Here is a 72089-nt window from a genome sequence, read left to right on the forward strand (position 1 = left end):
TTTGTCCATCTCTTTCAAAGCCTTGCGGTCCAATTTGGCGTCTGAACTGGGCTAAGCAAAAACCACTGAGTAAGAGGAGGCCATTCAGCCTGGGGATTGCAGTGGGAACATGTGCTCGTCTGTTGGCTCTGACATGACTGGCAACTTTCATTGGCATTGGAGGCCACTTCTTCAGAAGCCACCGTTCACAGGCAGCTGGAGGCAGTGGGGTCCATCATCCTGGTGGTGGTGTGTATTTTAAGCTCTGAGACAGACATTTTCCCCAGCTGACCAGACCCTGAGTGATCTGGGCTGAGTTCTTCAGTGGACCATGTGATCTGGATTCCCTGGTGTTTGAGCATGACTCAGGTGCTGTGCTGAGCCACTTTCCATATCTGGATCCTTCCCAATGGACAGACGAAGAACTGGGTGTCCTTCCATATGACGAAGGCTAAACGTGTAGATTTAGCTCTTCACAAGAGTCAGGGGAGAGTTTCAAGCAATTACAGACTTGATATTGTATATTAAAGTTGTAAATTAAAGAGTTTTAGTCAACAATGAAGAATAACAACAACAACAACAAAACAGTCTGAATGGACAATGGCCTGGGAAGAGGTTTGCCCTTTTCTTAGAGTAGGAGGCAGTTGCCAGTGAATCACTACATCCAGAATCTGAGCTTTGTGGTCTGGAGTACTGAGAACTGGCCAACCTGATCTGTGGGAAGGTACAAAGCTATAATCATGGGTCTATCACTGGGTCATGTCCCATCTTGGTTATCTCATAAACTATGTTGACAGGAAAACGTATAACCCAACTTGAAGCTCAGAACTCAGGGGGCCTGATTTGAGTCCAGGCTCCAATCAGATTTGAAGGAGCACAATGCACCCTGATGTTAATAGCAGCATTATCAACAGCAACCAAACTGTGGACAGAGCTCAAATGTCCACTGACTGAAGAATAGATAAAGAAGATGTGGGATATATATATATAGGAATATTTCTCAACCACCAAAAAGAATGAAATCTTGCCATTTGCAATGATGTGGATGGAGCTTATGATTTCACTCATATGTGAAATTTAAGAAACAAATAAACATATGGGGGAAGGAGAAAAAATAGAGAGGGAAACAAACCACAAGAGACTCTTAAAGATAGAGAACAAACTGAGGATTAATGAAGGGAGGTGGGTGGGGGATGGGCTAGGTGGGTGGTGAGCATTAGTTAGAATGAGCACTGTGTGTTGTATATAAGTGATGGATGGATCACTGAATTCTACTCCTAAAACCAATATTGCACTGCATGTTAACTAACTAGAGTTTGAATAAAAATTTGAAAAGAAAAAAAAGAGAAAAGTTTATTATATTAGTGGAAGACAAGACTCACAAAATGGAGCATTTTGAAAATGTTCCATAGGTGTGTCAAATTAAGTGCTAAACTGAGCACCACAAATGCTACATGTTGGGGGAACTCCAAGAAAGGGAACATATGAGTAAGAAGTAATCAAGAAGAGGGTCTTTGGGGAGCCTGGGTGACTCAGTCGGTTAAGCATCCAACTTCAGCTCAGGTCATGATCTCACAGTTTGTGGGTTCAAGCCCCACATTGGGCTCTGTGCTGTCAGCTAGCTCAGAGCCTGGAGCCTGCTTCGGATTCTGTGTCTCCTTCTCTCTGTCCCTCCCTTGTTCACGCTCTGTCTCTCAAAAATAAAGAAATGCAAGAAGAGGGTCTTTGATGAGGACATGTGCTCTGCAGAGAAAGATAAGGAATGTCCATGGATGGGAAGTCAAGGGAGAAAAAGAAAGTAGGCAGAAGAAAAGCCAGCCAGTAGAAGAGAAAACCAATCTAACCAGAGAAGGGAGATCTAGGAAGCAGTTGACATTAGTAGTAGTAGATAATGAGGAGTTTGAGGAAGAATGAAGAAGTCTTGAGAGCTCTGAAGAGGAATTTAGACTCAATCTGGAAGCAAGGGACCTCTTGGTAGTTGAGGAGGGCATTGGCAAGTAAAAGAAGAGTGTTGGAAAGGTGACGACTTCAGGATTAAAGGAAGGGACTGAAGGGAAGAGAGCTATTAGAACATGCTTGTGCAAATGCCAAGGACTGAGATGAGAGACAGAAAGTTGAATCACCCTTCCAGAGAAGAACTTGCCAGACTCGGTGAGCAAATAGAGTGGATGAGACAAGGATGGCTCCCTTTGTTTCCATCATGTTCAGTAAAGGAGACAGGGGACAAATGGGGAGAAGAGTCATTTGTGCATTCTGGTCCTTTAAACCTCTTGAATGGAAGTTCACTAAAAGGAAATAAATACTGCCCTTCTGATCAGAGGAGCAAAATGTAGCTTCTCATTTGCTGGCGGGGGGTGTTGTGGATATTTAGTTTTATAAAAAGCTCCTAGATCTCTCTCCCCTTCTGATAAATAGAGAAGGCTTTGAGTAAATGTCTCTGAAATTAGAGGCTTTCTTTGTATGTCTTGAGCTGTGTGACTCTGGGTTGGGGGTTCAGAAGTCTGGAAATGGGTAGAAGGAGGGTTCCCCACCCTGCTTTCTATGGGGGAGGTATGCCAACGTGTTCTTGCTGGTCCAAAAGAGAAATCTAAACAAGTTCATTTGTTGTCTTGTTAAATATCGAGAAATTCAAAATAGGTCTTTATTAATGAAGCAGTTAAACATTATTTACTTGTTGAGCAAAAATCTTGATCTCCTTTGACCCTGGAAAGCATTTGTACTCATAGAGTTTCTTGGCCTATGTTCACTAAAATACACACATTCATTTTTGTTAAGATGTCTAAAGAATAGGTTCCAATAAAGTGTTGCCACCAGTAAATTGTGAATGTCATAATCTTTCCATAAAGATCCTGCATTCCTTGACATCTAGTTCTTTTGTTAAATTAGGTACCGCCTTGCAAAATAAATAATTAAGTAAATTAATAAAATAATAAACTTGGCTTCTCTGATCAGAAAGGCAGTTTTTATTTGCTCTTGGGGAAGCCTCAATTCAAGCTGTTAAATGCACATGATTTATAAATAACTCTTCTCCCTACCTATCCCCCTCTTCCTTATTTATTGAGCACCAGATGAGAACTGGATTTATTTGTTCTTACAAGCCTTTTAAATATTTCTATTTTATACAAATTAAGGGAAACTGCTATTCTGCCTTGAAAGCAAACAACATACTTCAGTCTGAAGTATGCCTCATGTTGTGTGACATTTCTTCCAAAGAATTTGTGTGTCTGTGTGTGTGTGTGTTGGCGCTGGATGGGGGGTTGACCAGTGTGATTGGGCAGAGGAGAGGAAGGGGAGACATAAAGTTTTCTCAGAACCTGACACAGTGAGTCTGTGGCATCAGTATTTGAAGAGATAACAAGTGCTCACTTTAAAAGTGATGCCTTCCATGTAGTCTCTATCAAAGCCTCTGAAGAGGCTTTACAAGACCAGACATAAAAAGGCATTTCCTGATTAGCTGTCAGGAATACTATGTGTCTACAGACATGAATCACATCCCGTTTGTACATTCCATTTCACAACAGGAACATGAGAAGCACCCGCCCAGTCCTTACCAGTTTCAGGGAGAAGGGGAGGCTAACGAGTTTCCCTCTCGTGGGGTGTTCACCTTAATGCCATGCTCATCTGGGCTGAGACAGAGCCTGTCTCCAAGTCCGAGAAGACTGGAATCTAGTTGGTTTGGTGGCATAGATAGCCCGGTCAAGAAACTCAGCTGCATGATGAAGAGAGAAAAAAAGAGGGCTCTGGATTTTCCCCATGCAGTAGAGCTTTTGAAAATCATCTGAATCATTGGACGCAAGGAACAAGACCAGAGCTCTAACACTTCTGTCAGAATTAGCCATCTAGACTCCCCTTTGTTCTTTTTCCAACCAGAAGCTTCCATTTTCCTTTCTAACTTTTATTTTTTTTAACTGAAGTATAGTTGACACACAACTTTACATTGGTTTCTGGTGTACAGCATAGTGATTGGAAGTCTATATGTTATGCTGTGCTCACCACAAGTGTGGCTACGGTCTATCGCCCGACAATGCATTGACCATAGTTTCTTTCTGTACCTTTCACCCCTATGGCTTACTATTTGCCTTTTTTACTTTGCAGGCATAATAAGTGGCGAAGCAGTTTCCTGTTTCAGCTGAAAGGGAATAAAGAGCTCCTAACCAGACTATAAACTTATGTCAGTTTCATGCTCACCTTATGGTTCCTTCATTTGCATGGCATTGCACTGCTTTCCATGAAATTTTGGGTCCACTGCTTCCTAGCAACAAGCAGTGATTTTGTTTGCCTTCACCTCTGACTTACTGGTTTGGATTTCTGATCCACCATGTTGGCAGGATCTCTGGGACAGTGTGCTTCCCACTACTTCTTGCCTACCTGCCTCTCTCTTCAAGGATCCTGGGGCACAGCTGTGCCCATCTCTAAGGCCCAAGGGACCAGGGAAGGAGAGGTTACTGGAACCTGGAAGGGAAGGGAATATTTTAGAGCAGACCACTGGAAAAGAGTAGTGATGTTTTGTCGAGGAGAGAAGAGATCTTCTTACTCTTCCCTTTTCATCAGCTGGTGTTCCCATTGACCAAACCGAAAAGGAAGTCCAAGGGCATAGGAACCCTGTCAGGGTGTAACACTTACAGTTTACATTTTGGAGACAAAAACCTAGGCTCAGACAGCTTAGGTGACTTTTCCAAATTGTAAAGCTGGAAATTGAATCAAGACACATGGGACTTTAAAACCATATTTGTAAACTACTGTACTAGATGCTGTCTATAGGATACTTCTTTTTTAACCTTCAAATATGATATGTGTTTTCAAATCTGATATTTTGACTCCTTGACCACCTACGTGGTTACAAAGTCCAATTTTCACAGAACTTCAGAACCTTCTACATCTAATGACTACATCATATTGTTTGTATCCTGCCTCCCAACATTATGCTGTCCTCCTTGTCTTAGTAACTAAATATCTGTTCACTAACACCACTTGTATTACTAACACTTCCTATAAAAACTGGACAATTCTCCTTTTTGGAATCAAGGAATGGTATACATAAGTCACAGGGTTCCCAAGTATCCAACCCAATAACCATAATATAAAATGTTGTCCTGCCAGGTGCTAGATGTATGCTAGCAGGTAGAATGAGTAACCTTAGGAAAGAATTCCAAAGATGAATAACTATATATCTGGGGGTGTTTGTTGCTGCATTATTCTAATTGAGAACCATTAGAAGCAGCAGAAGCATCCCACAACAAGGGAGTTGCTAGTATGAGTGACCCTCGTTAAATACGGATGGAGAGAGCTTTAAGTCCCGCTTACCTGCTTCTGCATTCTGATAGAGGTTTAGGGAAATTTCTAGACAAAGCTCATAGAGGGTGCATTTGAAGTAAGAAGGAACAGTTAAAAACTCTTTTCCATCCTTTGGCCTTAGGTAGAGGGGTAAGGAGGCAAGCTCAGAGCTGTTCCTTCTTGGGGGGATTCCCTGTCCTGTAGCTGAGGGGAGGGAGCAAGTCGTTTGGGGGACTCTGCTGTGGGCCTGAAAGACAAGGTCTTTTCTTAAGGATATCTTTAGATACTTCTTTTTACCACCGGATTGGTAAGACTGGGAGGGTTAAAAAAAAAGGGGGTGACCCAGGGAAAAGTAGGCAAGGACAACTTTGTTCTCTTTTAGCATGACATAGAGTAGAAGGTTAAATGAGTCTGTGACTCACACCTGTCCTGTTCATTCACTCCAGATAGAGGTCCGATGCCAACACACAGTATCAAGTATGCCTTTGCCCAGAGTGGCTCATCTCAACTTTCCTAAGGCAGCAGTTCTTAAGGCATGATCCACAGACCCGGGGGGGGGGGGGGGGGGGGGGGGGGGGGTTGTCTCTAGAACACTTTTAGGAGGTTTGTTAGCTGAAACCATGTTCATGATAATATTATGATGTTATTGCATCTCTTATTGAAAGGGACCAAAGCAATAATGGACAAAGTGCTGGCACAGTAACATGAATGAAAGTGTTGGCTTTATGCTTTAATACAGCATGGTATTCAAACCGTATACTTTACCAGCGTATGATCACAATTTAAAAAAAAGAGTCAGCTTCACCAGAGAGCATCTTTTTAATATTATGTGTGATGTAAAGTCTGCTGTAGACCTAAGTACACTGGTTATCATTAAAAAAAAAAAAAGCACACTGCAATTGTTTGAGTTACAAGCTGAACTAACAACATTTTTCATGGAACACCATTTTTACTTGACAAAATGACTGAAGAGCTATGAACATTCAGGTTAGAGTAGTTGGCAGATGCTTCTTCCAAAGTGAATAAAGAGAGGCTATTAGTTCAAGGAAAACAACTAATATCATGTGTTGCTAATAATAACATTTAAGATTTTAAGCAAAAGATAGATTTTTGGAAGCCCTTGTTCACACTATGAGCTTGAAAGCTTCCCAACACTTAAAAACTTTTCTGATAAATCAGTGGTGATACGAACAAATGTGATTTTTTAAAATACTTTGTAATGAAATGCATCAATATTAGGAAGCTCTGTGTATCTCAGTGAACCAATATCTCCCAAATGACCCATGCATGGTGTTTCAAAATCATGCATGAGTAAAAGATCTATTCCAACTGTAAGACAGACAAATAGATTTAATGCAGCAGATATAAAAAGTTCATTGATATTTTTTCAGATTGCACATTACAGCTAATCTTTAATGAACTCCCACTTGTCAAGTTTTGGGTAACAGGCAACATCTGCAATTATTTGAAAAGCCTATTAAAATGGTCCCCTCTTTTTGATTCCACATCTGTAGGAGGCTGGGTTTTCTTCATATACTGCAACCAAAGCAACATATTAAACAGATTGAATGCAGATGTCTTTTATTAAGGCAGACTTTAAAGAAATTTGCAAAAATGCAAAACAATGCCAGTCCTGTCCTAAATTTTGCCTTGTTTTGGAAAGTATAGTTACTTTTTCATAAAAATACATGATTTATGACAACATGGAATTGTTACTATTATATTTAGTAAATAGAAATAAGCCCTTAAAACTTTTCAGTTTTAATTTCTAACCCAGTAAATATTATAACCTACACAAGCAAAGGTTCTTTGAGGTCCTTAATCATGTTTTAGGTTGAAGAGGTGACAAAACCCAAGGTTTGTGAACCATGGAGCTAATGCATTTGGTGAGCAAGGGATGTGATTACTCAGTGTTTTAGGGATTCTCGCCTGTCTCCTCTCATCCCATACCTTTCAATGTTTTTTTATTTATTTTGAGAGAAAGAGACAGAGTGCGAACTGGGGAGGGGCAGAGAGAGAAGGACACAAAGAGTCTGAAGCAGACTCCAGGTTCTGAGCTGTCAGCACAGAGCCTGATGCATGGCTTGAACTCATGAACCATGAGATCATGACCTAGGCTGAAGTTGGACACTCAACTGACTAGGCCACCCAGGTGCCCCTCTCATCCCATACCTCTTAAAGAATACAGGGCGCCTGGGTGACTCAGTCCGTTAAGTGTCTGACTGCAGCTCCAGTCATGATCTCATAGCTCGTGAGTTTGAGCCCCGCTTTGGGCTCTGTGCTGACAGCTCGGAGCCTGGAACCTGCTTCCAATTCCATGTCTCTTTCTCTCTCTGACACTATGCTGCTCACACTGTCTCTTTCTCCCAAAAATAAAAAAATTAATTTTTTAATAAAAAATATAATATAGGCTTTAATAACTAGCCTTATGAAGTTCTTTTTATTTATTTATTTTGAGAGAGACAGAGATGGCACTAGTGGAGGAGGGGCATAGAGAGAGGGAGAGGCAGAGAATTCCAAGCAGGCTTCACTCTGTCAGCATGAACTCAACACAGGGCTCAAACCCACATAACTGTGAGATCATAACCAACTGAGCCAAAACCAAGAGCTGGGTGCTCAACTGACTTAGCCACCCAAGCGCTCCAAGACTAATGGAGTTTTAAACATACTCTTTTATAAAAAACAATTTTTAAAGCAGAATGCAAACGTGTGTGTAGCCTTTAACTGTCACGATGCTATAATGTATGCACCTACAGGCAAGGACTGAACTTTGAAAACTGAGAAGCATAATGTTAAGATGGTGGGATTCCGCTTGATAGATTCTCTTTGATGTTATTATAATGATATTCTAACAATTTTAAGAAGTCAAATTAAAAACACTCATATACACACCAACAACATCATTTTTCCGGGGGATTTGAAAAGTAGCAATCCTCCAGGTTTTCCGCTGGTTGGTTGTAAAGCCAAACTGTTAACCTGATGGTGCCAGGAATGTCTCCATGCTCTTTTGCAAGAAGGAGCATTTCAGTTCTTCGACTATGCCGAAGGCCATGGCCACAGGGACTGTACGTATCTCTCTCTCTCATGTCTCTGGAAGGATGTACCCAGATTGCACAGAGGAGCCTCGTGGCTGAGAGTTGAGTTGTCTTTGAACGTGGCAGGAAGCAGGTGGCACCTGGCTTTGTGGACAGCACCCTGACCCGCTGCTCACTGTGGCACAGAAGAGAGCTGGGCCACTTCCACCAAGGACAGGGAGCAGAGTTCCATGAAACTGGCTGCGAATGAGATTTCCAGGAGCTGCAGGCTCTGTGCACACACTAAAGAGCAGGAAGGACAGGTAGGCTGCAGGCCACCCGGCAAATGGCCAGGAGTAAGCTGGCAGCAACACCTGAGTCACAGGAGCCCCTGAGCGGGTGGCCTCTCTGGGTCTGCCTAAGGAGAAGACGTTGTCTAGGATGCTTGCTTCTGACTATGATGTGCTTTTTCTTTCAGTTCAACTATTTCATCATTCAGTCATTCATTCATTCAATAGACTGAGTGCTTACTATGGGTTATCTGTTCTAGGGTCTAGAACATAGAAGTGAACATAGCAGATAATCTCACTCTTGTGGAGTTCATATTCTAGAAGAGAGAGACAGAAAGTTACTAAAATAATTCACTCCTAAAATAATGAAGTAAAATGTAGAGCATATTGGAAGCTGATAAGTGCCACAGAGAAAGATCAAGCAGGAGTAGGAGGGGGTGAGTGTGTGAGGATGGGTGTGAACGTGTTAGTGAAGCCTCGCCAAGAAGGAGGCATTGGAGCAAAGACCTATTCCTATTCGTGGTTATTGTAGGAATTAAAAGAAAGGTATAACACGACCATAGAAAGTACCTACCTTCCCATTGTAACACTGCTGTTTTGACGCTATTTTCTCTGCGTGTCTGGACACATACCGTTTCTTCAGAGTAGATGCATGCACGCATACACGTGCATGGAAGTCTTACTTTCTCACTTGGCAGTGCATCTTGAGCAGATTTCCAAGTTCGTTACTAGAGCTGTACCCTTACCTCAACCAGTCACAGAAGGTGGGGAGGCCCTAGTTCTCACCCTACTTCTGCCACCTATGGGAGCTCTCTGTGTCCCAATTTCTTCATCAGTAAGATAAGGACATAGGGTTTGATTTGTGGGGCCCTTTGAGAAGAAGGGAGTGATTTCATGCATCGAAAGCAGGCGGTCTCAGTAACTCTGGAGCTAATTAGAAGTTAGCAGAAGATCATGGGGGAGGGGAAGTGAAAAATATTTACAGAGAGGGAGGGAGGCAAACCATGAGAGACTCTTAAATACTGAGAACAGACTGAGGGTTGGTGGGACGTGGGGGAGAGGGGAAAATGGGTGATGGACTTTGAGGAGGGCACCTGTTGGGATGAGCACTGGCTGTTGTATGGAAACCAGTTTGACAATAAACTATATTTTTAAAAAAGTTGGAGGATTCAAGATACATTTTGAAAATATACCTGATGGTGCTTAGCTACAGGGCTTGGAGTGAAAGAGAATGGAACTATGGACGACCGCTAGGTTTGGGCACAGTGGCGCTGTTATTTGGACGGGAAGGCCAGGAGAACATATCTGGGTGGTGGGCGGGTGGATAGCCCTCTATTTGGCCATATTAACCCTATTTTCATTGCCCTTTGTTCTTATTGCCGTCACCTGAGTTTAGGTCTTGTCCCTTTGAGATCAGACCATGGCTACACTGTGGCCCCATAGGTGGCCCTGATTCCAACCCTTCCTTTTGCACACGGTCTTCCCCCTGATCTCCCGTGGCTTTCCTTTCCTTCCTTGAACCCGCCCATCTACCATCACGTCCTCTGCCTCTAAGTCAGCTTACCCTTCAAGGCAACACCCAAGTACCACCTCCTACAAAAAGCTTGTTTCCTTCTGAATTTTGATACAGACTAGGGGCATCACTTATTCAGTTTTTAACATGTTGCTCACTTTCTCTTTTAAAAATGTGTTATTTTTCTTCTGCTGTTCCTGGAACACTTGGTGACAGAACCCTAAAGATGGAGACAACCTCGGGCACTGCAAGTTGAGTGTTGTGGGACTTTGAGGAGAGAAGGTGAGGATCACGGGGAGCTCTTAAGGACAAGAAAAACGAAGGAGAAACTTCACACACCTCATGGGAGCTCAGGGCTGGCTCTGCACACACCCAGTTTGTGCCAACTTCCAGTAACACTGCCAGGCCCATTTCCAAGGAACTAGTATCATCTAGGTTTTTCATTGATGGTAATAATTTGAAGCCATTTTCCAACATGTAAACTATCTAGAGGTGGAGACAGCCGAGCAGCAGGCTTTGAGACAACTGAGTACCTGTTCTCAGTTCCCTCCCACCTTGCTCTGGCCTCAGTCAGGTTCTGCGGCAGGAGGGAGGCTGCTCCCTTTCAGGGAACTCATTTTAGGCCACCCCTCTGCCTTTGTATAAGGCCCAAGCTGCTCTTTTTGGTTCTGGTGGCCTGTCTATTGGTACACTGATATTGTTTATCCCCCAGGGCCTAACTAGATGTCTCCTCATGGGCCTCTCCACGGCCTGAAATCATTTTATTCACCTCTTCTTTGGGTCAAGCTAAGTGGTAAGATTATACATGCCGTGACTCAAATCAATTTATTGTATTAACTAGCTGGGCACAGAGCAAGGTCCTGGCGGCCCTCCTCCAGGCCTCCTCTTTTCTGTCTCTACTTGTGCACCTCAGTGGAAGCAGGGAAGGGGCTGCTGCAGAGATGACTAGTAGCCGGAGCCAGACCCAGAGAGTTGGAATTCAGACCCAGGAGAGCTGCAGGGAGGGAAACCCTTCAGCGTCTCGGCAGAGCACCAGCTTCTCTAACTGCTCCCGTGGTAGCCAGAAAAATGGCGCTGTTTGAAACGCCACAACCTGTGAACCTTACCTTATATGGCAAAAGTGATCTTGCAGAGGTGATTATTTAAAGGATCTTGAGCTGGAGAGTTATTTTGGATTATCATGGTGGGCCCTCAATGTAATCTATAAGTGTTCTTGTAGGAGGGGGGCCCTGGGAATAAGTAAAGAAGAGGTGGGGGGACAATGTGACCATGGAGACAGAGGCGGGAATGATGAGGCCACACCATCAGTCAAGACTTGCTGGCCACCAGAAGTTGGGAACGGCAAAGATCAGATTTTTTCCTAGGGCCTCAGACACCTTGATTTTTTCCCCCATAAGACTGAGTGCAAACTTCTGGTATCTAGAACTATAAGAGAATAAATCTGTGTTGTATTAAGCCCCCCAGTTTGTAGTAAGTTGTTAGAGTGGCTCTGGAAAATAAATATGGCTCCACAGCCCACCCTCATTTCAGGTCTTTCAAAAATGAGGGGCCAACCTCATTCCAGATGTGGCCTGGGGAGTGCTTGGACTCAGTGTGGACACACTTTGGCCCAACGAAGACTCCTGCTCTAGGACAGATTTATCTTCCCAAAGGATGACAACCAGTTCAAAATGGAACCTGGATGGCAGGTGAGCCTGGAGCCTGATTGGCCCCAAGAAAACTTTGGCTTCTACTCTTACATCTGAGGTGGCCATTTTCTTCCTTGAGCTCCCTCCTCACCCTCTGAGAACACAAGGAAGAACTTCCCAGGAAACAGACCAACCCGCCAGAGCTGACTGCATAATCTAGAGAATCCAGTACAGAATGAAAATGCAGAACCCCGTCTTCTAGACTTACAAAAATTTTAAGATGGGGGCAGCCTCGCATGGTCCAGCCAGGGGGCCTTTCATGGGCAGGGCGGACCTGTGGCCGCGTGGAAGAGCTGGCTCCTGAGTGAGGCCGCCATTGCATCCTTAGGTGAACTCCCACCTTGGACAGTATCTTGTTTACAGCAATTTTGCTTACAGTTTTTAAAAAAGCCTTTTTTGGGGCTTCTTTTCTCTTTCATGAAGAGGCTCTGCTCTCCAACTTGCCAGGCCAAAAATAGGGCCCACTTGAAGAGTGAAATGAAACTCTTTCAGGATCCTGCTGATAACTACAATGTTTTCAAAACAAACAAGAATAGCTATAAAGATAGTTTATGGGCCCATTAAAAATCCCCATCCACAGCATCAGCCGTGGGACAGAGAGAGCATTTTAGAGAAACTCTGTAATGCACAAGGTTGAACTTGCCCTTCTTTAGCTCCATGGTGGCCCAGAGGCCTGAGGCAGCCCCGGGCTGGGAAATGGGTGATCCCCAGAGGCTCTGATGGAAAAGAGGGAGTCATGGGAGTGCCTGTGCAACCACAGAACATGTAAGTTTATTATTTTAAAAAAAATTTTAAATGTTTATTTATTTTTGAGAGAGAGAGACAGAGACACAGTGTGCGAGCGGGGAAGGGGCAGAGAGAGAGGGAGACCGAGAATCAGAAGCAAGTGCCAGGCTTTGAGCTGTCAGCACAGAGCCCCATGCAGGGCTCAAACCCACAAATCATGAGATCATGACCTGAACCAAAGTCAGACGCCTGACTGAGTCACCCAGGCGCCCCAGAACATGTAAGTGTAGATGGCATTTGAGGGGGAAATAATTCTGTGGTGGCTGGCCCTGAGCCTGGTTCCCCAACTTTCCCCCAAATCTTATGCTGCCCACTGGTAGACAGATAGTAAAGGGAAACAGACACCAGACTGAGACCTTGTCCTTCACAAGAACTTTACAGATCAGCCTGATTTGGACCTAACTGGTCCTTTGTGTCCTGGTACCTGAGCCCCCATGGACTCAGGACTTTATTACACCGCACTTGCCTTCAGATAAGTAGTTCTACGTCCCTGATGCTGGTATCCCAGACAGACCATCAATGCCTGATGGGCAGGAAGCTGAGCTTTTATTTATTTATTTATTTTTATTTTTTTGGTAAGATTCACTGGTCAGTAGAGGAGATACTCAAAATTAACTGATTGGCTGATCAATGGCCCCAGGAGACAAGTCTTTAGAGGTGACAGCTTAACTGGCCAATTTTACATTTAGCTGTGATGGGAGGTGACCCACAATGACCCTAGTTAGCTTAACTTAATCAGTGATTCCTAGAACATTGTAGCTGAAAGGACCTCATTTCCATAATGAGAAGAAGGTTCTAGATGGTGGCAAGAATTTTCCTAGCCTGGAGAAACTATCCACCCCTCACCCCCCACCCCCCACCCCAGCCTCTCTTCCTGCTTTTTTCTCTCTGTGAAGTTATGATGCCAGACACTGGGGCTCATGCTGACCTGTTCCAGGTACAAGACTTCCTCTCCCAGCAAAGCCCAGATTTCATCATGGCAAATGGGGCACCAGCCTTCCTTGAATTACAGGCTGTGCATCCCCTGAATGTGTGAGCTGTCAGAGAAGCCAACAATTCTGGGAAAGGAAGGGAAGAAGCCATGACGTGCAGGATGGGCTCACAGGCATCACCTTGTGGATGAAGTCCTGGCCAGGCTGTGTGCCAAGAATTTAACTCCTCTGTGACTCTCTGAGGTCATATGGCATGAGAAGCCGTTGACTGCAGATCCATTGGTATGGATTTGAATTCTCTTTTGAAAGTACAAGTCTTCATCAGTCTCACGTTGGAGGCAAGAGGTCAATCTCATTTTGCCTTTGTGGAGCAAAGGAGTTCTGAGGGGATAGGTGAGCACATTTGAAGGTGGGAATCTTTTATGGTACAGGACATGTCCATGGGTGTCTTATCAAAGTTCTTACAGTAGCATGAGAATGCTTGATACCCCGAGGCTCAGAGATGATGGGTAAGAAATAAAAATATTTATCTACTTCAGAAGTTTATCTTGGCCGGCCCAGCTCTCAGGCAAGGAAGAGGAAGCTCCTTATACCGGAGTATTGGAGTCATTATTTAAGCACTTTGGCTGCAATTTCTTGTCCCTTCAGTTCAGCTTGCTATCTCCTGCCAATTCTATTCTCCTAACTGGCACTTCATGTCACTCTTCTGCTCAAGAATGCACATGGCTCCCCATTGCCAGTGGAACCAAGTTCATTCTCTTGATTAAGTTTTAAAATCATCTGACTCTGACATACTTTACATTTTGGTCCCCATTGGCTAGACTCTAAAATTCAGGGTAAACTTCACCCAGTACTTTACACACTGGAAACATAGCAACTTTAGCTGCTGCAGGTGAGTCATCTAAAAATCTTGGAGACACCTGGTTTTTAGAATGAGTTTGCCAAACATAAAGATTGTGTTTTTTAAAATATATGTAAAAGTGCAGTCTACTTGAGCAGAAAAATTCTACTTCTCTACACACTTTCTTTTCTTACTTCCATTATTTCTTCATAGTATCATCAGAATAGTGGATATTCTCCTTTTCTTGTAAATGAGACTGAGATTCGCTGAGGCCTCCCAGGGTGTAGGTCCAAAAAAGGGAGCTCGTTCCCAAAACTCTGATCAACGTTCTTGCTGCTCCTTGTACAACCATAAAATAGTCTATGGCTTCGTCTGCCTATCTCTGCAAGGTCTTGTCCTGTACTTACAGTGGGAGATGAAATAAAATACGGTGTTCAGGCAACAGCTCCTTTCTGTTCCTCCACTCTGGGGAAACATAAGGGTCCCAAGATGCCAGACCTCCCTCTCATAAATGGTTAAGTGGGCTGGTCTCCAGCCCTACCTGCCCCAAAGCCCCAAAGCCCCAAAGCCCCAAAGCCCCGAAGCCCACAAGTGCTTCTATTGCATTTTACATCCCTGGGCTTTTCGTCTACTTGCTTCTGTTTCATCAATGATGAAATGATGCCTAGGCATCCTCTGAAAACTCATTTATTTTATGAAACAAAGAACAAAGCCCAGTGAAGGCAACCCTTTCAGCAAAGTCCCCAGATTGCAACCTTGAAGAGAGCCAGGGGAAGGGGCAGGGGAAGGGGGAGAGAGGAGAAAAAAGAAAGGCAAGTAGGGAAACAAGATCTAAGAACTTAATTTTAATGCCAAGGAACCTCTTAAAGAATTATGGCCTTATGAGCCAGGAACACCTTTCTGATGAGTCAGCCACCTTTTGACCATAAAGGCAATGCATTTCTGTGCATTAGCTCTTTTAATCTGGTAAGGTGCTGTGCATGAGATCAGTGGTCCAGGGCACTCATGCTGAAAATGAATCCAAAGGCCTCCCACAAGGGCTTGATCTCAGGATGGTGCATCTGCAGGGCAGTTAAGGCGTGGGACTTATGAGGAACTCTGCGGCTGGCTTAAGTAGACACAGGCCTCTCAGCCGAGTGGGGGCCTGACCGCAAGAGCGTATGGAAGAGGGCTGGCGTCCGCCCTCGGATGAACCCACTGCCTTCTGTTCCGCCCACACAGCCTCATTCTTTCTCACTTAGAAAGCATTTTGGGTACTTGAGAGCTCCAGATGAACGTTCCCTTAATCCCGTTTGGGACCACATTTTACAGGCTTAATCAAGCAATGCCTATATGCCTATACTTTTAGTTTATGTTTTAGGAACGGTTTTCAGAAAAGGGTTACCTTAATCAGGGGAGTGTCTGGGGTGGGACAAGGCAGACAAGGATGAAAGAAGACAGGTGTGCCATTGATGGGCAGGAGGACCGGGATGAGGCCCTCTTATGAGGTCTTTAAATATATCTGTGCCACGGACCCTGTGGGCAGTCAGGCGAAGCCTATTTGTCCTTTTGTCAGAATATGATTCCTTTTGTTTCAATGTTTATTTACTTATTTTGAGAGAGAGAGAGAGAGAGAGAGAGAGAGAGAGAGAGAGAGAAAGGGATTGTGAGCATGAGCCAGGGAGGGGTAGACAGAGAGGGAGACTTGGAATCCCAAGCAGGCTCTGGGATGACTACATAGAACCCGATGTGGGGCTTGATACCACGACCCTGAGATCATGACCTGAGCCGAAACCAAAAGTTGGGCACTTAACTGACTGGGCTACCCAGGCACCTCAGAATAAGATGCTTAAATGCATGAAATAAAATTCATAGGATTACAAAGCAGACCACAATTATATCGAAATAGTTACCTAAATGCTTAAAAAACAAATTTGTGATATAATAACATCGGTGTTTCTCTGCCAATGCATTAAATAAGATCTAGTGGTGGGGCTATTAATTATCTTATTTTAGAAGTAGTGATGTTAGTAAATGCTATTTCAAGATATCAACAGCAACTATCTTTTGTTATGAAAATATCTTTGATTTAACCGGTAAAAAACAGTCCTAGGGATTACTTTGAGTCTCATCGTTTGCCAATCTTTACAATGAAAGGAAATGCCTCCATTTGAGGCTAATGAAAATAAAGTTGTAATTTTTCTCCATCTAACTGCATAAAAATGCTGAATTATCTCTGTGGAACACTGTGGTTCTATTCGTCTCTCAATAAAACACTTCCCTGTAGAGGTTCCAATTATCTGGACAAACCCAGTGGGGAAAAGGAAGATCAGGTCCTTAGACCGTGTAAATCACACAAGTGGCTTGGCTGATGTTTGCTGATTGCCATAAATGAAAAGCTTGGGCAGAGGTTTCTCATTTAATTTCTCACGTTTGCTTTATAAAAATCATTATTTAAAATTCATTAAAATGTGCCCATGGCGCACGACTTGCACACAACTGAATTCACTCAAAGGGTTGTTAATTAAGAAGCTGCCAAAGAAGGGGAATGAGGGTCGTTGGTGCATCTGTGTGGCATTCAGAAGAGCCTGTCTGTCGTTAAGTGGTTCGCTTTGAGCTCATCTCTTGCTGCCTTGGAGACGGATGTTTGGATGCTGGCAGCCTTCCGAAAGTGTTTCATCAGGACATGGCTTTCCTGTGGATGTGGAGGGAGGTGGAGCCAAACTACCACAGAGGGCAAAAGGCTCCCATTGGGGAAGTTTCTTCTCACACTCTGTTTTTGCTCCCCTGTTTTGGGTTCTTCTAATTCTCTAAGCAAGTAATTCCTCAGGTCAGCTCTGCAAACCACCTGACCCCACACACCTATAAATGGTCCCAGGGAAGAGAGCGGAGCCAGGTGGAGTTCTGTTGGTTGCATTAAGTCTTGATGGTGACAGCCATTGTTCCAAAGTTGTCAAGGCAACTTGCTCCTGCTGACTGTGCTTGTGGAAGTGAAGGGAGCAAAGAGAGGAGACCATTGCCCCCTTTTAAGAAAACTCCTGTTGAGAACCTTTTGAGGTATATGAGTTCCTTAATATCTTTTGGATATTAACCTCTTGTCAGTGAGGTGCTTGCAAATATTTTTTCCCATTCTGTAGGTTGCCTTATCATTTTGTTGATTGTTTCTGCTGCTCTGCAGAAGCTTTTTAGTTCAATGTGGTCCATGTGTCAATTTGTGCTTTTGTTGCTTGTGCTTTCGGTGTTGTATCCAAAATATCATTGCCAACACCAGTGTCAAGGAAGGTTTCTTCCTGGAAAAACTTCCTTCTAGGAGTTTTATGGTTTTGGTTCTTACCTTTAAGGTACTTATCCATTTCAAATTATTTGTGAGTGGTGTAAGACAAGAGTCTGGTTTCATTCTTTTGTGTGCAATTATCCAATTTTCCCAGCACCATTTATTGAAGAGAATGTCTTTTCTCCTTTGAGTTTTTTGGCTCCTTTGTCGGATATTAGTTGACCATATAAGTGAGAATGATTTCTGGGCTTTTGATTCTGTTCCATGGGTCTATTTGCTTGTTTTTATGTCAGTACTAGACTGTTTTGATTATTATGGCTTTGAAACATAGCTTGAAAAAAGGAAGTGTGATACCTCCAGCTTTGTTCCTCTTTCTCAGGATTGCTTTGCCTCTTTGGGGTCTTTTGTGGTTTGATATGAATTTGATAAATGGTGTACCACAGCCACTGATCCCATGACCTATCACAGAATCTAACATTTGACTGTCCACAAATAAGAAAAAATCAAGCACTGCTGTCTTTACATATTGCGTTATTGAATCCATTACTTAACATCTAAGAAGTGGATATTATTACTCATATTTTATGAAGGAAAATAAATATAATTGCCAAAGTAAAGGAGGTGGAACTTAAATCTATGTGGATAGGCTTAGTATATTATGGAGGGATTCTTATATTTACATGACAACCCTTCTTTTTTTTTTGAGGTGGGGGCACTGTGTGTGAGTGGAGGAGGATCAAAGGGAGAGGAAGAGAGAAACCCAAGCAAGCTGCACACTCCATCGGGGCCTGACATGGGGTTCAATCTCATGACCTTGTCATCATAAGCTGAACTGGAATCCAGAGACCGACCCTTAACAGATGCAGCCACCTGAGTGCCCCTTCAACCTTCCTTTTTAAAAACAAAAAGCAGTGTCCCTCATACTTTTAAAAGTTTATTTATCTGAGTTTCCATAAATTATTTTCTGAATTGTGCTACCTAGGATTGATTAGGGCTTAGTATGTCTTACTGTGAGGAATTAGGTAATTTTAAGAATAAGTTAAATATTCTAGAAAATGGTAGACCCAGGGATTGACCCAAAGTAGGCTAGCTTGGAGTATAAAACTTTAAGTCTTCAGGAGAGCAAAAACAAACAAACAAACAAATAAACCCCATAATGAAGATTAGACGCACACTCATCTCTTTGTCTTTCAGTGTCTTTCAGTGATTCATTCCAAAAGGTATGTAAGTTTCCAACGCCTGCTTCTACTAACACTACGCTAACCAGGCAAAGTGTCAGCCTGGCCACACTCCCTCCAGGGCAGCTCCTGAGGAGAATCTGTCCCTTCCTTCCAGCGTCCAGTGACTGTGGTCACCTCCCTCCAAACTTTCTCTGTGGTCACATTGCCTTTCTATGTTTGTCTAATCTTCTGCCTCTGTCTCCAAAGGATATTTGTGATTGCATTAATGACTTTTCAGATAATCCAGGCAATCTCCCAACAAGAGACTCTGAGTAATAGAGAATGAACTGTGGGTGGTTGGAGGGTAGTGTGGGTGGGGGTTGGGACAGATGGATGATGGGCACTAAGGAGGGCACTTGTGATGAGCACTGGGTATTGCATGTAGTGATGAGTCACTGAATTCTGCTTCTGAAAATGATGTTGCACTGTATGTTAACTACAATTTAAATTCAAAAAGGGGAAAAATAAAAGCTTATTTACAGATCATGAGCAATTAGAAAGCCTGAATATAAAGAAGTTTAAGTTAAAATTTTAAGACATTCCTCAAATCTGAAGGAAGAGTGTCCTGGGAAGACAAGCTGATGTTCAAAATCATTTGCATTTGATTTTTCAAGCAAAGCCCATGATGCAAAGTCAGGGAGAGTGATTAACAGTCTCCTTTCCCGATGCCAGGATGCACTCAGCATTAAAGTGTCTATCTAACAAAACAGCCACTTTTTATCAAATGACAGATGAGGAGCCAAGTTCAGTTTGAAACCTAGTTTTTAGTTTTCTCAGCAATTCCCAAACCACTTTTGAAATCCAGAGGCATAAATCAAGGCACCACATCATCTTTATCATCGTTGTCATATTGTCATCAGGAGATGCAGTGGTCCTGGAGCCTGTAACATCTCCTCCTTTAATGGAGTTGGACAACTGGTCAACTGACCCAGAGTGTGACCACTTGTCATTTGCTGCATCGGGCAAAGAGCACTGCTCCATGACCTTGGAGAAATCACTGATTAACCTCTTTGACTCACGGTTTTCTCCAGTTGTAAAATGAAATTGGCATTGCCTGTTTCACAAGGTCATTGAGAGGATTGCTCAAGGCATCTATGAGGAAGTGCCGGTCAGATTGCGGTGCTCTGCACAAATGCCCTATATTGTTCAAGGATCCCTGTGAGCCATGAAGAGCATTGCCCCTTATAGAAAAAGCTTCAGTGAATTCTGTCTCCCAAGGGGTCATGCTACAACTGTCTTCCTTCTCAGTTGCCAGCTGACCCCCTCACCACTCACATTAGCGTATACGAATTTGTATGGCTATTTATCTTGTTAAAGTCTGTGCTATAAGTTGGCAAGTACCTTTGGGGCAGAAGCTTTGCCTGGGTCATTTTTTGTCCCTAGTGCATCTAGTGGCCCCTATAAGCAAAAAGCATTCAGAAAATACAGGCAGCTGGTAACGTTTATTGAGCACAACCCTGTGCCAAGAACTGTTGCAAGCAATCCACATTGATTATTAAATGTGATCTTCACAACAAACCTTTGAAGTAAGGACTACTATTACCCCCATTTTATTTTTTATTTTTTTGAGTCTTTTTAAAATGTTTTTTAAAATTTATTTTTGAGAGAGAGAGACAGGCTGACAGACAGAGTGCAACTGGGAAAGGGGCAGAGAGAGAGGGAGACACAGAGTCTGAAACAGGTTCCAGGCTCTGAGCTGGCAGCACACAGCCCAATGTGGGGCTCGAACCCACAGACTGTGAGATCATGACCTGAGCTGAAGTCAGAAGCTTACCTGACTGAGCCACTCAGGCACCCGTATTACCCCCATTTTAAAGGTGAGGAGTCAGAGGTAAGGAGAGGGAAGAAAATCACAATGTGAGAGGCTGGGCTCACATGAGCATGAGGATGCTATTACTGAGAGTAGGAGTCTAAACCACCCTGCTTTCTAAATACATGTTCAAGGTAAGCCCTGCAGGTGGGAATGAAGAGAGCTTCCGCAGTCCCCAATCATGCCTACAGCCCATTCCCTTCTGTACTGGGCTGACAGTGGCCCATCCACCACAAATTCACACACCCAGAACCTCAGAATGGAAATAGGATGTATGTCCCAGGTATGCCGAGGATTGCCAGCAAACCAGCACCTAGAACGACTTCACTCTCAGAGCCTCCAGAAGGTACCAAGGCTAACTTACTAACATTGTGATTTTGGACTTCCGGCCAGCAGAACTGGACAAATACATTTCTACTGTTTTATGCCACCCAGTCTGTGACGCTTTGTTTCAGAGGCCCTAGGAAGCCAATGCACTTTCTTTCTCTTTCTCTGCTTTCCCATGAAGTGAAGGAAAGTGTTGCGCAGATGACTCAAAAACCCAACTATCAAGGCTTTGTGTGTGTGTGTGTGGCGGGGGAGGGTCTTTGTTTTATATTTGTTCCTTCCCTTTTTCTCTGATTAAACTTCAAAGAAAAACAGCTCACTCAGATTAAGGAACAGTGAGATTGTCTTGTGGGCCATTATCTCTCAGTAAAGCAAAACTAGTCCCAAAAGGCCGACTGCTTGAACAGCTCATTATCATTAATCAACCAATAATGCTGTGAAACATAAACACGTGCTTCCTTCTGTCTTTTTGTTGGGGGCAGGATGGTTGGAGAGAGGTCATCCCAGCCCAAGAATTTGAAGTGGTCTATGAAAAAAAGACAAAACTATAATTTCAAACGTCTGCTCTGATGCTTAGGGGTGGAGTCCTGGATCCAATAGCCTGTTCAACTGACTGTTGGCAAAGTTACGTGCTGGAGGCTAGGCTTAGGAAGAGACTGGAAGTTGCTCAATTTCTTGGCATGACTGAGAATAAGAAATTTCACCTAGAGATGCTGAGGGGCAGGGAAACAGGAGAGGCCCAGACAGTACCCAGAGAGGCCACTCTGCAGAAATCCTTGGTTGGTGGACTTGACAGGGTTTTTAAAGAAGAGGCATGGCTGGTATTTATTCAATTTTATGTTGGGCAGTGTGAGACTATGATGTAACTACCCACTCCCTTTCCCTTCAAACCTTCAGAAAAAGTTTTCTGAACACACAACTTTGTACTAATTCTCCTTTGTGGAAAAGGACATTGTGCCTCAGAGGCACAATGGGAGATCTCTTTTTATAGAAAAGAGATGCACTGGAGGGGAAACACAGGAGAGGGAGTGGAATTCAGAGCAACCAAGAACAATCAGCCTTTCCTACCTCTCACTTTCCCACATCCCTTCCCGCTGTTTGTGAGATTAGAGTTTAGGTCCATCTTGAATAAATCCTAAAGGGTGACAAAGCCAGGAAAGCTAGGGGTCTTGAAGGACCACCATCAAGCTACTGACACCCAGGTCTCACCTCTACTGAGGGCCAGCTATGGGAAAGGTTTACTGGGGACACAAAGGCTCAAGGGAGCTAGGAGCTTATAATCCTGAGAGGCAAAAACCAGGCTAACTGTAATAAGAATGCCTTAATAAGAGAACAAACAAGGAGTTTCATGGCTTCAAAAAGACAAAAGAATGAGAAAGAGACGAAAAAGAACTTCTGGCCAGAGTGATCAAGAGTATAAAGTCAGTATGTAAGCTAGAATTCCAACAGGTAGAATAGAGGAGTGTGTGTGTGTTGCAGGGGGTGTGTGTGGATGTGGATGTGAGTGTGGGTGGGTAGGTGTGCACACTCGCATGCACACATGTGGTCTTCCAGGCAGGCCGCAAAGGACACTATTCACATAGGCTGCAATGTGAGCAGCTCCCCCTGGGTTTGTGCCATGAACAGTTCTCTTCCAGGTACAGCTCATCGTACTAATCAGAACAAAAGGTGGAAAGGGAGCTAGATGATGGAGCTCATATCTCGCAGCTCTGCTCTTCTCTATAAAGCAGTGATGGAGCAGAGAAGTCGTGGGCTGGTAACTTGATGAGCATGGGAAGTATTTATGTGTATGTGTGTATGTATGTGTGTGTGTATATATATATATATATATATATAAACATGGAGAGATGGAGAGGGGCACCTGGGTGGCTCAGTTGGTTGGGCAACCAACTTTAGCCCAGGCCATGATCTCATGGTTTGTGGGTTCGAGCCTCGCATTGGGCTCTGCATGGACAGCTCAGAGCCTAGGGCCAGCTTGTCCTCCCTTTCTCTCTACCTCTTTCCTGCTCATTCTCCCTCTCTCTCTTTCTCTCAAAAATAAGTAAACATTAAAAAATTAGAAAAAGATGGGGATAATACCACACTTGATCTTAGCCAAAAGGCTGAGAAGCGATAGATGGGGATAATAAAAACAAAACCAAATATAAAGCAACCTAGGGGGCGCCAGGATTGTTCTGTTGGTTAAGTGTCTGAATTTGCCTCAGGTGATCTCACAATTTGTGAGTAGGAGCCCTGCATCATGTTTCAAGCTGACAGCGTGGAGCCTTCTTGGTATTCTCTCTATCTCCTCCTCCTCTCTCTCTCTCTGTTCTTCCCCACTGTCTCTCTCTCTCTCTCTCTCTCTCTCAAAAAAATTTTAAAAAAATAAACAAAAAAGCAACCTAGGACATTGGGGCTTCAGGAGGAGCTCTGACAGACCTGCAGTGGGGAGAAAGGATCAGAACTTGAGCATTTCCTAGAGGGGCCCTTCAGGTCTGTACTAGTGTCCTATAGTTACTCTAACAAATTAACTCACACTTAGATTACATGACAGAAATTAATTCTTTCATTGCTCTTGAGGTCTGAAGTCTGAAATCAATTTCCCTGGGTTGGAATCAAGGTATTGGCAGGATCTACAAGCTCTCACAGGGAATCTGTTCCTCATCTGTTATGCCTTGGATGGCTACCAGCATCCCTGTCTTGTGGTCACAGCACTCCCGTCTCTGCCTCTGTGGTCACATTGCCTTCTCTTCTGTGTGTGTGTAGTAAGATCTTCCTCTGTCTCCTTTGTAGATGGATACTTGTGATTGCATTACAAGCCCACCTAGATAATCTGGAATCATATTTCCATAAGCACCTCCTGAACTTAATCATATCTGCAAAAATTTTTTTTCTTGCATGTATGTTAACATTCACAGGTTCCAGAGATTAGGACCCAATATTTTGGGGGACCACAATTAAGCCTACTACAGAGTCTTGGGATCTGGGAGAACAGGAAATTGAAAACCACAGAAAGGAGCTGGAGAAGGGCACTTGGACTGTAGCTGGGCTGATGGAAAGGCCCCTGGAAACAAAGCCTTCACCAAGGGAAGCACACAGAAGACAAGTAGGCAACAGTGCACAAGCCAAACACCTGGACACTGGAATCATGGTCATTTTCTCTTTTCCAAATTCCTGGAAGACTCATGATCTTTAAGGCCAGTTTCACACAACACATACAAAGTGGAGAAGAAGCTGCAGAAAAAGCAGCCCTCTTTGGTCATGAGTTTGAAAGGCTTAGCTACAAATGTAGTGTGAAATTGTCTGAAATTCCTGGCAGCAGACATGACTCACATATTACTGTCTGACATTTACAGAACATTCTTCATAGCAGTTTCTAGATTTTAAGAGAGAGATACTGAAAATCATTGGGTGACAGAATCAGTATCCAAGGACCTTTTTGTTTGACAATGGGTCAAATCCAAGAGGAAGAAATGTTATAGTTATAAATAAAGTTCCCATAGTTGGCCCACAGAGCCAACTGAGCAAACTCTACAGGAAGGAGGAGATTTTGCTGAATAGCCACACATAGAGTACTGGTGATCAATAATTAGCTCACACTGAATCAAGAAAATGCAATGAGGGAGATCTTAAAACATGTGGTGCCTAAAAAACCAACATGATCTTGGGCTGCATTAATGAAAAATAGAATCTAAAACAGGGAAGGTAATTCCAAAATTGCCAAAGGGAGAACAAATTAACTGAGGGTAGAAATCCACCGATTTTGGAGAATGTTCCCCAATCTGGGGCTAACACTGTTTCTGGAAACACATATGGGATTTTATGGTGGCTTTGGGAGCTGTCTTTGAAGAGGAATGATATTGGTGTGAAGTTGAGAAATAAAGGGAAGATATGGGTCGATTCAGGGTAGATTAGGGAAGAAGATACTTCAGAGAGGATAGTGTCATCTTAACAACCAGAATTGTTAAATTACTTTTACAGTACATAAATTACTGTTATAACTAGAACTAGATTAACTTAAGTTAAAACAAGGGAAGCAATAGTTTGGTTCTATACTACCCTGGTTAAGTCATGCTGGAAGCATGAATGAAGTGAGCACCAAGCAGAAAAATTGGAGAGCATTTGTAGAAGAATGGATAGTATCGTGCATGTTTTCAAAACCAAATGATGACTGGAGAAAGGATTGAGTGTATTTAACTTGGGAGGGAAAAGTTTTTAACCATTGGAATGGTCACTTTTTGGAAAAGAAAGTCCACTTATTCTGGATGACCCAAGCAAAACAGAGAAAACTTTAGAATTAAATCATAAAGAATAACTTGAAGAATAAACTGTCTAATAGTTTCTTGGAAAAGAGTGTCCCTATTTATTCAAGTAAAGCATTGAAACTTTGATCATTGCAAAGGCGGTGTGGTAACACTAACTTTAAAGTGATTTTGTATCCTAGGATACCATGGCATCGCGGATGCTTCTGAGTGTCTACACTTCTTCCTTAGGTAGCACATTCTGGGAAGAAAGGCCCATCCCCCAACTCAGGGGGTAGGGTGATAGGAGGAGGATATACCTTGATTGGTATTAGTTAAATATGGGTTCCTAATTCCCTTTACCTGTGATCAGTTTAAGATCAGGCATATGGCAAGTTATGGCCAATAAGACAAGTGGGGAAATAAGGTGGGTAATTTCTGAGAAGGATTTTGCTCCCTGATAAAAAGGGGGGAGGGTAAGGAGGCCCGACTCTTTCTGTTGCCTTTAATGTGATTATGCAAGAATATGAGACTTAGAAGGGCAACGGTGGTCTCACTACTATGCTGATCAAAGCCTGTGTCTGTGATGGACGTTGTTGAGCCTCTCATCAAACAAGAATCACCAATCTCTGAGCAGACATCTCATTTTGTGAAGTAATTAAAGATTTTTATTTTTTAAGCCACTGTTCATTGGGCACTCTATCACTGCAGCCAGAAGCATGCTCACCCATTCAAACCCTAGGAGTCTAAAAAAATCACTCAGTTTGGGGTAACATGGTTTATTTCACATAGCAAACATCTTGAAATGATAGATGTCAATTAAATTGCTGTAAGTTGAATATTATTTTAAGTGTATGAATGGAACTATTATCCAGATAGCATCTTGGATATTGGATTCCATTCTAGGCTCTACATTCAAAGAGGAAACTGAAAGTTTCCTGGAGGGAAATAACCAGGATGATGGGGAATCTGGAATTTATGAGAAAAAGGGACCAGAAAAGTTTAGCCTGAAAAGAGAAACTTGGTGTTTGGGAGTTTATAAGGAAAGGGGGGGAGGGTGATATTTGAGAATTTTTCATATAGAACAAAGGTCAAAAGTATTTTCTAAAGTGCCTAAGTCAGAACTAGGTCCAGGGGTTATAATTCTAATTTGTTATAAGAAAGAACTTTCTAAGAACTAGAGCAGTCAACAATACATTGAGAGGCCTTACGAGATGGTGGGGTGCCAGGAGTGGTCAAGCATGTAGTTCAAGGAAGAATTCCTGCTCTCAGTAGGCATTGAACTAGAGGATTCTGAAAGGTGCTTACACAGAGAGTGCTCTTCATGAGCACTGTTTCACAAATGAGAAAACTAAGGCTTGGTGAGGGCGGTGACATGCCTGGGCTCTCGTGGCCACCGAGAAGCTGATATGGGGCTGGCGTGTGGCTGCAGTGCAGTGCTAGAGCGATGTCCTGATGCTTTGAGAATGCAGGCCTGGCTCTCTGAACACGTGGGGGACTTCAGACTTTGCAGATCTCGGCACTTTGTTTCAGACACCAGAGAGAGTTGGACTCCTGAGCTCTGTAGACCTGTGTTGGGGATTTGGGAGCTGCCCCCGAAAAGGTTCGGGCTGTCATAAAGAAAGGTGCTTAAGCATTAAGAGACAGGGTGATGTCCAACATGACAGCCTTGGCAGTGATCGATAAAAGCAACCCTGCCCTGGGCTGTCCCAGCCCTGAATCGGCCCTGCCAAGGTCTTGTGCACACAGAAGTAGAAAAAAGTCCTGATGCCACTTGGAGGTCACTTCCTCATCCTCACTGGTGTCAAGCCTGGATGCAGAGTGGGTTTAGAGAGGCTCCAGGTGGTCACATGCATGCAGGTTGGAGTTTCCAAGAAATGGACCCTGATCCTCTGGACTATGCATGGATGTGCATGCAGAGTACTTTGGGAAAAGCTGCTGCTGGGGGTGAGGGGAACCAGACTGGGCAAAGGGAGAAGCTGAGCTCTGATGCACTTGGCCCGGGTTGGTCCTAAAGGGGGCTCTAAAGCTGGGATGGTCGCTCTGAGCTGCCCCAACAAGAGGCACTCTGTCTCCCATATTGACCAGTCTTCACATGCAGAGTGCCCTGAGTAGAGACTGAATTCTTTGGCAAAAGGCAATTCCTGAAAGAGACCTCCGTCGTGAGCTGTAAGTAGCTAGCAGTCCCTGCAGTTGAGTGATGAGTGCATAGTCCTGAATGAGGCAGCTGGGCAGCCATGATGGTATTGCCAAAGAGAGCCACTCCCCTCTTGCAGCTCAATGCTGTGGCAGGCTGCCATGCAAAACACTTCCGTTTCCTTTGGGAGCGACACTTTTGGCCTATGGTGAGGTCCCCGTGGCTAAATGAATGCTCCGAAGCACATGCTGTCTCCAGGGAAGGAGGCAGACACCTGAGGGGCATCTGGCCGGACGAGCCGCAGTCCCTCACCCTCTGAACGGCTCTGCGCATGCTCAGGCAGATCCCTGCCAAGTAGGTGAATGCAGGGAGGGGAATCTTTCATCCAAGCTGACCTCAAAGGAGCACCAGGCCAGCGGTGGTTGCTGCAAGGGCAGAGGGACACGATCAGAAGGAAACACCCATGTATGATCAAAGCTGGTCAAGGTTCGAGTCATGAATTTTGAAATTTCGGTAAGCCCCAGCCAAAAGATGTGCATCACATCTAGTGACCCGACACGGCCAGGATCAACATCCTCTGGGAAAGAAGAAACCTAATCAGGATGCTCTTGGTTTCCTTGATTAGGTGAGATGCGTCATGGCCAGGATGTGGCCTTTCGGCCCCTCCAGGCCTCATGGAGCCTCTTTCTCAGGCGCCCCCAGGCCGGACACAATTTAGCACTGAGTTGCATGTGGCCTTATATGGTCTCTTAACTGCATTGTTGCAATTGTGTCCCCTCCTCATCTGTAAACTCCAAGTATCCAACGTGTTCCTCATGCTTCTTTGCATCTGCCCAGCACCCAACACACTTAGAGGGCTGATTTCAGACTCTGTTAGCAGACTTTGTGTTTCCATATCCCCTCCTTCCCTCACAGGGTGGCTGTTTGTTAGTTCTGAGGAAACAGATTTTGTTTTCTCTAATCAGAGTGATGGGAAAATAACTACAAAATCCCTCTAACACTTTTCTGAGGAGAGCTATGAGAACAGGGCAGTGGGGGTGGCGGAGGGGAAGATCCTGTCATCGAAGCTTCTTTTGAAGGGAGGCACATTTCATATTCCCCTTGGACCTCGGGGACAAGGACAGGGAAAGGACCCAAAGACTCACCTGCCTAACAAACCCACGTGTGTGGTGTTCACCGAATGCTGCCTGCAGCTCCATGATGTAGGGACCATTAGATTTTCATGTTGCAGATGAGGAAAGTGAGGCACAGAGAAGTTGAGGTTCCCCAGCTGGTGTGGGGTGGAACCGGGGTAGGCACACTGGTCCCCAGCCTGTGCTCGCAGCCGTTTCCTGTCTGCAGTTCAGGCTCACTTGCTAGTGAGCACTGGGTGTAGTGTCTGGGCTGTTGACACAACTACCAGCAAAGAGGCAGCAGGGCAGTGGGAAGGAGGCACCGACGCTCCTGGCACTTACTCTGTTCAGTAAATGCAGCCAGCTTATGAAATGGGCACAACTGCAAGGGAACAAGAAAAACGTTTACCCTAGTTGGGAAACGTGAATAGTGTGTTCCCTACCTGGGGTGGAAATGTCAGGCAGTATCCACTGCTTTTCCAGAAAATCATAGGTAAACCTTAGTGAAACCCAGTGTAATATCTAAACTTTGAATTTCACCTGGTTTTCCTGGTGTATCATGTCCCTGGCTGCTGTAGCAAATGACCACAAATTTGGTGGCTTCTAACATCAGAAATTTCTTTTCTCACAATTCCAGAGGCAGGAAGTCTGGAATCAAGGTGTCAGTGGAAAGGCTCTTGGAGAAGGAGCTTCCCTTGCCTCTTCCTACTTTTTGTGGCTCCTGACGCTCCTTGGCTTGTGGTTGCCTCACTCTAGTCTCTGTCTCCATCTTTACGTGGTCTTCTCCCCTCCCCCCCTGTTTCCCTTCTGTGTGTCTGTCATAAAGACACTTACCATTGGATTAAGGCATGCCCAGCTAACCCAGGACTTTTAATTACTTGTGCAGAGACCCTTTCTCTAAATAAGTTCACCTTCACTGGTTTTGGGGGTCAGGATAGGGACATGTTTTGGGGGGCACCATTCAATCCAATAAACCCAGCCTGGGCCTACTTTTAGTTTGGGAAGGCCGCCACAGAAGGAGCATGCCCATGTGTATGTGGGGGGAGGGGTGGCTTTCATCTTTCTCTTCTCTCCCACCTCTGTCCGAGCTTCCGGCCCCAGCTTGCACCTTCTGCACGGGCTGTCGCAGGATGAAGGTGGGTACAAGGGGCGGCCAGGCTGAGGTGGACCTCGGGACCACCTGTGCATTCCGTGGCTGCTGACTTGGCACACAGCAGATGCTGGGGGTAGACCTTCCCTACAGGGGCCACTTTTGTGGATTATTACTGCCCCCCATCCCTTTCCTACTCCACAGGTTCAATTGATGACCCACGGGAAATGCACATGCGTCCTTGACCCACATCATTCTGGAAGTGCTGATATTCTCCGTGTAGCCACCTCCAGTTACTGTGCCCAGTGGCAGGAACAACACTGCGTACAACCAGAGATTCTTGAGGTAAGAGTCGGATTTCAGTGCTCATCTCCTTCCAACACTAAGGGACAACTGTCAGGCTGTGTGAGGGGTCCTCCCAGAGCTTCCTCCTGCCCAGATTTAGGTACACGGGCAGAATTCCTCTCTACCTGCATGGGGGAGGAAAATGTAAGGCATAACACAGCTTCAGCAAAAACAGTCCTCTCTCTCTCTATTAGCTCATTAGTCTCTGAAAGAAGTCTTTATTGTCTCTCTTACAACATGGAAATGCTTGTTGAGTGACACATGCTCAGTGTGTCCTGCATTGATGGCCCAGCAGCTCCCTTTAAGATGTGGGTGTGCAGGGTGCCTGCTTGGTCATTCTCAGACATTGGAACCACCATCCCAAACTCTCAGACATCAAAAAGGTCTTATTTTCCTATTATGTCCAATGAAATGGCACATATATTTTTGCCTTGGTTACTGTATTAGATCAACTGCTGTAACAAAATACCACAGACTGGGTGGTTGAAACAAAAGACATTTATTTGTCACTGTTTTGGAGACTAGAAGTCCAAGTTCAAAGTGCCAGCAGGTTCTGCTCTCAGTGAGACCCTCTTCATGGCTTGTAGACAGCCACCTTTAAGAGAGAGAGAAAGAAAGTGAGAAAGAGAGAAGGAGAGCTCTGATCTCTCTTCCTTGTCCTTTAAGAGGCATTAATTGCATCAGGAAGGCCCCACCTTGTGACCTCATCGAAACCTAATTACCTCCCAAAGGCCCTGACTCCAAACACCATCACCCTGGGGTTAAGGCTTCAACATACAAGTTTGGGAGGTGGGGACACAAACATTCAGCCCATAAAATAACTTGTATTATAAGATATCTATTGACAAATATGAGGACAACAGCAACACTTGAAATGGAGATTTATTCAGCAAACATCTACTGTCTGCCTGCAGGTGCAGAGGGTCAGGGACTGCGGTCGGGATTTGAGGAGAAGGATACAAAGATGAACACAATGCTATCGCCACACCTAAGACTTTCCTGTCCCTGCTTTTGTCATCTCTGAAATCCACTATTAGAGGTCTGCTCTGACATCAAAGCCTTTAAGCGGCTCGTGTTTCGGTGCCCGTAGCCCAGGTGGGGGCTCCTGGGTACGGCCTGATCAGCATGGCTTGGTCTCTCAGGTCAGCCCGGCCTCCAGCAGGTCCGACAGGAAGGTGCGTGTCAACTCCATTCGACCCCCTCGCCCTCTGTCTTGGTTGAGTTTCACACCTTGATCATCTTCAGCAAGGACCACAGAAAAACACAACCTAACTGACCCTCCCCTTCGCTGACAACCTTAGTTTTGCAGCCAGAGTAATCTGTCTGTCTCGGGGCGGGGTGGGGGTGGGGGTGGCAGAAGGAAGCAGAATCCTACTCAGTGGGGCCAATGGAAGGACTTTCATGGAGGAAGTATTTACAGAAGTGGGGTCAGCACTCCTCAAATCATTGTTGCACTCTATGCTAACCAACTTGGATGTAAATTAAAAAAAAAAAAAAGTAGAGTCAGGGCCCAGGGCATGCACAGGGGTGTGGGCACGGAGATTAGCATGCAGGGAAAGCTTTTCTAGGCCTTTAGGGTAAGGCCAGGAAGAAGGGAGACCCTGAAGCTGTGGAGCAGGGAGTGACCCAGCTTTAGTGGAGGAACCCTGTTTGGTACAGACAGAGGCGGCCCTCGCGTCCCTGTCACACCCCTTTCCCTGCTATTTCAGCTGCAGCTGAGGCCTCACCCTGACAGCTCTCCCCTGGAATGGAGGCAAGTGTCTTTCTGATTTATTTCTAAGGATCTTCTCTGCAACTGCACCTGCTCGCCTTGCTTGCAGTGCTACTGGAAAGCACAGGGGAGTCAATGCCCAGGGGCACACAGGAGATCCTGGATGAATGCCAAAGTCTCCACCCCTGAAAAAGGTCCCCAGAGGTACTCTGTACCTCTCAGAGGTCCCCGAAGAGGCCCACTGCCAGCTACTCACAACTGTGATCTCAATCACACTCTTAGCTCGTTTCTCTCTCTCCCCTGTCCAATCCTCCCTGCTCCTTCAGTTCTGGAATCAGCTTTGGAAAAAATCTCTGGAACCCATGGTCTTGTCTCAGCCTCTGCTTGCAGGAAAGCCCATCCAAGATGTGGAGAGTCACAGGCAGGACCAGAACAGCTGCCCTGTATTAGGAAGGTCTGCAGGAAGAAATACTCCAACCTCTCTCTTCTCTTGCTCTGGAAACTCCTGCCTGTGCTGACTACTGGCTCAATCAGCAAGAAGCCAGCAGGCAAGGGAGCCTGGGGGAGCAGTGTTTGGGGTCTAGCCTCCCAGGACAGAAATGAGCAGGGAAAAACAGACTGTGGATTTGGTGGGGCAAGTGGAGAATAACCAGTAGATTTTCTAGAACACAAAGCTTGCCATGTCACTCCTTCAATGATAATGATAATAATAACAATAATGCTAATGAATGGCACTGTGAAGACCTCATGTGCCACAGATTTTGCACTGGAGATCTCAGGCGATGTACCCAACTACCCCAGGAGGTAGACATACCATAATTCTCATTGCACAATAAGGAGACTGAGGCAAGGTGAAGTAATCAGTTTGTCTGGAATCATGCCCCCAGGACGAGTGGGTTGTCTGATTGGACTCCCTGACTTTCACAGTTTAGTTTCAATTTCTTAATGTACCTTTATCTTTTGACTTATCTTTTTCCAGACTCCTCCATTTACACCAATCCTTAGGCTCCCCCCCTCAACTCGCCAAACAACTTGATGCTTCCTAACTGATCTGGATCACCTCTCCCCTCTGTCAGCCTGCCTCAGTGGGCCTTCAAGTCCAGGCTCAAGGACCACCTCCTGCTGGATGTTTCCATCTTCTGCCCCACCTTTGGCCTTTGACTCCTCTGTACCCATCCATCTTCTCTCTGCTTCGTCCATACCTCTCAGGACCCTGCCCAGGTGGCATTCATGGGACTGAGCAGAGATTTATTTACTGGTTTGATCTCCCACCACTGTGAGCTCTTGAAACAACTGCATCTGGATCTGTCCTTCTTTCTATACATAGTGCCTAGCCCAGTGCCTGGCATGTTGTACGTAGTCGACAAACATTGATAAAGGGGGCAGAGAAGAGGGACAGTTCTGGAACATGGAGCGTTTCTAGCATGATGGCCTGATTAGGGCATCTAAACCTTGAACAGCTGGGAGCAGCCTCCGGGAAAGCCAAGATTGCCAACACTCAGCTCCATTTCCTTCTTGCAGAATGTCAAGGTCTTGACTCACATGCTCATACACTGGGATCCTTCCTGCAGGGCAGTGAGGTTGTAGTGGACACAGGGCTTGGGTCTTGTTTCTTCTGGTCTGGACAGTGATGTGAGTTGTACAGTTTGTCTTGGAGGGTAAATGTGAAGGTAAACAGACACAGGTGGGTGAAAGCTCTGGGACAATCTAAAGCACTCATAGCTTTCCGTTTTCAAGTACTGGTGAGAGAGGGGCCCCGGGCGCAACTCTTCAGGAGAAGGTGGGCGTCTCTGGGAGCTGTGCTCGTTCCGCAGGGCTCACCTTTCAGGCACGGTTTCGAGCCAAATGGAGAATTCAATATATGTACAGATATCTCAATGAAATACATAGGAGATTCAATTCTTTCAATAGGAATTCCTTTGAGGTTGTTCTGGATCACGGTTTATTTGCTTTTTACTACTCCATACTTGTTGCCTTTTAGCTTAAAGTTGAATGATGGATCACCTCTCCCCTCTGGGTGGCTCAGTCTGTTAAGCATTCGACTTTGGCTCAGGTCATATCTCATGGTTCATGGGTTCAAGCACCACGTCAGGCTCTTGTTAATAGCTCAGAGCCTGGAGCCTGCTTCAGATTCTGTGTCTTCCTCACTCTATGCACCTCCCCCACTCACACTCTGTCTCTATCAAAAATTAAAAAAATAAAGTTAAATGAAATTTTATTTTCTTACATTCTTAAAAGTGTCCCATGTCCTTTGTCATTTTTGAGATACCCCAGGATGTGCAAAATAAGATTTTGCACACTGTGTTGCAGATTTTGTTGACTGTGGTTGGGCATTCACATAAAGCATTACACTGACTTTCCTCTACTGTTCATTTGGCAGAAACAGGGAACTGGTTTCCCATGGTCCCTTTGACGGAGGTGTGAACTTCTCCCTTAGGCCACCGAAAAATCAGCGCAATGTGTGATTACTTCTTCCTCTCCTTGGATTATTATCCAACCATGACAAGTTGATGGATTTGCCTAGTACCTCAGAAATCATCAAGTGCATTTTCTGTCTCTTCACTTGACTTTGAAAGATCAGATAGGCATAGAAGGTAAAACAATTGCACAAGGTCTTATAATCAGTAAATAACCATCCTGGGGCTGGAAGCCAGATCTTTTGATTCCTCATATGTTGCTTCTGCCATTTTTCACTTAATTTCTCATCCCATTCTCCATTGTGCTTCACCCACAAGACCTCCTAGGACCAATGATTCCTGTTGTGAGTGGATTGTGTTTCCCCCAATTCATGTTGAAGTTCTAACCTCTAATACCTCAGAATAGGACTGTTTGGACCTAGAATCTTTAAAGGGGTAATTCAGCTCCAATATAGCTGGTGTCCTTATAAGAAGAGGAAATTAAAAAAAAAAAAAAAAAAAAGGAAGAGGAAATCAGGACACAGACACACACAGAGGGAAGACCATGTGAATATACAGGGGGGAAATGGCCACCTACAAATCAAGGAAAGAAGCCTCAGTAGAAGCCAACTTGCTGACATCTTGATCTCGGACTTCTGGCTTCCAGAACTGTGAGAAAAGAGCTTCTGTTGTTTAAGCCAACCAATCTGTGGTACTTTGTCATGGAAGCCCTAGCAAACTGATACAAATCCTTATAAAAATTAACTGAAGGAGGGGCTCCTGCATGGCGGTTAAGCCGTCAGTCAGTTAAGCACCCGACTTTGGTTCAGATTGTGATCTCACCATTTGTGATTTCAAACCTCACATCTGGCTCTCTGCTGTCAGCACAGAGCCCATTTCTGACCCTCCGTCTCCCTCTCTCTCTGCCCCTCCCCTGCTCACATACATTCTTTCCTTTCTATCTCTCTAAAATAAACAAGTTTTTTTTAAAAAAAGTAATTGAGGGGGAAAAAGAAAACAAAACAAAGATTAAGAAAAACTTCAGCTCTTTTGTTTTCCATTATTAGCACCACCCATTGAACTAAAATATACATAAAATAAAAATGATACATTTCGGGGCACCTGGCTGACTCTGTCAGTGGAGTGTGTGACTCTTGATCTCAGGGTTTTGATTCTAGCCCCACATTGGGTGTAGAGATTACTTAAAAATAAATCTTAAAAAAAAATAGATAATGTCTCTTTGATTTCAAAGCAAACTTCTTGGAATGTGGAAAGGAATGGAAGTTTGGTATAGCGAATACTTTTTTTTTTTTAAACTTGCTGTGGGAAAGGGAAAAATTAACAACAAATACTTTTTCAGCATTCCTAATTTTAGATACTTTTTGATTAATGTAGGCATCTGGTTTACTTCTGTAGTGCGAAATACCATTTTATTAACTACTGTGTAGGAAACTGCCTTCTTATCCCAAACCAAAAAAAAAAAAAAAAAAGTCCCTCCCTGCTTCCTTACAATGTGAACTTTAGCTGCCCTGACAACTTTCCAAAATCCTTTCTAACTGTCCTAACCCTGACTTCTTTGGAACGAAACTCAAAAGACTCTTGTCCAAAGAACCCGAAAAGAAGAGCATGGCGTTGTTAACGTAAGAAGGAAGCTGAAGTTTATTGGGAAATCTCTCTTCCTGGGAGTGGGAAGGTTCTGGGCCGGCGCCCAAGCACAGCAGCGCCGTAACCAGTGTTGTTTTATTTTCAGGGACACCACACATCAGAATGTCCATGTCAGAGGGGCGGTGTTAGTCTTCATTACCTTTAGGACAGTTGATTCTGCCAGATGAGAGTATTCGAGAGACCACTACAGAGAAAAGAGCACCTTAAGATTTATGACAACTAATTCCATAAAGCATTTGGAGCAGAAGATGACATCATGGAGCTCTTAGCATGAAGAGTTTACCAAATCCAGAAAAATGCCCTTGAGCCCAAAGAAAAGGAGTCTAATCTACAAGTCATTGCTTTCTTTTTTTTCCAACTTCTTTCTTCCTGCTCTTTCTCCTCCACCTCTCTTGGCTTCTGGGAAGGGGGAAGGAGACGTAGAAGAGGAGACCTGACATTTTAATCAGAGGCACTGGGTCTGAAGTGTGGGAATCACATAGTTCTGGCTGACAGTCCCCTGGCCTGTGTCCACTGGCCAAGGCCAATGGGAGGCTGGGAAAACGCTGCAAAGGGAGGGAAGGAAGAGAGGGGGTGTGGAGGTGCTCTCTCCTGTGAGGCTGGCCACCGGGAGACTGTGGGAGGTGGAGCCGTCTCCAGTGCTCCCCTCACCTCTGGTGGGTCCTGGGCAGTTTTTGAGTCCTGGCCTTCCCTTCTGCCGTGGGCCTCCTGAGACAGGAGCAATGTTGTTGGTGAAAAAGCAGTTGCTGAGGTAGACAGACATGTGGACACAGTGCACAACCATAGAGTGGACGGCCTAAGAATCACCTGCATTTGTCTTTCTTCCCCTCTCCCTTCCCCCATTTTGTTATGGTTTTTGTTCTGGCCTGTTGGGTGCGGCTGTGGCCCACGAGTCCCACCAGGGTCTGTATTGCATCTCAGCTCTGAGATTTCCTGGCTCATTTCATCTCCCTGAGCCCTAACTTCATCACCTAGAAAGGGAGACAACCACACCCTGACTGCTCCATATGGCTTTTTTAGGGATAAGCTGAGATAATGTATTTGAGTGAGGTCATATAGTTTTTAAGGCTTTGTAAGCTGAAAAACGCTGTAGCAGTTTAGGTACTGGATATGAATTCTCCACAGATCAGAGTTAGTTCCAGCCTGTACCAACCTTTGTGCTTACAGACCTCCCGAGATGGGGATCGATGTGTCCTACATGGGGTTGCCTGATGCCCGCAATGCCATCATTTAGGGAATCGTAGCTTTGAGAGTGAAATAGTGCTTCTGAAAATAGTATTAAGGGAAAAGGTTTCTTAAGGGTGGGGTGGATGATAATCAGGAAAAGGCCTTCAATAGAGTACATAAGTCACTTAGCTGTTACATGATGTTACACAGGTTCTTTCTCTGTGGGACTCCTTGGAACCACGGACAGGCTAAACCGTGCCATGTAAAGAAGGAGATTTAGTCTTTGGTGTTTCCCAAGATTATTTGACTCAGGACCCCATTAATACTTTTTGCAATTAGAAATACCTTTTAGAATTCCTATTGGAGTAAGGTTTGGGATTTGTTATTTTCATTAGTTTACTAGATAATTTCTAAAGCACTAGCAAGCTGAGGGCACTAATCCAAGGAAGGGGGACAGACAGCATTGATTGAAGGGGTAGTTTGTCAAGGGAGTCAGATGGCTTAGTCCTGGCCAGGCCTGACTGACTCCGGGAAAGCCTGGGACCCTAGGGGGCTGCAGGAGGGCTCTGTAGGGCCAGCCTGGGCTTGTGGAGGAAAGAAACGACACCGGGAGCAGTGATTTCCTTATGCCATTTCATTTTTCCTTCTCAAGAGCTTTCTGAAGAAGACACTATTCTGGTCATGTGTTTGATCAGCAAATAGAGGTTGGAAGGGTTCTCTTAGTTGCACAGTTTGCCGCTCGTGGTAATAGGATTTGAACCCAGGTCAGCCCGCTCCAAAGCCCATTCTCCTTCCACAATGATACTCAGCCCCTCCAAGATGTGGGAAGGTGAGGTAGGCAAGCTTCGCTTATTTTATAAATTCTTGGTAATGACTGTGTAAGAGGCAGCTGTCATGATCACTGAAGGCCATAGTCAGGTTCAGGAAATATGGGCCTCCGAATTCCTCTTGGGGGTAAAAAAGTCCTCTTATTCTGGCGTGTGCAGTTTAAACTCAGGAAAAGCCGAAAGGGATCTGGGTGGAGTTGGCTCCATAAAAATCACTACCTTTATGGTTAAAGATTTATTAAGTGACCATAATGTGCTGGGCATATAAATAGACTTGACTCTTGCCCTTAGGGAGCCCAGAGTAAATACACAAGATTTACAGCCAGAGTGTTTCATGGCAGATTAGATGTTTTAGGACCATACGCATTCCAGGATCCTACCCAGCAGAGCTGAAAAATGTGCACTGGGAGGAAGTTTGAAATGGAAGATGTTGTGTGAGCCTTGAAGTCTCATCTACCTGGGCTCCTTTATTTTTGCTAGCTGTGTGAGGTAGGCAAGTTTCTTTTTTTTTTTTTTTTAATTCTTAATGTTTTATTTATTTTTGAGAGAGAGACAGAGCATAAGCGGGGAAGGGGCCGAGAGAGAGAGAGAGAGAGAGAGAGAGAGAGAGAGAGAGAGGGAGACACAGAATCCAAAGCAGGCTCCCCGCTCTGAGCTGTCAGCACAGAGCCTGATGCAGGGCTCAAACCCACAAACCGATCATGACCTGAGCCAAAGTTGGACACATAGCCAAATGAGCCACCAAGGTGCCCCGTGGTAGGCAAGTTTCTTGACTTCTCTGAGCCTCAGCTTCCTTTTCCACCAAATGAAGATGATAACACTTGCGTCTAGAATTAATATGAAAAGTGTAATTAAAGATTGTAGGGAAAATGCCAGGCACATGATAGCTGTGGTTTTAAAGTTTCCCAACTGTCCACAGGATGATATCCAAGCTCTGCTCTCTGATAGTTAAGCACTTCCATAGTCCTTACTTACTTCTCTGCCTCTGTCCCCTCACTACCTGGCCCAGATCTGTGGGCATTTATTTCATGATGGACTTGTCAGCGCCTTACCTTCCTTCACAGTTTAAAGCAGTTCTCAGAGTATGTCTCTTGCCCCTGGGGGAGTCCCTAAGACTGTTTCACGGGGTCCTGAGGTCAAAATTATTTTCATAATAATGCTAAGATGCTGATTGTCTTCTTCACTGGCTTAACATCTGTCCTAGTGGTGAAAAAACACTGGTGTCAAAGTGAAAGAGAACCAGTAACTGTTGGGTGTCATCACCATCTGCTTGTAGGGAAAAAAAGTTTCATATAAGAATGTTCTTTATGAAACAAAAGATATTAATTTTATTTAATCTTGACCTCTGAGTACACATCTTTTTAATATTCTGTGTGATCAAATAGGAACTATGCAGAAAGCATTTCTTCTGCTTATGGATATTCAGCGACGGTCTGGAGGAAAGCCGCTTGTACAGCGAAACTATGAGCTGGGCTGTCACGTTTTTCATGAAACAGCTTTTTTTTTTTTTAATTTGAAAGAATAACTGGCGGGCAAATTCTACTCATCCAGATTTGGAGATTCAACTAGCATTTTCTCAGAAATGAACTGTATCTGTCACTTCAAGGAAAACAACTGGCAATATATATTGCTAAAGACAAAATTTGAGCTTTCCAGTACAAATTAGAGTTTTGGAAAAGTTGTTAGTGATATTGCAAATTTGACAGATTCCTAATAATTGAAGACTGTTTTGAGGAGATCTATGGTAATTTTTAATAAATGGGATTTTTAAAGAACATTTAAGTTAAAAAAGTTTTTTAACATTTATTTATTTTTGAGAGAGCATGAGCAGGGGAGGGGCAGAGAGAGAAGGAGACACAGAATCCGCAGCAGGCTCCTTGGTCTGAGCTGTCAGCACAGAGCCTGAAGTGGGGTTCAAACTCACAAACTGTGAGATCATGATGTAAGTCTAAGTCAGACTAAGACTAAGCCACCCAGGCGCCTGCCCCTAAATGTGATTTTTGATATTCTATACCAAAATGTGTCAAATTTTGAAGATAAAAATTTTCCAAATGACCAAGTCATGATATATAGAATCATACGTGGGTAAAAGATCCATTTTTTAAAACCTTTTGTTTGTTTGTTTATTTTGAGAGAGAGAGAGATGAAGACAAAGTGTGAGGCGGGGAGGGGCCTAGAGAGAGGAAGATACAGAATCTGAAGCAGGCTCCTCTGAGCTGTCAGCACAGAGCCCGACGTGAGGGGGCGAACCCACAACCTGAGAGATCATGACCTAAGCTGAAATCAGACACTTAACCAACTGAGCCACCCAGATGCCCCTAAAAGATTCATTTCAAAGTACATGGAGACCAGTGTGTTTTACTATCAGGCAGGATAAACATTCATTGATTCAGATTCCACATTGCACCTAACCTTTAAGAAATTACTACTTGTTGAGATTTGGTGTCAAATCAAAGAAAAAAAAATACCCACAATTATTCTGCAAAAGGCTATACTTCTTTTTCCAACTGTATATGTGTTATAAGCCTGGACTTTATTCATATATTTCAGCCCAAACAAACATGTCCCAACAGATTGAATAGAGAAGCAGATATGAGGGTCCAGCTGTCTTTTCTTAAACCAGATGTTAAAGAGAGTTGCAAAATGTAAAACAATACCATTCTTCTCATTAATTTTTTTGTTTTAGAAAATAGTTATTTTCATAAAAATATATTATTTATGTTACCATGTAGTTGGGCTTAATATTGCTATTTTATAAATATTTGATAAATGAATATTTTTTTTAAATTCTGTTTTAGTTTCTAATCAGGTAAATATGTATGTAGAGAACCCACACAAATAAGAGCTCTTTGATGTCTTTAACAATTCTTAAGAATATAAAGACTTTCTGAAGCCAAAAGGTGAGCACCACTGGCTTAGGGAAAAGCTTCCCCCAGATTTGGGAAGATGTCCAGCCATTTAATTGGAGTGAGCAACCTTTTCTTGAATTCCTATGGACTTTAAGTATGTATCTCTCATCAGTCACCCGGCATTAGCTTGTCATTCTCTGTTTTAACATACGCTTTTAAAAATTCATACTGTGACCTGTAAGCTCCTCACAGGCCAGAATTCTCTGTCTTGTTGCCTTCGGGGGAGAAAGTGAGGGACGTTCACAATACATACCAGGGAGGCTGCATTGCAGTCCCCTCTTGTGCCTGTATCATTTGCTGGGACATGCTGTTGCAAATCTGGCAGAACCTCACCAGCTTATAAACACTGGTGGGACAGTAGTCTCAGTGAAAAATCAGAATTCCAACCATATTTATATATCTTATTTTATATTTATATATGTTTTGTTTTTAATACTTTTCCTTAAGGTAAAACCATGCACACTGATTGCAGATAATTTATAAATTCCACAGAGCAAATAAAACAAAATGTATCTGCAGAATTAATAGTACCTAGTTGTTTCCTAGCCTTTTAAAGACTTTAAAAATACCTGCCATGTCCCAATGTGGAGATAATGGTGATCAATATTTTGATCTATCACCTTCAAGGACACATAGCATCCATATACAGCAAGAGTTTTACAGAAACTGGGGTCCCACTTTATATAAAGTTTTGTATCCATTTTTTTACCACAGTTGCTCTTTGAAAGTATTAGTTTTAGTAGCTCTGTTGTGTTTCAATCAGGCACATTTGGGTTGTTTCTGATGTTTTTATCAACAACGCTGTGACGAACGTGCTCAAAGGGAAACAATTGCTGATTTGTCCAGGATTGATTTCTGGAAATGGGACTCCTGGAACAACAGGAATTCCAAAACGCAGCTTCATGAATTTAAAATTATGTAACTTCAAGTGTGATAATGTGTTATGGTCCACCAACAGCGATAGCACGGGAAGGCGGAGGCCAGGGGGGGCCCTGCATTGCAGAGCCAGCTGCTTACACATTTCAGATCTCCGCCCTGTGTGCCCTCAGGTGTTAGCGGTGGCGATGCTGTAGGGTCCGCTCTGAGGGGACACAGCTGTCGGGGAGTTTGGCCCCAGAAACCAAGCCTGGATAACTGAAGCAGAGTAAAATGTATTCAAATATTGGGCCACTCTTTGAATTTTCAGGAGCACCAGAGAGCTGGGTTAGAGGCCATGCAGCCAGGGCCTGCCTCCCACTCACAGCAGATCTGGTCCTAAGACATCTCTACTGCACCTTGCCGTTGTGACTGTCCCTGTAGTTCACCATCTTGGCTGCCTCCACAAGGATTAGGCTGGATGCCAGGGCTGACATCCCTGTCCCTAAGTCACAGCCCAGCATGGACCCTGTGGTTGGCAGGGCCTTGTAATGGTCCTCATTCAAGCTGCAAGGGAGGCTAGGAAACTGCGACTCTGATATTGGAAAGTGGTGCCTGCTTCCCAACAAGACACATCAAGAGGCACAGCTCTTAATATTGAAGGACAGTTCAGAGCTGAGCTGCCAAAAGGGTCACACGTGCTTACCATAGACAGTAACAATGATCGTACAGTGCCTGGGAATGTAGGACCTATTCTAGGATATGTGAGGCTGATGGACCTTTCTGTTTATTACAGAGGAGCAGCCTGATTTGTCATCATTGTCTAGTGCCTAGGATGCCGTTTCTTGAATGAATGAATGAATGAATCAATATTTAGATACTGCTTGTGGAAAGGGGTGCTGTCCACCAGGGAGGATGCTGACACCACAATCCTCTCTGTTTCAGTGGATGCTGTCAACTGGCTGTTAAATAGAGAGAGGCTCAGGCTAGAGACACCCATTATTCTATGGTCTTCTTCACCTTCCCTCCCTCCCATTTCTTTGTGATGCTAAAAGACAAACTGAGGCATATTAAAATTCTTTAAAAGTTTGTCTGAGTGAACATCAATTCCAATCCTTGGTACCAAACTGGAAGTGTTTAGGGGCTCTCCACCCACAAAGGTGAGGGACAAGGCTTATAACAGAAGACTCACGAAGTGAATCAAGGAAATTATTTGATTGACTCTAGCTTAAATAGTTGCTTTATTTGGGAAAGCCTAGTTGGTTGTTTGTGACTGGGTGTCCTTAGGTTTTGATTTCTTAGCCTGGAGGCATTTATAGACAGGTTTAGGTCGGCTTGCATGGGCCGCTAAGACATTAGTTACCTCAGTCTAATGGCCTCCTTGTTTAATTAATTTAATGGGGGAAATTATCCTGGCCACACTGTCTCTGTCTTTTTAATTCTCCAAAAGTATAGAAAGCATTGTTTTTTTTCTTAATTTTTAATGTTTGTTTAATTTGGAGAAAGAGAAAGACAGAGTGCAAGTGGGGGAGGGGCAGAGAGCAAGGGAGACACAGAATCTGAAGCAGGCTCCAGGCCCTGCGCTGTCAGCACAGAGCCTGACTTGGGGCTTGAACTCACAAACCATGAGATCATGACCTGAACCCAAGTTGGATGCTTAACCAACGGAGCCACCAGGCATCCCGAGAGCATTGATTTTTAAGTACATACTCTCACATGATGAGGAACAATCATTTTCAGATTTTAAAAAAAAGTCAACATGTCTGAACACCCAAGACACCTCCGTAGATATAGGAAGCTGTTAAAAAGAAAGCTGTTTAGACTGAGAGGTTGCAAATGAGAGCAACGGCATTCTGGATTTATATTTCTGACTATATTATCCTCTCCCCTTTTATGCCACGTCACTACTGCACACTCTTTAGAAATAAAATAATTTTTAAGGCCGAAGAGTTGGTTGTGTAAGTTTATAGATGAGAGAAGGGTTTTGAATCAATAGCTGATTCTGAGTAATTTTCATTTTCCAAGTCTGATTTCCATTATTAGAAAACGAGAACTCAAAAGAGATGATGTCATCTGTTGAAACCACCAAAGCAGGAGGACAGTAGAGGCACTGCCTTGCTTCATGACCACTTTTGCCAAGCGTTGAAGCGGCCCTGCAGAAACAGATGGCTTGGGATGCCTCTGGCAAGGGATGACCTGAATGTCAGAGCTTGTTTCTTAGGACCCTGAAGCTTATTCCCTTTGAAGACACCCAGGTCTTTATCCTATTCCGCATCTGTTTTTTTTTTTTCTTTCTTAAATAGATCGCTTCTAGCTGTAGATATCACAACTACAAATTACAGTTCAGTCACACATCTGAGATGCCATATGCTAACACACAGCAATACTTGAAGTTAGAAAAGCAGGGAAATAAAACACTTCCTTCTTTGGCTCACTGCAATGCCCGCTGGATCTCGCCGAGTAGGACTATTTAGAATGAAGAAGAGCTTGTCCAATACAGACGCTTCCCCAATCCCATCCGGAGTTGACCCTTTCTCTTGGGGCGCTGTCTCTCACTGCTCTGTGGATATTAACTGCTCTGTCTTCCTCCAGATTTTTCAAGTAATTGATTGCTCCCTGCCAGCAAACCCAGCCACCTTAGAGGCACCACACTCAATATTCTCCTCCGTCGATCTTGTAGGGTTTGCATTGTTGCCAACTACACCCTTCCTGGGAGCTGGCAGATAGGTCACGTCACTTTCCAATGATGAAGATATAGATGCTCAGAGCTTGGGATTAATAATACAAGTAATAAAACTGGACACCATCTCCTAGGTCCATTCCAGACCTAATTTTCCCTGTGTTCCTCTAAGAGCCTAGCCCAAAGGCCCAGCCATGGAATGCATTTAGTAAGTATTAATAACCTCATGTGCTCATAAGGCTGAATGCTTTTCAACTCAGGAACAATGATGACCATTTGCTGAGTGCATACCATGTGCCAGGCACATCCTAATTCACACCCTACAGGCATGATCTCAGTTCTCCCAGCAGCAATATGAGGAAGAGAATATTATCACTCTTATTTTAGAGATGGGGAAACTGAGGCATCAGCTGGATTAAGTAACTTGCCCAAGATGACATTCAGTACAAGGCAAAGCCATGATATGGGCCATGGCTGTCCCACTTCAGAGCCCATGTTCCTCAAGATAATAATGTCAACAACAATATTAAGAAAGAAAACACTTTTATAGCATATCAGGCATTCTATATCCTGAGGATTCTATGTAAATCAACTCCTGTGATTTTCACAACAATAGCAGGAAAAGTGCTAATATTAATCCAGCTTTTACAGATGAGGAAATTTAAACAGAAATATTAAGGAACTAGTTCGAGGTCACACGGCTCATATGTGGCAGAGCTAGGGTTTGAACCTAGGCTTCAGAGTATGTACTATTAACCACATGGTGTTTTGGGAGCACGTCCCTGGATTTAGTTACAGATTATGATAAAGCTATACCTTCTCATCCACCGCAGAAGGAGAAAGCAGCTTCCTTGCTAGAGTCCTTTTGGTCTGGTTCTACTCTCCACGGTTCTGGGTGATGTTATTGGCACCTGCCTGGATGTTTCTGCTCCTCCCACGCACAGATGGCATTAGTGGGTGGTCCAAGTGGTCTAAACCATTTCCTGAATATTTCTGAGAAAGTAAGAAATGTGATTTGTCTTTAAATGGAGGTACTTCCACAGGGAGGATCAATGGTCTGAAGTCTTGGAGTTCTGCAGGGGAGACTCTACAGGACGCTGGAGTCTAAAGATGCTGGAGTATAGGAGTAGATTCCAGATGAGTTCCCTGGGTCTGCAGCACACTCCGTCTCGCAGTCTCCCTGCTGACCACAGAGGGTGTGTGTGACCAGCGGGGCCAAGCTGAGCCCTCCTCAGGGATTTCCCTGGATGCCGCTGATAGAAAAGTAGTGAATTTTGTCTTTGGTTGTCCAGAGCCCTGAGGAGTGTCCTGAAGCCATGCTCCCTGCATGTGGGTGGAAGAGAATTATCTGAAACAGAGCAGGTGGATGGTGTCCAGGCCTCCGCTACTACTTTCCTATCCCTCCTGGTTGTGGGAGACAATACCTCCCACTTTCTATGAGTTCTGTGAAGTCGGGTTTGCCATTGTAGTTAACCAGAAACTATCTGAGAGAACTTACTTAATCATTGAAAAAATTCATCGGCTTTGAATTCTATGGCTCTTTCCACCTGTACACAGGCTTAATAGTGTGCACTGACGTTGGGGACAGTTTTGTGGTGAAGTTACATGGGTCATTTATAGACTAGTTTAAAAAGTTATTTTCATTGTGGAAAAAATAAAAAGAGAAACAGCCCTTCCACTTCCCAAACAAAAACAATAAAGAGATCAGCAGACGCTGTGGGACTAAAAGGCACTGCTGCTCTCCTCTTGCCGACGGAACGGGCCGGAGGACTCGTGGCTGTGACTCTGCCAGTGGGGTCACAGTCACGGTGCCCACGGATGCTGACGCTGGGGAGGATTCTGCACACACCTGGCAGGGCCCACTACTAGTCAAATTACATAACCAGCTGCAATTTTGGTAGGGGATACCAGCTAGAAATCTGTCAGGTTATAAGGATAACACAATATTAGAACATTTTTTTAAAATAAATGACACATCAGTCTTATTTGAGGAGTAAATAATAAGGATTTTATTTTTCTGTTCTCTTTCCCACTTGAGTTTTTGCCCCTAAGAAAATGGGAATGGATGATATATATGGACATGAGGGTTTCGTGCCTTAGCTAAGCAAAATTGTAAGATTTCCCTTTTCTACCCACCATGCAAGTTCAAGGCTATAGGACAGTGCCAAAACCTCTGAGGTAAAATCGGGCTCCCACCCCCATTCATTCCCATTCCTACAGGACCCTCTTTAAATCATCCCTTCATGACCACCTCCTTCTCCCTCCTGATGTCTTCCTTTCCTATAGAATTGACTCCTTTGCCATCTGGGCTCCCAAAGCACTTTTAAAACCACCTTCTCTCAGGATCTACTACATAGCATTGTAGTTCCTTGTTGGTTTGTTCCTTTAAGCATTCAGGTGAGTCTCCAAGGGACTCAGCTGGTTGTATTTGTATCTGTCTCCCATTGGTAGGTGGGGAGTCCCCAGAGCAGACCTCATTCATTCATCTCTCTCTCTCACCAACATAAGCCTCTGAAGGTTCAGTGATTAAATAAATGACTAAGTGTCTGGGGGAAAATATCTTCTAACATTAGTCACCCAAAATAGGCTGACTCTGGCTCAGTCTATAGCTGCTCACTACTTGAGTAGCTGTTATTTAGTTCAAAAAGAATAGAGTGGCCTCTGCCAGGTGTCCACAGGCTAATTTTCAAGGCCTGCTGCTGTTTTCTGATCAGGTCATAGAAATGACCCTGCTCTGGTTCACTTGGGCTACAAAGCATGACAAGCTGAGTGGTTTCAATAACATCTATTTATATTCTCAGGATTTTAGAGATGGGAAGTCTGAGACCAAAATGTCAGCAGCTTTGGTTTCTCCTGGGACCTCTGCCCACGATTTGCAGGCGGCCACATTCTTGCTGTGTCTGCACATGGCCTTTCCTCTGTCCTCTGCATCTCCGGCATCTCTGGCTTTTTTTTTTTTAAAGTTTATTTATTTGTTTTGAGAGAGAGAGAGAGTGATCAGGAGAGGGGCAGAGAGAGAGAGAGAGGAAGAGAGAGAATCCCAAGCAGGCTCTGTACTGTCAGTGTAGAGCCAGTCAAGAGGTTCATTCTCACACTGTGAGATCATGACCTGAGTTGAAACCAAGAGTTGGACACTCAGCTGAGGGAGCCACCCAGGTGCCCTGGCATCTCTGTCTTATAAAGACACCAGTGATACTGATTTAGAGCCCCACCCTAAAGGCCTCATTTTAACTTCATCACTTCTTTGTAGGCCCCATCTTCAAATACAGTTACTTTATGAGGTACGGGGAAGTTGGGACTTTGACATATGAGTCTTGGGTGGAGGACGAACAACTGAGCCCATGATAGGGCCTGACATAAGTTACTCACTTTACTACCAATAGGTAGGATTACAAAGGTCCACTGCTAAAGTAAATAGAACTATTTGCCTTTGGAATCAGTCTGAGCCTCAGCTGAGGGACTTTTCTGAGTAGCTTCTGATTCACATGTTGAGGTTCATTAGCACAGAGCCCCAAGAGCATTTCGGGGGGCCAGAGCATAGGCTGACTGCAGTGGAAGGTGGGACATTTGGGAAGGAAGACCTGTTGGGATAAAGAATTTTAATGAAAACTTTGTGCTTCATTGGAAAACTGCATTGTTTTCTAGAGCAGATTGGTAAACTTTTGCTGTAAAGAGTCAAACAATAAATATTTTTGCCTTTGTTGGCTGTATAGTTTCCTGTCTACTCAAGGATGCTATTATAACCGAAAAGTGGCCATAGGCCATGTCTAAACAAATGCGTATGGCTGTGTTCCAATAAAGCTTTATTTACAAAGACAAGTGGCTGGCTGGACTGAGCCTGCAGACATAAGGTTGCTCTGGTTTAGAGCACAAATTTTCCCCCAAGTTATCTGATTTTGATTTTACATGGATTCTGAGCCTATCTGTTGAGCTATTTTACAACTCAGTAACTTATTGACAAATGGTAACAATGCAAAATAATTCTTGACTCTAGAGCTGTAAATTTTTTACCTTGGGAAGCTCAACTCACTTCTTCCCCCATGTTGGAAGAAACTAGTCTTGACTGAATTTGCACATTTCTTTCAATATTCCTGCTACATAAATGTGTCAGTCTTTGGATTTTCCACTTCTATTCCCTCATTAGTAATGAGTTAAATGAGATCTTTAACATGCATTCACTTTATATCTACATGAGAGTCTTAACTTTTCCTTTCTTTCCTTCCTTCCTTCTTTCTGATTGTCTTTTAACAAATTGGGCATTGTTTGCAAAGGGCTTGGAAACTGCTAAGGGCATTGGGCTTTCACCCTCTGGAACAATGGCCTCTGAACTTTTTGGTCTCATACCTTTATCAGTAAATACTTTTTAGCTACCCTTCCTTGATATATGAATATAAGGTTATGTAGACAGATGCACATACAAGAAACAGAATTGGAAAATAAGTATTAAATTTTTAATAGTTTTTTTGTGTGCAACCAGGGAATCCTCTTCCTAACATCTTTGGTTTCCTTTCTAGTGGGCAATAGGGAACCAAAAATATTAACCAACTAGAAAAAAATGAGATTAAACCCCAATAATACCAAACAAGCATGCTGTAAAAGCTAACTTTGACAGCAAAAGTTTGAGTTGATTGGCCCAAGGGTATGACAGAATTCCTCTTAAGGAGGGAACTGCTCCTTTGTTTTGATAAATAACTTAATGGCAATGATTGTTTATAAAAGGTAAGCTGAGGTGATTGTAGTCTAAATGGATGCAGCTCCAACATAAAGAGTTCAATTATTTGTCTAATAAACATCAGAATTTTGACACTGTCTGCCAGAGCTGGGGGTGAGGAGGTGGGGGCCATGAGGACTTTGGCAGAGAAGATGGGAAGCTCTGCTCTAAAGAGGGAAGATCCTGAGCAACATGGCAGAGTGTGGGGAGCTGCCAGAAGAAAAGATATGTGCCTCGACCTGCAAGATCAGCCACCTGCACAGCTGAGCTGCATTATCACTCCCAGCCCAGGGCCTGGAGGCTGGGCCTTCTTATTGGTTTCCCAGGTGTTGTGCTTTTAGTTTCTCCCTTATCCTCGCCCTTGTTTCTTAGCAACTGACTTACGTCAGCTGCCCGCCTTCTACCTTTTATAAGACGTGCATGATCTCTCAATAAATGAGACTTGATCAGAGACTTGATCAGAGACTTGTCTTGCCTCCATTCTCTGTGCCCCCTGCCCCCCAATTCTCACTCCCTCCCTCAGGACCTGTGTTGACCGATCTGCCAGACGGGTCAGCAGAGTCCAAGGTTATGCCTTTGAGTGGATCATGGCCAGTGAGACACAGAAAATGCCTAATAAATATCATATACAATGGTTGATGATCCATTTACCTGTATAATTAGTATGCTCTATCACTTCCAGAGGCTCAGTAATGTATCTTGTTTTTGCCTAACAGAATGGAACAACCAAGAAAGCTGATAGTAAGTCCAAAATTCCTTAAGGTTACCAGAGGCAAAGAGAGCCATGAACAGAGCCTGAGCTAGGAGTGAAAGAGGAGCCAGAGTGGGGACAGAAATGAAGAAGGAGCTGGGTGGCAAGATGAACAAATTCATGGTAGAAACAAGGGCTGAGACCCTTAAAGGTGCAATGGAGAAGACTAGTCCAGCAGTAACGAGGGTGGGGCTTAAGAAATGTCACTTCATATTTAAGGAAAGATGGATCCTGGACACTGGATGGCTGGAGAATTTTCAGGAAAAGACTGGTTGGTTACCTGTTTTGAAAAATGTTGTGGTGATGGGGTGGACAGAAAGGATCTTAGACATAGGAAAACAGTGAAGGGATTTCCAGAAACCAGGCAAGGTTTCCAGAATGGAATGGATGGTGAGAATGGAATATGGGCACAGGGAGACATTTTAGAGATGGGACCAATAGGACTGCCTGACGGGTTATGATAGAGGGTCAGAAAAGAGGGGGATCAATGAGAAATAATATTTATGTAGCTTGGACAGTTGGGGGGCTGATGACATGCCATTCACTGAATCAGGAAACATGAGGAACAATGGGTCCGTTGTGGGATGTGTTGAATTTGAGATGCCTGTGAAAGCTCCTGGTGGAGATGGCTCATAAAGAGTTGAGAGCACAGGTGGGTGTCTCAGAAGACACATCGGAGTCAAAGACGTATATCTGTGGGAATTACCCTCCAGCATGTGCCATGGCTTTTGTTTATTGCCCTTTGATAAATATTAGGAAAGGAAACCTCTTCTACTTTATTCATTTGTTCAAAAGTATTTAGTGAGTAGACAAACCACATGCAAGATTCTGGAGACAAATGATTAATAAGATCCTTTAGCAACTCATACTCTCAGCGAGGATTTGGCCATGGACTGAAAGCAGAGATGTGGGTGTGGGGACCCACTCGGAACCCCAGAGCTGGTATAAAAATTACTTTAAGCTGAAGACATTTGAGATTCAACAGGTGCAGAAAGAAGCCTCTCAAAACTTCCTGTATCAGACTGAAAGCAGAAACTTCTAAGAAATGATGGCTGCCTTAAATACCCTCTTTGAGGTAGGTCTGCTACCAAAAGAAATCAAGAGTAAGTCTATCATAAATCCCCCTCTGGGAGGCGTTTTGGCTCTAAAGAAGCTATAAAGAGAACTCATACCTCTATAGACAAACATTATCACAAACTCTCTTATCTCCCATTTGTTCCCCTAAAAGATTCCATGAGTCTTTCCCAAAGAAATCTATTTGATCTTCCCACAGAAATGTTTTCTGCTCCCTCCCTTTCCCCTACTAAGTTAGGTAGGTCAACCGCAAATTCTAACCACCCCTTTGGGTTATTCATCACAGTACTCCCATATGTATGTATGTTGTACATGTAAATAAACTTTTTCTCCTGTCACTGTGTCTTTTGTCAGTTTAATTCACAGGCCCCTGCCACTGAACATAAGAGATGAAGAAAAGTTTTCCTACACAATGAAGAGAGAAATGTCCATTCTGATTGGATGAGATAGTGAAAGTAGCATTAAATAAAATGGGCAACATAAAGAGATGATCAGGTTGGGAAGAAAATGGCCAGATGTAATCTGTTCCATTTTGGATGTTTTAATGTGCATAACATAGGGAGAGAGTTAGTTTATCTTATGATTTACATCACAAATCTTCTCATACATTGTTCACCTTTCACTGCTAGTTTTATCCCCTTCCTCATCCTAGATTCCCATACTCTTCCTGAGAATATCTCTTCCAAGCACAAGCAGGGTGGCTAAGACATGAGAAGGGCTCTCTGCCACATCTAATTACACACACTGGCGTTCCTTCCAACTTTTCCCCTGGGTTTAAAGTCTTGGGGCTTCCAGACACTGGGACAGACCAAATCTATCCAAAAAATGGGTACTGAGTCTCTCATTCTTTTCCCCTTGATCATTTCCCAAACTCTCTTCGGGACAATTTGTATTTAGATTTAGAGCCTTTCAGAACAAAGTCGCCTACATTACCATTAGATCAGAAACCTCCCAAGCCTACTCAAATATCAAGGACTTTTTCAAGAATTTCATCTCTAATTAATAATTTTTTTAAACCAATTTCTTTCCCTATTTTTTCTATGATTTACTGTCTACCAGATTCAATGGCCACAATGAGCCTCACACTGTGGCCCCTGGCTTTGCTCTTTAATTACCTCACATGTCTAATATTTGCTTCTCTTTGAAGAAAATAAGAGAAAAATAATCATTTCATATAGTTCTACTGTATTTCCTCAACTTAATTCAGCACTGGAAGCATAATGGGGACTCAATTAATAATACACGTTTGAATCAAGTTAGATGGAATTATGTGGATTTTTACATTTAATCAATTAATTTTTTTAAATTCACACAAGAAACCCAAAGTCGCCATCTTCATGACTTTCTTGTGAGTGTCTCGTAACAAAATAAACTCTTTCATGGTCTTTACTCAGAGAGGACCCCTGGGTCCCTGACAAAGAATGGAGGCTCTGATGCCACAATGTGATTTTTGTTGTTGGCCATGACTTTGGAAATCAGGAATGTTCAGAAAATACACATTCCAGAATTCCAGGCCTACACATTCTGGCGTGGCTTCAGCATGTTGACTCTATTAGTGGCTACTGGACATGCGCACCATTTTTGATTCTTTATTCGATTGTCTCAGGCTGGAATTTTCAGTTTTCCTCCTGCCAGAATCCCGGTGTTGCCCAGGCCCCAAGCGCGGGCCCACTCAGTTCTTTTTAAAACCGGGAGCTCTAGTCCCTCCTGCACTTGACCGTTTGGCTCCTCCAGCACTCAGTTCCTCCCACCCTTCTCCTCTGAGAGGCCAGGTGCACATGCTGAGGGGAGAAAAAGTAAGGTTTTCATGTTTAAAAAAGGAAAACATGATTTCAACCGTATAGTAAATATAAATATACATCTGTGGGAGCACCTGGAATAAACCCTGGGTTTCGCATTTCCATGAAAAACCACGAAACTGGGGCTTACCTCTAGTTTATCCAAAGAATCCTGAGGGTTTACAGCCTGTCCAGGAGGCTGGGGACGAGCTGATGATTTCATACTGAAATCATGCAAACCCCTGAGCTCATGGGCTGGAAGACCAAACCGGATAAGAGCGGCTTGAAGTCAAGTGAAGTTGCAGAAAATCTGTACAAGATCACACCAACCTAAAGAGGCAAAAGTGGGTAAAACCCGGCCGCTGGAATGTGCGGACTTTCTTGCAGGGACTTGCAGTCAAGTGAAGCTGCTTGGTTTCACATTAGCCCCTGCAGGACTCAGAGAAGCTGAAGGAATGGAACTTGAAAGCCGAGGCACACTTTCAGTGGGCTTTTTGCTCTCTCTGACTTTCCTGCGCACCATTCTGAGCACATGACAGACTCACCACGGTCAAGTCTGCCTCTGTCACCAGCCCGTCCCTCTCTCTGTGTGCGGTCCCCATGGCGGCACCACATGCTGCTCGCCCCGCTGTGAGGCACAGAGTCTGTCTGCTCCTTGGTCTGAGCAGGCAGGCCCCCCGGGGCCGCGGGACCTGGCCTGGGCTCCTGGAAAGCTGGGCTGGCGTGGAGGTGGTGCTGGGCGCGGCCCGGGCTTTGATGGCACCAGGAAGGACCTGAGACGTGATGCTCAGGAGCACAACGTCCAAGTCAGGCGGACGGAGGCAGCAGAGGTGTTGGCCTGAAGGAAGAGATAGAGAGGTAGAATCAGGCACAGGACCAAAGCTAAGAAAACCTTACCAAAGGAAGCAAGTTCAAAGGAGCAATGAGGCCCCAGAATATAGCCCAGGGGGTTTTCCTAAGATACTGGAATCTTGGTGGTGGAGGGAGGCTTTTAAGAGCCGTGCTTAGGTCAGTTTCCTAGAACAGAACCCATTCTAGTTGTTTATGCAGAAAGGATTTGCTTCAGGGACTTACATGGCTTATAGAATTCTTGAGAGGGCAGAGGAAACAGATGCAAAATTAGGGTTTCAGAAACACCTCCTTAAGTGACACCGAAGAAGCAGGCCACCCAGGGAGCCATGGTCTCTTCTGCATTTGGACACTGCCCTCTCAGGGAGCTGGCTCTGGGGTCCCTGTCGCTGACAAGATCAGTTGGAAGGCTGCTCTGATAGGGGTGAGGGGAGCTGCCGCACCAGCACTTGCTGGGCCTGCCGCGATCAGCACCACTAAACGAATGCATAGCGCCTGCTCTGATGCTCAGGAAGCCAGTAACGGAAGACTGGGCCTCTGTTCCCACCGCCGTGGGGCAACAGCCACCCCCTGAGTGGCCTGCTACCGAAGCAGCAAACACAGCAGTGAAGAAGCCTCATTTTCAATAGACCTAGCTCTAACACATGCACAAAAGCAGACATGGGGGGCTTGGGTAGTTCAGTCAGTTAAGCATCCGACTTGAACTCAGATCATGATCTCACAGTTCGGGAGTTCGAGCCTCACCGTTGGGCTCTATGCTGACAGTGCGAAGCTTTCTTCAGATTCTGTGTCTCCCTCACTCTCTGCCCCTCCTCCACTCACACTCTGTCTGTCTGTCTCTCAAAACTAAATAAACATTTAAAAATTTGTTTCAAGTACAAATGGAAGCTCACTCCCCATATACATTAAATGCTGTTACAAATCAAATATGCTCTACAAATATTTTCTATAGTATATGTCCTGCAAATATGTTCTTACCCTTATTACAAGGTGGACATTCAGAGTCAAATTTAGATTCCTTTTTAAAAATTTGTTAATTTTTTTTTTTCAGAGAAGGGGCAGAGAGAGAGGGAAACACAGAATCCATAGCAGGCCCCAGGCTCTGAGCTGTCAGCACAGAGCCCGATGTGGGGCTCAAACCCATAAACCATGAGATCATGACCTGAGCGGAAGTTGGACAGTTAACCGCCTGAGCCACCCAGGCGCCCCTTAAATTTAGATTCTGGAACCCCTCTGAAGAATGTGCCAGAACATGGAATTATGGGAGAGCTGGCCCCTTGCTCCCGCCTCCTTCCACCGACTTGTCCTACGCTTCCAAGGGCTCAGTGCCCATGTGTGGAGGCTCCAGCTCACACGTCCAAACTCCACTCAGACCGCAAAGCCCCCTCGGCCACCCACTGGCCACCCCTCCTGGGGCTTGGTTTGCTTAGTGATTTTACTTTTGGCATCTAGTTTCCTCTGTTTCTAGTTGCCCTTGCCAAGCAACTGATTTCCAGGGTTTGGGGAAGTAAGAAGTGCTTCTGTTTATGAAGAATAGGAAGCCCACTGGGCTGGAGTCCAGGAACAGAACCTGGCAGAACTAGAGTGCATCTGGCAAGTTATCCAAGTTCCTCACACTCTCGTTCCTCTATCGTTGAAATGGGGATGATAGGATGCTTTTTAGGAAAACGCATGTAAAGTGCCATTATAGTGCCCAGGCACCTAGGAAGCCCTCAAAAAAAGTTAGCCATGATTATTGTTGTGATTACAGATTAAAAGGTAAGACTGGCCATATGGGAACCATCAAATTATGAGGGTCTTCTTGAGTCTTGAGCCAGATTTTGAATCAGAGTAGTTCTTATACTCTCCATTCAGTCTCTGTGCTTTGGGCCAGCGATAGGTACTGCTGTAGAGCAGGTTGGAAAATAGTAGTCTCCATCTTGCTTGTCTGTTGGCTGATAATGGCTGCCTGGAGAACTGTGTTGAAAAGGAGCCTGAGGCCAGATCTGGGCACAACACTGTGATCGATTACTAATGTCTGCCCAGGGGTGGGAGTAGATAGGGCTGTACATATACCAGGTATTTGGCATTCTTGGACTAGACCCCATTTCTGAAAGTGGAAAAGAAAACAGACTCTTGGAGAAACACTAGGAATGAACCCCACTTGTCCCAGCCTCCACACCCCCGTGTGGCCAGGGGCCATCACTTAACCTGCCTTAGCTCAGATGCTTCTTCTGTATAATGAGGATAGCCAGGTTTACCCTGCCTGCCTTATAGAGTTATTTGTGAGAATCAAATGAGATAATGCTTATAAAAATACTGTCAGCTGTGAGGTGTTGCCTAAATGCAAGGTGTTTGTTACTAGTGGGTGGTATTTGGCCAGTTTGTACTTGACAAAGCGTAAGAGTCAAGTCAGTGATCGTTTTGGTCTGCCTCTCTCTGGCTGCATCATCTCGGTCTGACTCTGCATCTTCCTTTAGTTTCTGAGTGCTGATCTCCTGGGAGAGAGCCTGGTAGGGGAGAATGAACTTGCACCACACTGACTGAGTGCTTTAGATCAGGTTTTGTGGCCTGTGTGAGCCTCAGTTTCTTCATCTGTGACACAGAGATCGGATAAACAGTGACAGCTGTTCCCACTCTCTCCCGGGGCAGCTGTGTAGCTCACAGACAATAGACACAAAAGTGCTGGGGAAGTTCAAGCAGTTATGATCCTTTACTATGACCTGAGCCTCGTGCAGCCATGTTCTTCTCAGTTCTCTGGAAATGATTCAAGCCACGGTGGTTGAATGAAGATGAAGAATGAGGTAGAACAAAACGACAGAGTAACACAGAATCCACTTTTGCTCAGTTAGCAAGCAGAGTAGTCATGCAATGCGTGCTGTTTCCTCAGACTCTGCCGGCAGAGGGGAAAAGGGTCTCAATCCTGTCCGTTCAAAGCCGAGAACAACCCTGGCATGGAGCAGGCGCTCAGCGAGTATTTGTTGAACTAATGATGAATGACAGGCACTCAGCCCACGCCAGCAGCCATTTGTGGTTCAGACTCTAGTACCCAAGACTCCCGGGCCTGGAAAAAGGAGATGTATAATGGTTGTTGGATTTACCACCATGTTCTCCCATATAGGACACATGGCCTCATCTGTAAGGGCTGGGCCTTTTGGGAGTGCGATTAGGAGCTGCAGGTCCTGAGTCTCAGAGGACTGAGCCCTTCCGCAGCCCCAGGTCCCTTGCAACTCCTCAGAGACCTCAGCCCCCCCCACCCCGTCCCCTCAGGGCCCCATTCTGAAGCCAGTCTCGAGACCTGAACTAACTTCCTGGTTCTAAGTGATCACAAGCTCCTTTTCCTTATCGGGACTTGTTGCTCCTGTGTCTCCCTCACCGATCAGCACGATGACGTTCGGAGTGCCCCGGTCACTATCAGGTTGTTTCTTCATTCGTTAAGGAGGGACCTGAGGTCACAGCTTGAAGTGATGTGACCGAAGTCACACAGCCAGCGCCAGACTCCCAGTCTGTGGCGCTCCCTTCAGCCTCCGCCCTGCCTTCTGTCGATGGCTTAGTACAGACAGGGTTAGATCCAGGAAGCCCTGAGTGTGCTCGTTAGACAGCAGCGTGCTACATGGTATTTCAAATTCTCGCCTTTCCCCAGAGCAGGAGGCCCACAGTGGGGGGGTGGGGCAGTGGGCTGGCCGTGATGAAGAGACTCTGGTCCGCACAGCCTCTGCTCCCCGGCTGGCTGTTTGCTTCAGCTACAGGGAAGGCCGACTTTCCATCCTGGAGTCCCTACCATCCACTCCCCCACCATCCAGAAACAACAGAGTCCTTGTTGGAAAGCCAAGCTGTGGCCCAACCTTGACCTCATACTGGGCTGCCCTTTCTTGTTTCCCAATCCTTCCTTCCCCCGGCCAGTTTCGTTGAGACCAAACAAAGCTGCAGTCTACAGGTAGGTGAGCTCGTTGCCTGTTAACAGGTGCTTCTTGTGTACAATGGCCAGGCCAAATGAAGAATGTGTGGCCCTAGCAGTCACCCTTAGAGCTCTCTACAGTTTACGATGTCCTAAGAGAAGGCCAAGGAAAGCCTAGTAGCCACCTTGTGCTTCCCTGAAACCCGGGCAGCCCCGTGGATGCTATTGGATGGCCCCTTATTGTTTATTGCATGCCTGGTGTACTTGCAGCAGTCCCTTCCCTGAAAGGCTCAATGTGTATTTATAAAACCTAAATCACCAATAAGAAGCTGTGTTTAGGGGCACCTGCGTAGCTCAGTTAGTGAAGGGTCTGACTCTTGATTTCAGCTCAGGTCATGATCTCACCATTTGTTAGTTCAAGCTCCACATTTGTCTCTGTTCTGACACTGAAGAGCCTGCTTGGGATTTTTTCTCTCCCTATTATCTCTCTGTCCCTCCTCTGCTCATGCTCTCTCTCTCTAGAGAAATAAATAAACATTAAAAAAAAAGATAAGCTGAGTTTGATAATGAAAATCCAACTAACCACACTGGAGGGGGAGGGCAAAAGTTCCCCTTAGGATTACCAGATATAAGAAATAAAGATACAGAAGGCCCAGTTCCATTTAAGTTTTAGATGAACACTGAATACAGATTTAGTATAAATATGTCCTGAGCAATATTTGGGACTTACTCATACTAAAAATTATTTGGTGTTCATCTGTATCTGAACTTCCCACTTCGAGGGGCGCCCTGTATTTTATCTGATGACATGGGGTCTTGTGGAATTCCTCAGTTGGCATATTTTATGAAACACACCTCAAGTCCTGGCTGTTTGAATGACACCCGGGACTCGTCCAGTCCTGACATTAGCAGATCTGACGTTGTTACTGGGCCCAGACCAGGGGAATTCCACAGGAAGGAGCGTGTTCCCTGCTCCTGGAACTTCCCTATAGAAGGAGCACGCAGCCAGTTCATGGAAAATGCGAATGTAGTTGAAGTCAGCTGACTTCAAGTCCGTTGAAGTCACTTTTACCTACGAGTCTCATTGCAAAGAGCTTTCATAGAACCTTCGCATTTGATTCCTCAACATCCTCGAATAGGGTCAGGCACGTGTTATCACTTCCACTTAAGATGAGAAAACACTCAGTTACTATTGGCTGCATCAGTTCCTGGTGAGCAAAGGCTTACTAGCCCCCCTGGCAGTTGGGCTTGAAGATCAATTACGCATTTCCTTTTTTTATTGGAAAATATTATCGCTTTGTTATTATAGTCAAATATATTTTCCAAAAACCCTTTTATTATTGGAAAATATTGCTTTATTATTACAGTCAAATGTATTTTCCAAAAGCCATTGCAGTATTTTTTCTATTTATAAGTGTAACATTTGAGTATTACAACAAACTTGGACACACAGATAAAAAAGAAAGAAAATCAATGACGAAAGCAATTTCACAATTGCCTGATGACTATTGCTGACATGCAGGTGTATGGTCTTCCATTCCGTGTCATCTTTATATATATTCATGTATTATGTCTTAGTCAGCTTGGGTCACTAAAACAAATACCATAGGCCATGTGGCTTAAACAACAGACATTTATTTCTCACGATTCTGGAGACCGAGAAGTCAAGATCAAGGTATTGGAAAACTCAGCTTTTGATGAAGGACCTCTTCCTGGCTTGCAAAAGGCTACCTTCTCCCTGTGTCCTCACATGGTAGAAAGAGGAAGGTCTGGTGTCTCTTTTTAGAAGGGGACTAATTGCATCGTCACCTTCATGACCTCAGCTAAACCTATTTATCTCCCGAAGGCCCTATCTCTTAACACCATGGTATCAAGAACTAGGACATCCACATAGGATGTTGAGGGGTACACACTCATTCAGTCCATAATGCATTCCTAGTTTTAAATAGAAAGACCATGTCATTTTATTCACATGTATAGATATGTGAGGGAGGTAAATATAGATGTGTGAACAGTAACATATGTGAAGCTAACCAATGTGTATATGCATAAACATATCTATTTATAATATGAACTTAGATGATTTTGAAATTAGATAATTGACTTTTGGCATTAACCAGGACCTAAGACTAAGCACGGAAAGAGGGTGGGAAGTACCAAATAAACTCCAGATAAAGAATATAGAAGGGTGCCTGGATGGCTCAGTCAGGTAAGCATCTGACTCGGTTTCGGCTCAGGTCATGATCTCACTGGTTTTGTGAGTTTAAGCCCCATGTTGGGCTCTATGCTGACAGTGCAGAGCCTGCCTAGGAGTCTCTGTCTATCTCTCTCTCTTCCCCTTCCACACTTGCGCTGTCTTGGTCTCTCTCAAAATAAATAAATAAACTTTAAAAATATTAAAAAAAGGAATAGAGTGGGAAGTAAAGGACATAGGGTGATGCTCTACTACTTGAAGGGTGAAGTTAGCCGTCCTCCATAATGAACTGTTGCTGGTCAAGAATGAGGCTTGGGCACCTGTGCCCCCATGTTCATAGCAACACTTTCAACAACAGCCAATTCATGGAAAGAGCCTAAATGTCCATCAGCTGACGAATGGATAAAGAGGATGTTGGGGCGCCTGGGTGGCTCAGTCGGTTAGGCCTCCGGCTTCGGCTCAGGTCAGATCTCACGTTCGTGGGTTCGAGCCCTGCGTTGGGCTCTGTGCTGACCGCTAGCTCAGAGCCTGGAGCCTGCTTCCGGTTCTGTGTCTCCCTCTCTCTCTGACCCTCCCCCTCTCATACTTTGTCTCTCTCTGTATCAAAAATAAATAAAACATTAAAAAAATTAAAAAAAAAAGAGGATGTGGTCTATATATACAACGGAATACTACTTGGCAGTGAGAAAGAATGAAATCTGGCCATTTGCAGCCACATGGCTGGAACTGGAGGGTATTATGCTAAGTGAGATAAGTCAGTCAGGGAAAGATACCATATGTTCTTACTCATGTGTGGATCTTGAGAAACTTAACAGAAGACCATGAGGGAGGGGAAGGGGAGGGAAAAAAAATGACAGAGAGGGAGGGAGGTAAGCCATGAGAGACTCTTAAATACTGAGAACAAACTGAGGGTTGACGGGAGGTGGGGGGGAGGGGAAAGGGGGTGATGGGCATTGAGGAGGACACTTGTTGGGATGAGCACTGGGTGTTGTATGGAAACCAATTTGACAATAAGTTATATTTAAATTTTTTTAATGTTTTATTTATTTTTGATACAGAGAGAGACAGAGCATGAGAGGGGGAGGGGCAGAGAGAGAAGGAGACACAGAACCGGAAGCAGGCTCCAGGCTCTGAGCTGGCTGTCAGCACAGAACCCGGCACAGGGCTGGAACCCACGAACCGTGAGATCATGACCTGACCTGAAGTCGGAGGCTTAACTGACTGAGCCACCCAGGTGCCCCAAGTTATATTTAAAAAAAGAAAAAATTTGGATAAGATTTTAAAATTCCTTTTAATCAGAAAAAAAAAAAAAAAAAAGAATGAGGGCTTGGTGGGTGAAAAGCCAGTAGTTTAAAAGAAAAATCTATCCGTAATGTTTTCCCACTGAAGTGGTGGCTGACACTAACACTCTTCGCCAAGAATTGGTTTCCCCTTCGGACACAGGCACTGGCAAATTATAATCCAGAGCTGATGTTCTTGTGACTTCAGTGGCACTTAGGACTCAGCTGTAACAGGACATAGCTGTAACATGTCTGTAATCAATAGATTCATAAATAACTCATAAATATCATAAATAACTTATGTTTATGGACTCTCCGAGGTTTGAGGCTTTTCTTCATTTGGAAAGGTCAATACTATAAAACTGGAGCCTCTCTATTTTATATGGCAGCGAAAATGGCTTATTTTTGCAGACATTCATCAGACACGGCTACGTAGGACAACACGATCTGATGATGGCCTGGGGCCAGAGTCAGAGATGCGTGTTGAGAGCAATGCTCCTGGGGGTCTTTAGGCTAGGAGTGACCTCTAACCAACTTTCAGGTTACTGGTCTTGCCACAGGGTCAGTCACAAAGAATGGCCATCATGGTCCTGTCATATGACATCCGAGTTTTCAGAGAAACTTCTTTCTACACAATGAATCTCATAACACCCAGGTCAGCACTTTGCAACCCACTCTCTAGCATTGCAGCAGATCCTGCAGAAAATTGCAGGTGAGATCCCAGGAGCTGAAGAGGATTCCCAATCTCAGATGGTAAAACATCCATCTGACCCTCTGGGGCTCCACTGAATGTCCTTCCTTAGTAAGTAACACTGGCATAAGCCACTCAGATAATAGATGGCTGTGGAGATCTAGATCCATGCAGGTACCATAACTGGTCATTTTTAGTTGTATGCACAGATGTAAACACTTTATGCATGGTGTTCTTTGTCTTCAGAACAATCCTTTTATGAAGGGATCCTGTTCAAATTCCATATATCTTTTGCCGGACAAGCCCAGAGCCTTAATTGCATTAAATAGAATGAGAGCCTACAAGAGAAGCATCTATAAAAATCTATTAGTGTCTCTTGTACCATTGGGATCTACCATGATTTGTTCAATGTTAATCTTGCTTGGAAAGGAAAACATTGGAAAGGTTTGCTTACACCTACCAAAGAAGAAATCCAAGCCAATACAAAACAGAACCCCAAGTGGCCAATTACTTCAGACCCGAAACTGTTCTACTCCCTCTTTTCATAAGACATATTTGCCTGGGACACAATTTCTAATTATTTCTAAGATAGAAGCTCCTCAGGAGGACAAGTTACTGTCTAACTGTAAATTCCTAAACCGCAGATGGAAAAAAAATCACACCAGTGACTTCAATAGTAACATGTTGCGGCCATGATTTTGGCCAATGGTAATGAGCACTGAGAAACTGCATTGAATGTTAAAAGGCATCCAAAGCAGGATTTGACATTAGAACTCACTAGTGGGCTGTTGAAGCGGACCAGGAAGGCCGATCCCGGTGCTCTGCCATGACCCCAGTTATTCTGAACGTGTGAGCGCCACCTAGTGGCGAACCTTGATTTTACTTAGAGGACGGAAGAATTCTGCAGCTCACCTTGCCGAAAGTTTAGGAAAATTAGCGCCGTTCTCTGCTAGTGCTGCCCTCCGTTCCCCTTCCCCCTTTCCCTTTTATTGTATTCCCCCTTAGTTCTGTTTTTAACTAATGCAAAGTCATACATTTACCTTCTCAAATATCAAACGTTTCCTTTTACTTCTCCATGCTACTAGTCCAAAAGGGTCCAAGTGCCTACCTGCACCCCCCTCTATATACAAAATATTTCTACTCTATCCCTTTCTAGTCCATAGCATGGGATGCAAAAGTTCCTTAAGAGAGAAGCCCCTGAAAGACCACGTGTTAAGGGCTACCAAAGAGCTGAGAACACTTGCATGCTCATTACTTAAGGAATTAGTTAAGTAAACATTTCTATTACCGTGACTTCTAAGGTTCAAAAACAATAATGCAGAGGGTATTACGCTAAGTGAGATAAGTCAGGAGAGAAAGACAAAACCCATATGATTTCACTTGTATGTGGAATCTAAAAAAAAAAAAAAACAAAACAAATGAACAAACACACAAAACAAGAAACAGACTCATAAATACAGAGAACAAACTGGTGGGTTCCAGAACAGACGGGTGGGGGTAATGGGAGAAATAGATGACAGTGATTAAGAGGCACAAACTTTCGGTTCTAAAATAAGTAAGTCACGGAGATTAAAAGTACAGAGTAGAGGGATGCCTGGGTGACTCCATCGGTTATGCATATGACTCTTGATTTCGGCTCAGGTCATGATCTCATGGTTGGTGAGATCAAGCCTCACATCAGGCTCTGCGCTGATAGCATGGAGCCTGCTTGGGATTCTCTCTCTCCTTCTCTATCCCTCCCTCGCTCGTGTTCTTTCTCTCTCTCTCTCTCAAAATAAATAAATATTTTTAAAAAGTACAGAGTAGAGAATGTAGTCCATACTATTGCAATCACATGTGGAGACAGATGGTAACTACACTTACTGTGGTGAGCGCTGCATGATGCATCGAACGGTCAAGTCATCATGTTGTGCACCTGGAGCTAATAAACCATTGTATGTCAACTATACGTCATTAGTAATTTTTTAATTGTGATTATAGCAACAGAAGTGCAAAAATACATGGAAAAAAATCTCAAATAATTTTTTTCCTATATTCAGTTAAGGATGGACATATGTATAACCGTATGCTATGAGGGAAAACACATAGTTGAATTGATACAAAACAAATGTAAGGATACAAAATGACAAAGCAGTGGTGAAGGGAGAAATGCTCCTTGTAAAAGATTTTGGAAGATTGCACTAATGTCCACTCTTTCCAGCAAGTTTTATCCCCAGAAGTATGACCTAAGCTAGCTTTCAACCTAGCCTCTAATTCAGCACCTTCCAGGCATCCAGAGTTTCCTTGTAAAAGTGCTCAGCCCAGACACCTTAAGATAGCCTTCGTGCCTTATAAGGCATCAGCAACATCAGCCAGATGATAGCCACAATACCGTCTTGCATGTATTTAGCACTTTAGAGTTTCTAAAGAGCTTTAACAGGACACAGGTATCCAAGTGCATTCTTTTGCTATTTTAGGAGGCAAGGACATGGCTAATTTGTTTCTCTAACCTACTGCGCAACACAAAGTACCCAGCGTATATATTTGAATATATATTCACCAAGTTGAATTGACCTAAACCCTGGTAGAAAAAAGAAAGCTGATAAGTTGGCACGTGAAGCTTTGGTGTCTTCTCTATGATGGAAGATGTTTAAAAAGAGACGTAGGGCAGGGGACCTGCTCAGACAGGTAAGCTTCCAGCTTCGGCTCGGGTCATGATCTTGTGGTTTGTGAGTTCGAGCCCTGCGTTGGGCTCTGTGCTCACAGCTCGGAGCCTGGAACTTGCTTCAGATTCTGTGTTTCCCCTCTCTCTATGCCCCTTTCCCACTCATGCTCTGTCTTTCTTTCTCTCTAAAATATATAAACATTAAAAAACATTAAAAAGAGAAGCAGAGACCACTGGTTCATAAGCCATACTCCTAAAGGAAAAGTCTGCAAGAATTGACCTGTGAGTCTGTGGACAGAATAGTGGGTTCGGGGATAAGGATAAGCCTTCAGGGGGGAGTGATGACCGCAAGGGTGACAGTAGAGTCTTCTGGGTTTTGCTCATGTTCTTTTTCTGTTCCGGGCGCTGCTTATATGAGTGTGTTCAATTTGTGAAAATTTAGAGAGTCATACATTTATGTGTATTTTTCTATACATACATTAGACCTCAAAAAAAGTTTATATAATAGCAATCCTTTATAGGCAATCCAACTTCAAATAATGAACCTCTAAAGCAAATTGCCGGAAGTCGTGTTTACTCTGGAACACTAATTAATTAATTAAGAGTCTGGGCTTCGGACCAAATAGCTTAGATTGGAATCTTGTTTCTGCCACTCACTGACTGGGAGATCCTGGTCGTGTTACGTAATACCTCTAAGATTCCATTTTCTCCTCCATAAAGTGGGCAAATAACAATACGAACATGACTGAGGTGTGGAGAAGCCTAATCAGGGTGGCTCATACTCAGGATTCGGCACGTAGTCCACTTCCGGCAAATGACTGCCAGCCTCTTACACAAATCTCAGCTGTCGAAGCACATGCACCATAAATTCAACTTTCCTTCTGCTTCTATACTTGGCTTTATTGCTATTTTTAAGTCCTGATTCCTTTGGGGAACAGAAAGTCTCTGTCACTTCAGACTTTCCACTCTTGCCCTCAAATGATATCTACATCTCAGATCAGCATACACACTTCTCCATGCTGTATCTGCCTACATCTTCCTACTCCCGTGGGATCTGGGATGGCATCCGTAGAGATTCTAAGTACCAGGCTCCTTGGTGTCCCTGCAGCTACTCCTGTGTTCTTCTGGGGAACACGGCATTACCGCACTGCTCCTGCTCCTTGCTAGGGTGAGGGTGCTTTGTGAGGCTGTTCTAGTCTGTCTGTCTCAACGTGTGCACACTTTCTATTCTGGGATACTATTGATAGAAACTCGGGACAACGTGACAGAGAAGTAGGGTTATCCGTACTTCCCACGTCTCTCAAACAAAGAAGGGCTGAAGCCAAAGGACTTTGAACCCCAAGAGCCTGGGAGGAAAAGAGACTGAGCCTACCAGAAAGAAACTGGGACAACCTAAAGGCCCATAGGGCTATGTCAAGGAACAAATCAAAGGACACCTGGTGGAGGGCCCCAAACATCACTACAAGTAGGGAAGTAAAATAACCAAAGGCACAACAACAGAGAGAGAGCGAATAATGCTCTCCAAAAAACACCTCCTGAAAGGCCAGGCCCTGGACAATGTATGACCCCCCCCCCTCCGTTTAATATAGAAGTGCCCACAGGTGCAGAGCACATAACAAGCTTTTAAAACTCATAAGGGACAGAAAACTACCCAAAATGATAAAATGGAAGAATTCTCCTCAAAAGAAATTCCAGAAAGAAGAGACAGCTAAAGAATTGATCAAAACAGATATAGGCAACATGACTGAACAAGAATTTAGAAGAGTAGTCATGAAATTAGCCACTGGTCTTCAAAAAGCATAGAAGACAGCAGAGACTCTATTGCTGCAGAGATCAAGAATCTTAAAAATAGTCAAATGAATTTAAAAAATGCTATAAGTAGGGTGCAAAACAAAACAGAGGTGGCCACAGCATGGATTGAAAAGGCAGAGAGGAGGAATAAGTGAATTAGAAGATAAAATGATGGAAAATGTGGAAGCTGAGAAAAGGAGAGATTAAAAAATCCAGGAGTATGAAGGGAGAATTAGAGAACTAAGTGATGCAATCAAATGGAACAATATCTGTATCACAAGAATTCCAGAAAAAGTAAAGAGAGAGAGAAAGGGGCTGAAGGTGTACTTGAACAAATCATAGCTGAGAACTTCCCCAACCTAGGAAAGGAAACAGACATTGAAATCCAAGAGGCACAGAGAACTCCCGTCAGATGTAACTTGAATCAGTCTTCTGCACAACATATCATAGTGATACTCTAGGATGCTATTGACCTGCCAGCACTGTATCTGAGATGATGGTTTGTCTTTTCCTTAGTACTGCCCCCTGCCCATCCTACCTCAGCCAATGGAAGGAACAGGACATAGGGAAGCCTGTATTACTTAGTAGAATGACTGTAACACAGAGACTCTTAAAAACCAGAAAGAAGTTTATTTCTGTCTTATGTAATTATCTGGTGTGTCTGGGCTAGTGGACAACCAGCTTCATGAGGTCATTTATGGAACCAATATGTTTCCATTTTATTCTTCCAGCATCCCTTAAAGTACTTCTTCTTCTCCATGGTCAAAGTCAGACTGGGGCACATTCATGTTCCAGATCACAGGTAGTAGAAAAGAGTATGTTCAGGCAAGTCATTCCCTTAAGCAGGTGAGGCAGAAGTTACAACTTTCCACTCACAATCTTTTGATGAGAACTTACTGTATGACCACACCACTGACTTATCCAAGCATTCCTTCCAACGATGTTCAGCACGCTATTTTCCATTTCAGTTAGTGTCCACAGTGTTCATAACTTCCTCCTCACCCACTCCTTAACTGGAAGGACAATGGAAACTATGAAAGTAGAATCAACAGAACTTGTCAACTGATTATAAATAGCTGATGACTATTTTAGATTTCATGTATAAGTGAGATTGTGCAGTATTTGTCTTTCTGTGCTGGCTTATTTCACTTAGGTTATATCCCCCCATCTTCATCTATGTTTCAAAACGGCAGGATTTCCTTTTTTAAAAAATGTGTTTAATATTTCTTTTATTTTTGAGAGGGAGAGAGAGAGAGAGAGAGAGAGAGAGAGAGAGAGAGAGAGCAAGCACAAGTAGAAGAGGGGCAGAGAGAGAGGGAGGTAGGTACAGGATCCAAAGCAGGCTCCAGTCTCTGAGCTGTCAGCACAGAGCCTGGCATGGGGCTCAAACTCACAAACTGTGGGTCCTGACCTGAGCCAAAGTCAGTGCTCAACTGTCTGAGCCACTTAGGCGTCTTGGGATTTCCTTCTTTTTAAAAGCTGAATAACATTCCATTGGATATATACACTGTATTTTCTTTATCCATTCATCCATCGATGGACATTTAGGTTGTTTCCACATTTTGGCTATTATGAAGAATGCTTCAATGAACTAAAATAGTCAAACTCATAGAAGCAGAGAGTAGAATGGTGGTTGCCAGGGACAGAAGGGAGAGAAATGGGAGATATTGGTCAAAGGGTGAAAAGTTTCAGTTATAGGAAATGAATAAGTTTTGGAGATACTAACATACAGCAGTGTGACTGTAGTTCACAATACTGTATTGTGTACTTTAAATTAGCTAAGAGAATAGATCTATTGTTTTCATCATACACATACACACAAAAGAAAGAATATGACAATGATATAGACTGTTGGATATAGTAATTAGATTGATTGTAGTGATTTTTTTCACAACATATATTTATATCAAAACACCAAGTTGTACACCTTTATGTATAATCTTTATGTATCAATTATATATCAATAAATCCAGAAAAACAGTTGGTGGAATAGAAACTTTTTTTTAATGTTAAGGCTAGGGTGATATACGCTGATAAAGGAAATGCTATAAGAGGAATAGATATAATGAAAATAAAAAAATTATAATGAAAATAATAATAACAAACCCCACCTTACATATGTACTGAAAACTTTATTTTTTTTTAAAAATTTTTAATGTTTTATTTATTTTTGATACAGAGAGAGACAGAGCATAGAGGGGGAGGGGCAGAGAGAGAAGGAGACACAGAACTGGAAGCAGGCTCCAGGCTCTGAGCTAGCTGTCAGCACAGAGGCCAACGCGGGGCTCGAACCCACGAACGTGAGATCTGACCTGAGCCGAAGTCAGAGGCTTAACCGACTGAGCCACCTAGGTGCCCCTGTACTGAAAACTTTGAATGTATTATTTCATTCACTCTTCCAAAAAACACTTATTTATTCTTGTTTCCTAATTTAGAGATGAAGAATCTGGGATGTGGTGAGGTAAAGCAAATTGCCTAAGGTCATGTTGCTTAAAGCAGCAGCACAGTGGGGAGACCCTGCCCTCAAGCATCCAGAGCCTCTGAAGGTAATCACTGCACCATGCTCTCTCTGCTGCCATTATACATCAAGAAGAACCTGAGTTTAGAAGGATGACTTGTACCTGGGAAGCTGGGAAGATTCAATGGTTAGGACAGATTATGGTTGGGGGTATCTTCATGGTTGGGGGCTGAAATCATCTGGAGGCATCCATCTACCTTTCTTGTGTTGATGATGACCGCTGGTTGGAACCAATGCTGGATGGTCAACAGTGCACCCTTCAGCTGGGTCTCTTCATGTGGACTGGTCTTCCTCACAGCATGTCAGCTTCAGAGCATGTGGACATTTTACATGGTAGCTTATGGAGGAAGTGTCTTACATGACTTCTGCCTGACTAGCATGCTGCATAGAAGCTCTATCACTTTTTATGATGGGTAAAGTGGTATTAACATAGGTCCTGGTATTAACATAGATACTTTAATACTCCATCTTTCAAAAAGTAGAGCCTAATTCACCTCTGTTAAGTGTGGAATATACTTAGTCACTTACTTATTTTTCTAACGTGTGTGTGTGTGCAAGCAGGAGGAAAGGCAGAGAGAGAGGAAGGCAGAGAATCCCAAGCAGGCTCTGTCCTGACAGGACTTGATCTCATGAACCTTGAGATCATGACCTCAGTTGAAATCAACAGTCAGACGCTTAACTACGAGCCCTCTTAGTGACTCACTTCTAATGAATAGAGTATTGAAGAAGTGATGATATGTGATTTTCAAGGAAGGCATTGTGGTTTCCCCCTTGCTCTCTCTCAAGACACTTGCTCTGGAAGAAGCCAGCTACCATGACATTCAAGCAAGCCTATGGCAAGACCCTGAGCCTTTCTGTCAACAGCCATCAAGGAATTGAAGCCTCCTGCTGCAGCCATGTGAGGGAGTTTCTTGAAAGCAGATCCCCAGCCACACTCAAGCCTTCAGATGACAGAAGCCCTGATGGATATTTTGTCAGAAACTTCATTAGAGACCCCGAGACAAACCGCCAGTGAAGCCATTCCAAAATTCCTGCCCCATAAAGACGATGGATAATAAATCTTGCTTATTTTAAGTCACTACACTTTGGGGTAATTGTGAAATGGGTTGTGAAATGGCAGATGACTGGAAGACCTAGCCTCAGAAGTCATGTAGCTTTATTTGCAACATTGTCTGGTTAAGAGTCAGTTATGAAAGCCAGTCCAGGTTCAAGGGGAGGGGATATGGACCGAACCACTAATGAGAAGGGGGTCAAAATATTTTCTGACTGTCACAAGACTGTTTGTTTTAGTGTACTTAGAAAATAATATTGGGGAGATGGTTACCAAATGTCTAGAAATGCAAGTCCTTTATAGCACATGTAACATTTATAACTAAAAAATTATTAGCATAATTCTGGTTGAATTTCTGTTCTTCCACTGGGCTGTGGATTTACATCTGGGTTGTTAATGCTTGCATCCCCCAGAGCCTTACATTGTGCTTAACAGATACTACATGCTGGAGCACATGGGTGGCTCTGTTGCTTAAGTGTCTGGCCCTCGATTTCAGCTCAGGTCATGATCTCACATCCTGAGAGGGAGCCCTGCATCAGGCTTTGCACTGGGCATGGGGACTGCCTAGATTCCTTCTCTCCCTCTCTCTCTGCCCGTCCTCACCATGCACGTATGAACTCTCAATCTCTCTCTCTCTCTAAAAAAAAAAAAAAAAAGAAAGAAAAGAAAAGAAAAAAGAAGAGAAAAGAAAAAAGAAAAGTAAAAAGAAAAACGACACAAAAAACAAGAAACTACATGCTTATGAGTTACCTACTGAGCAAACTGTGTGCAAACTTTAGATGATCAGGACATTACAAACATATATATGTGGCCCTGGAAATTTTTGTTTGTTTTTTGTTTTTTGAGTTGTTAACACCCAATAAAATTCCTGAATAAAGCTTGAAAATACATAAATCAATTCTTACATTTGTATGGGATCTTCTTTGTATTATGTTTTAATTGTTTCAGTTTATGACTTATCAAAGGACAGTATATAAGATGATTTTAGGAATTACATGGATGATTTAAACATTTTAATAGCTATATGATTGTTATGTGCATTAAAAAGCACAAAATTATGAAGTGTGTTACTTAAAGGAAAAGAGTAGGTATATTGTAGAATGGGTAGCATGCAGAAACGGTAAAAATTGCAAAACTGTTACTAAATGACTCATGTTGGATAAATATTGATTCATAGGTTTGGGCCCCACGTTGGGCTCTGTGCTGACAGTACAGAACCTGCTTGGGTTTCTCTCTCTCCCTCTCTCTTCCCCTCCATCACTCATGCTCTCTCTCTCTGTCAAAAAATAAATAAAAATTTTAAAACTAAAAGGTTATTTCTGGAGATATGGATTACCTTTTTGTAAGTACCATACCCATGATTTGGTTAGTTGCTAATTGGTGACCACTAATATGTATCTCTCTCTTCAGAGCGATTTACATTTTGGTTCCCAAACTAGGTATAGCATTTAAAAATACCAGACATTAGAAGATTCTGATCTTGTAGGTTTTATTAGACACATGTTTTTAAAAGCTCTTTAGGAATAATTGTTAGGCACAGTTAGTAGCTGTAAGAAATAATTCCCATGTTTTAGTGGTTTTATACAACTGCAGCGTCCTTCTTGCTCAAATCACAGTTTGGTGAATGTGTTCCTGGTTAGTGGGTAGCTTTCCTCCATATGGTGATTTAGGAACCCAGTCTCCTTTTATCTGTGCCAAAAAGAGAACACAAAGTAATCACGACAACGATGACTTCAGAAGGGAGGAACCCATTTCTCTTAAGGCTGAGGAAACAAGGAAAGAAGTGGAAATTATCAAAACGTATGCGGGTTCCTGTGGAGCAGAAACTCACGCCATCTGAGAAGGAGCTGCCACACGCTGCCGCTGCTCTCTCTAAGCTTGAAGGGGGACTCCCACAGCGGAGACTTGTGAAGAGGGGGTGCTGGCCGGCAGGGGTGCGCGGGCCAGTGGGGATACAATAAAGCTAGTTCTGTGGGTGTCAGAAAAAACTGCCAACGGGGATCTACTACGGCTCATGGAATGAACGGTCTCTGCTGGGGTGAAGATTCAGGCTGAGTGATGCTGGCAGAGACTGGAGGCAAACAGGAAGGAGCACGGCTCTTCTTCCGTCCCAGACTTCCGGTTTTCCTCCGGAGGTCTTATGGGCAGAACGGAATAGGAGGCGGCGGCGGATCCACCCCCAGCCCCAGCACTCCAGAGCCGAGAACAGCATTGCGGGTTTGAAGCAGAGAAGCAGTAACTCCGTACACGGCACTGTGACGGGTGCTGGGGTCCGTCACAGTGGGCGCTTATTACCTCATTTCTTCCCTTTGCCCCTTCAGATCTACTCCCCAGCCTCTCCACCTGCTCAGTGGCCCGGGCTGCTGGCCTGGGTGTGTGATACACAACAGGCTGCCTGGCTTTTCAGCTTCTGGTTGTGAGCGCTGGTAAGAGACAGGAGGAGAGGCTGAGGCATTTGCTCACCTGACTCGCTGGCATTGCTGTGGGTTTGCTCTGTCCTTCCTGGGAGCTTCCCGCTTTGCCCCTTCAGGCAGTAGGGCCTGTTTCAGTGTTAGAATACTGTACTATCTTTAGAGGGTTCTCAGTCGTCTGTTCCCATCTCTGTAAATAGTTTGTTAGGCTCTACTCACATTGTTCTAGTCTGGGGCACCACTCTTTTTCTGGGACCCTGATGGTCTTGGTATGAGAGGAAAGGGGGCTGGCACAGCTGTTCCAGCTGCTCCTTCCATCCTGACTTCCCATGTCCACTGTTTCCTTTCTCAATCTCCCAAAACAACCTAGGTCAAATCCCTACAAGACAGATGCTTATTTGGACAACTCAACTATTTTTTGGAGAAGA

General features: G+C 44.0%; 2 long non-coding RNA genes and 1 pseudogene across 3 annotated transcripts in view; 1 reads left to right on the top strand and 2 right to left on the bottom strand.

Annotated features, from left to right (window-relative positions):
• Positions 1 to 22963: 22963 nt before the first annotated feature.
• LOC115295005 lies at positions 22964 to 23041 on the bottom strand (annotated as a pseudogene).
• A 47681-nt stretch (positions 23042 to 70722) lies between these two features.
• Positions 70723 to 71464, bottom strand: LOC115294691. The gene is made up of 2 exons (XR_003910066.1): positions 71082 to 71464; positions 70723 to 70939 (listed from the first exon to the last, which is right to left on the bottom strand). It is a non-coding gene; the product is annotated as an uncharacterized LOC115294691 (long non-coding RNA).
• Positions 71465 to 71573: 109 nt separating this feature from the next.
• The window catches only part of LOC115294489, a 5894-nt gene continuing 5378 nt past the window's right edge, over positions 71574 to 72089 (top strand). For both annotated transcript variants that reach the window (XR_003909908.1, XR_003909909.1), the window contains exon 1: positions 71574 to 71676. This is a non-coding gene — a long non-coding RNA (uncharacterized LOC115294489). The remainder of the gene's footprint in view (positions 71677 to 72089) is intronic.

This window comes from Suricata suricatta, chromosome 6 (genome assembly GCF_006229205.1).
Source record: "Suricata suricatta isolate VVHF042 chromosome 6, meerkat_22Aug2017_6uvM2_HiC, whole genome shotgun sequence".
NCBI lineage: Eukaryota > Metazoa > Chordata > Mammalia > Carnivora > Herpestidae > Suricata > Suricata suricatta.